The following is a 60,948-nucleotide window of genomic DNA, read 5'->3' on the forward strand; positions in this document are numbered from 1 at the left end:
TGTCACCAGTCTAGGATGCCTCTGATTGCTCTCAGTGTCAGGCTCGTCACCCAAATCCTTGGATGGAAACTGTCTGGAGGATGGCTGCAGGAGTAAGCACAGCAGTGAGATACACCGGCAGAGCCTGCAGGCTCGTGGCAGGGGATCAAGGCCTTTTCTGGTAACTCACAGACAAGTCAGGGATGCAGGTGCCTTCTGCAGTAGAGCTGGGAATATTGGTCATCCAGAAGAACCGAAGCAAGCTAATGAATACTGTTAATATCTTCTCCCAAATCTGGGTCTTGTAGGAGATCTGACCCCACAGCTGCAGGGCTGTGCTGCAAGGCAGAGCACTCTGTCAGCAGGGCTGCCTTGGCCGCAGCATGGTCTGGGCCAGCCCCACAGGGCTTGGCATGCCCAGGGGCCCTGCCCAGGCAGGCAGGAGGGGACTGAGGTGGTGTTCCCCAGGAGCAGCATGGTGGCTCTGGGCTGGCTCAGCCAGCTGTGGCTGCTGCAAGCCCAGACAATATATCAGGGCTGGAAATCTTGGTGGGATGGAGAACCCCTCTCCTTGTAGGTGTCCTGCAGCAATCCTTCGGTCTGGAAGTCAGAGAGTCTCTAGGTCTCTCTCCCCACAGCAAACAATCCCTTGATATTGTCAGGGCCAGTACCTGTCTCCTTGTGGAGCGATGTTCAACAATGTTGTGACTACCTCCTCAGGGTACTCGTCAGCCATCTTCATAAGCAGGGAGTCGAAGCAGTGCCGAATTGCTAGTTTCTGGATGTCTTGCAGGCTGTCATAGATGCAGCTCACAATCCTTTGCACCTGGAGGGAACATGGGTGAAAGTGGTGCTGCCATTGGAGTGCAGCTACATCCTCAGCTCCCCTTTCCGCTGCCTTTCTGCTGCCTTAAGGTGGCTTCAGGTGCCTGAGACACCTGGGTTTGGGAGGGAGGGATGGAAAGAGGAACAAGGCCTGACAGGGCTGAAGGACAGGGCAATCCAGCCACACACCACTTACATCCTTCAGCCAGAAGTTCAGGTCTCCCATGGCTACTTCCAGAATGTGTTCAGCCACCATCTTGTCAAAGACAGTGGTTTCTGTCATTACCTCCATGGCCGCAAGGATGATGTGCGTCCTCTCAGAAGGCATGAGGTACCTTTCAAAGGGCTATGCCAGGAAGGAAGGGAGCAAAGACATGTCACACCAAGCATCCTGATGGTGCTGCTTAGTTGGGTAGAGTGAGCTGTCACAGGGTGCTGGCCCTACAGCTCACCAGGGCTGAGGGCTCACCAGGGCTCACTAGCAGACAGGAGGGCTGGAGCTGCTGCTGGGACACCAGAATGCCACCCTCAGATAGTCCCTGCTTGGGGGGCAGCAGAAGCCTTCTCATCAGAGACAGTGAGGCCACATTGGCCCCTCTGATTCTGGGTGCTTTTGCTCACACATGGCACAGACAAGAGTGCCAGCCAAGGGGGAGCTCATTACCTTGGTATTGCGCAGGTTGACACAACAAGCAAGGAGGTGGTGTCACCTTCTCCATGGAGCTGTGTGTTATCCTTTAGCCTTGACCTGCCCAAAGAGCGGGGCAGATGCAGACACCAGTAAGACAGAGCAGCTTTTCCAGCATGCTGGAGGGTGTCATACTGGGGTTCAGAGATCAGCAGGGTTGAAGATGGTGAAAGGAGAGAGGAAGGAGAGCAGCAGAGAAAAGATCCTGGATGTGAAGAGAGCACTTGGCTTCAGCAGTAAATGACAGTTGGATGATACAAGAAGCTTTCAGAGGGGCAAAGATGGTCAAGCAGAGAGGCAGAACTTTGAGATGTCTGTGTGGAGGGGAATGAAGTCCACCACGATGTCCCTTATAATTTTGCTCTCAGATGAATTCACTGAAGTAATGGAGAGTGCTCAAAGCTGTTTCCTTTTCTCTGGAGGAAGTTTGTAAAAGAAGACATCCCAGCAGCTGTCCAAGGATTGAGATCTGGATGTCTTCATAGCAGACAGTGCAATCCTTCCTAATAAAGAGGTCCCGGTCCTGTGTGATGGAGGCAGAAGAGCAGCAGGGCTGACAGCAGGCAGCTGGTGCTGAAGCCCCACACCCAAGAGTGTGTCCAGAGCTGGACCCCTGATGAGTCCAGGATTTACAGAGCTCACATCCCAGAGCAGTCAGCTGGGCAGCAGCTCCGGCAAGGGAGAGCGGCACGGCCTGTCTAGGGGGTGCTGTGGCCTTAACTTCTGTGTGGAATAATTGTACAGGAAACGGCTCAGCATTTCAATCCTCCCCAAAGCTCTTGACCACACTTCCTGTATCTCAGAACTGGTGAAGTCCAGCAGCACCTGGGTAGAGAGAGGCTGCTGGTGAGCCCTGGGGCAAACACCTGCTTCAGCAGCAGCAGGGCAGCTCTGGCCCTGTGAAGGACTTGCACTATCAAGGCTTCCTCTGACATTGAGCAAAGCCTATAGCAAGGCTCCTGCCCCTGGGCTCTCTTGCAGGTCTGGGACAAAGGCCCTGGGCCAACAATGTGACCGTGCAGGGAGACAGGTGCCACCATCTGTGCTCCTGAAGGAGCCTAGTAACAGCCCTTGCTTCCCATGGGAGGTGGGCACTGTCCTGCAAGGCACTGGTCAGGGGGGAATCACTTACCCACGAGTGGGCAACACCTCCCCCTCAGGATGAGGAGCAGCCCTGGGACCACCACTCTTTGTACAGGCCATACCTGCAAGATGTTCTGCAGCTCCTCGCTGATTTTGGAGGTAGGAGAGCTGAGCACTATTGCCCTCAGCATGGAGTCCATGCTTCTCAGGATCTGCAAGGAGGTCAGAGAGTAGTGGCAGTGATTCTTCACCTGATCTGAGACTGATCTTAGCTGCCAGTGTCAGAGGAGGATGCCCATGCTGCCCAGGAGAGACCTAGGAGCTGGCAGTCTGCTGCAGACAGAGCAACCTGCAGCATTGGACATGGCTGGGCCCTGAGAAGGGGATGGAAGGAATAGGGCAGGAAAGCAAAGCTGAGACCCTACCCTGCCTTGATCCTTCTGGTCATGGGGCAGCACAGAGTGGCAAGGAAACAGCCCAGAGGGACTGGGAGCTTCTACAACTCACCCAGAACTTAACACTCTTTAAGAGGACTTGTTGATGTCTGTTTAAATGAGAGTGTGGAGGAAGCCAGAAGACAGTTCTGAAGCATGTCTCTAGGAGGCTTCTCTTTTTGTCTTGCAGCACCACTTCCACTGTCTTGCTGAAAGAGAAAGCCTATCTGGATACTGGGAGCAGTGCCTTGAGGCCTTGTGCAGAGGGGTGCTGTCCTTGGGGGGAGGGTCCCTGGGAGGGACGGGCAGGTACCTCAACATTTCAGTGGTGAGCATGGCCACCTGCCGCAACTCTGTGCTCAGCTGGTACCAGGGCTTATCTTCCAGCAGCACCTGCAGAGCACAACAGAGCTGCCACCTAGCAGCTGCCAGCACCCAGTGCCACCAGACCCTAGCTCTGCCCAAGTGCTGCTCTCACAGGGTACCAGGGCTGGGGGGCCTTGCCCTCTTCCCCCAAGCACTGGGTGTCCCCTCACCTGGATCCTGTCTACCAGGTCATATCTGCGGCAGAAGTAAATCAGGCGCTGTGACAAGCCAAAGAACGCGGTGTTTATGCACAGATCCATGATTTTGTAAAGAAGGGTGATCTTGCCTCTCACATCCTGGCACCCAGTTTTTTTTTTGATAAACAAACAGAGAGCATGAGAAGGGGGGACACATGGTCAGCAGGACTGGAGTTCTGAGGGGCAGCACCATGTGGAAGCAGCAGCCCTGCAGCCAGGACACCTCCAGCAGCCGAGCCTCTGCCAGCAGATGCTGGAACAGTCGCCGTCCAGCTGGCCACAATTACCTGACCGAGGTTACTAACAAGGATCTGGATGGAGTCCACAACTTCCTCTTCCTCTCTGGACATTTGTAACCAGCTGGCATCTAAAAGAGGGGTAGAGCAGGAAGGGCTACTGAAGGTCTGGCAACAGGAGAGAGCAGAGGAAGATCTGCTCTCTGCCCAGCCCCACATGCTCTCCCCTGGCATAGCCGTCCCATGTAGCCCCCAGCTGAAGGGTTCCCAGCAGAGGAGCTGCTGGGTGGGGAAAGTGCCAGTGCCCCAGGCTGAGGAATGTGCTGGCAGACAGATAGGAAAAGTCTAGCGCTCCACAGCATCGCTGCCTCTCACCAGCCAGCTGCCCTTCACTGCCCACACCATGGAGCAGGAGCTGGGGTAGCCCCAGCATTCAGGCATCACACCCACCCTCCAGGACCCTCGCTGCCAGCATGCCAGGGAAACATGATCCTGGAATGGTGCAGGATGTGATGCAGCCCCAGTCCTACCCACTCCAACAGTGCCCACTCAGTCAGTCAGTCAGTCACTCACTCACTTACTCACTCACTCACTCACTCACTCACTCACTCACTCACTCACTCACTCACTCACCTGTCTGCAGTGGATCCACCACAATCATCTGGCAGGGCTCTGCTGGAGAGCTGCTTTTCTGGGGAGCACCATCCTCCACCCAGGCCATCCTGGGCTGGCTAGGGGGTGTCTCCTCCATTCTGCCGGAGACAAAATGAAAAGTGGTAAAGGGACAAGTGAGAAGCTTTGAGGAAAGACCTCAGCACAACGGGGACTGCTGAGACAGCAGGGAAAGTTGGGCTGTGCTTGCAAGCTCCTTGCCTTGAGCTCCGTGATCTTATCCTATCCCATCATCCTGCTGGACACGGCAGCTGTAATGACCAGATGTGCTCTAGTGGAGTGTCACAAAGGGCCCCCATGTGACCCACACCTGCCCCTAGCACTGTTGCAGTGTTTGTAGACATGGAACCAGCCCCTACTTGTGGATATCCACAATGAAGAAAACCATGCTATGTGTTTTTACATAATATATTTTCAAGTACACCTTATTTTAAAAATCACAAAACAATAAACTAAACAAAAACCCCCACCAAATAAAAACCCATAAAATTTTATTATTATATTGTTTAAAAAAATAATGTATAGGAGTAACATTGGGGGTATCTTCCTAAGCTTATTCAGTCACAAAAATCATTGAGTCTCTGAGATTTACTTTTTATAAACTCACAGTAGTTTACTGAACTGTTATACTTCTTGTAAACAAAACTCAGGTCTTACAACTAATTTTAAAAATAATTACAGTCTAAGTAAATGCCTAAGCCTAATACTTCCCATTGGTATGCACTCAAGCCTTGCATATTACAGATATTATAACTAAGATGGCAAAAAGATTTCCTTCTCTGAGATGAGCATATTCTTATATTGTAGGTGATAATTTTAAGCTCCTCCTGAGGGCTGCAACTCCTGGTTCTAGAGGTGTTTCTGTAAAAGAATAAAAGACTAATTCTTCCCTAGGGGAAAAAAGCTTTCTGCAAAAGCTGTGCAATGCAGCATTTTATTGCATCTGTATACCAAAAATACTGCAGTATTTTACCAAACAATTATAAATTATATGCAATAATGAAAGTGCTAAGTATCCTTGAAGGGTAATTGTTGTTCTCTGCAGATTATTATGTTGCTTTGGCTTAATTATTATCACAGGATCATTAGATCATTCTGGTTGGAGAGGTCATCTGGTCCAACTCACTCATCAAATGCAAGGCAGCAGTATGAGCTCAGAACTTTAAGAATCCCAAAGAGTCCACAAAGACACTGTAGGTCTGCCACGAGCTGAGAAAGTTTTTCTTTCTGTGATTACACATGACCTGATGGTCTTTGGCTGTACCAGCAGGTTGTCCCTGTGACATGGATAACAGTGGGGGCCTGAACTCTAGTCTGCCTTGCTGTGAAGCCATTCCACAGCAAAGGAGAAGAGCTGTCTGGACAGAGTTCAGATACATGATATTAAATCAATTAACTTAGTTTGAAAAAAGTCAAAAGTAACTAGAGATTATATCTATTTTTATTGTCTCCAGTTAGTTTATTAATGTTTTCAGTAAGTTTCCCAGATCTAAAATATTTTATGATAATTACTTTATTTTATTTTACTCATTTACCTATATATTTTTCCCTCCTTAAATGTTACAATATATTTAAACCCCCCTTTGGTACATTTATTGCCTTTCCACTGACAGCTATAATTCCCTGCGATGGTTATCATTAATGGAAAAAAAATAAATTTCAAGAGGACTTCATAATGTTGCAGTGACAACAAGAAATACTTTTAAAATTGTCCTGTAATTTGTTTCTAGATTTGTTCTTCCTAAGGAATACTCCACTGTCTTTGCCTTTCAGAAGGAAAGGGAACCCTTCTAAGATAACATGGGAGATAAAGGACAGAGACAGGGCTGATCAGTTCAAGCTACTTCTTCATGGGGAGAGCAAGGCAATTAGTATCTAAAATACAGCTGAAGAAGGGTCTGGCAGTGAGAGACCCAACTTTGAGAGCACGGCAAAGGTTTTGGATGGAGCCTGGCACAAACCTGCAAGGGGAAGCCTGCTCACTGTGTGTCCCTGTCAGTCCCTGCACCCTGTCAGTCCCTACAGAGCAAGGAGGGCAGACAGAGATGGTGCCCTGGCAAGGTAAGCCCAGAACAATGCTGCTCCCTGGGTGATCATCGGGAACTTATTGTGTATGTAGATCTCCACTGGATCTCAGCTGCCAAGAGTTAGCCTATGCATGACTTTGGTTATGTGCTGAAATAGCAGGAATTTATTACTTCATCATCCTTGGGATTACTATGATAGAAACAGAGCTGTAGCTAGTGGTCTGAGATCAGTGTTTGTTTTACTTCAGGGGCAAAGGATGTGCTCACAGTAACTAGAAGTGACTGGCTCAAAAGAGATTGATGAGAATGTTCTGCCTTTTGCTTTGGTTCCTCCAAAATACAGAACAAGTCTCTGTTCCATAGTCATAATATCTCTGGAGACTGAAACTGGCAGTCATAGATTTATCTTCCCTGTGTGGCCCTGATTTGCTACAAAAAGCCACCACTGAAACAACACAGAAAAACACAGAAAAACAACACAGAAAAACAACATAGGATTTCATACACAAAAAAATTCTAGAAACTCACTTCCAGCTGAGATTACTTCAGACCATACCACACTCCAAACTAAATGCACAAGATATTTCCTTGATGTTTAATTTTTGCACAATTAGTTCTTACAATGAATGCACCACCACACCAGAAATCCTCTCTATCCCAAATTCACAAACCTACCAAAGTCCTTCTCCCACTAACTGAAAATTAGTTTTGTCCTATATTTGGGAACTGCTCACTATGCTAGTGAAGGTGTCTATGTGGATAAGCAGTCAGACTGGACCTAGAGAAGGTGTCTGTATGGATAAGGAAACAGACTGGACCTAGATTGTAGCTCTTCAGAAAGTTTAACGCTTGTCTTCCTGTTCACTTGTCCTGTAGATTAATGTGCCACTGCCTGAACTTCTAGTAGATCATAATGCGGCAGCAGAGGAAACCTGCTGTGACGTTCCTGCAGTGGTAAGCTGACTGACAGCAAATAAGGCATCTTTGTGGTTTCTTTCCCCTAAGGTTTTAAACAAATTAATTTGCCTAGTTTTCACTGTTGTTTTTTCCTTCACATCTTCCTTACAGGAAGATAAGGAGGCAACTTTCTTACTTTATTGATTTGTAAATATGGAAATTAGACATATATATATATTTTACAACTTAATACACACAAGGGAAGAGTATATCAAGTAATACTTAAATTAACCAAGTTTAGCCTATCTGTTCTTTAGTTATTTGTTTTCCTTGTTGCATGTTTCTTCCCTTTACCACTAGAAAAGAATGGGAGAGAGTGCTAGTTTGGGATATATGGAAACTCCCCGAAGACTGGAGCAGTGCTTTTCAGAGAGCCAGGTCATGCCAGTTTGCCTGGTAAGGAGGGCAGACATTTACATTATAAAGCAGAGCAAGCATCTAACAATACATGAAACATTAGGGGGTTGCAAGACGGTATTACTCATTTGCTTAAAAAATTGAGTTTGTTTGGAAATATTAAAAGACTAAGGTGGAAAACTGGTCCCACTGGAATCAGTAGTCTGTTCCCTGCTCTTTCTGTAGAGCCAGAACTTCATCCTAGATCTCCAGGAGGCAAAGCCTCTCTCTTTATAGCTGCAAATCAAAGTACTTCTAATTCCTCTTAATTTACCTAAGATTACAAAGAGGTGTGGTTACCCTGATTGGAATCTGTATTTGAATCCAAGTATAAATTTCAGCTCTAGAGCCACTGCAAATTTAATTTTCAGAAGACAAGCTTTTCCTAGTCTCTGAATATTTTTCTTAACTCTTCATGGGCACATCAGTTTTTACCAAGAGTGATATACACTGGGTTGGGAGAAGAAGTCATAAATATCAAAGACAGCAAAATGTTAGCATATTATATATTATTCTGTAATTCTACAATTGTAGGGAGGACAACCATGTAGTCACACCTAGGAATAGCAAATAATACTTATCTGTCAGATGTTTAGAAATGAAATATTTTTTTTCATGTTCTAAATTTATTCCAGATATAAAAGACAGTATCTTGCATTTGAACTGCATCTAACTGAAAGGGATATGGCCTGTTAGCATTTCTTAGACAGCCTCTCTCTGAAACATTAGAAGGTTATTATGGTTTATATATAGCTGCTTTCTTTTTCTATTTATTTTCCTCCCCATCAACCTGCTTTTAGACCAGCCTAGTACTTGCACATACATAAAATAATAAGGCATATGGTGTGTATGAGTTACTGCAAAGAATACTACTGCTGGGCAACCACTGCTGTAGAACTACCTTCCACAGAAGCACTTTCTATCTTTTTTCACATCTTTCAGGTACCAGAATATCAGCTTAAAAGTTATTTCATCTCATCAGTGATGTCCCTGCTCCAGAGTTACCAATCACTACTTGCTTTATAACTCACAGGTTGTCTCAGACCCAGCAGATTCTGAAAGATCTTCTGGCTACTCAGACATGTGGCAAATAATTAGAATCCTTGAACAACACACATAATTACACAGCATATATCAGTTGCCATGTTCTTTTGTTCCCTTAAATATTATCCTTTTTCTTTATCAGATACCAGGTACCAGGGATTAGGCAGACCAGTTAGTTGGTTTTCAACAGTTTTGGGTTTGCGTGGTTCCAAAAGAGAGAGAGACATTTTAACACAGGTTTGAAAGTTCTTACTTGTATTAAAAAGTCCACATTAATAACTCTTTACATGAAGAAAAACGTAACGTTTTGGAAAGCCAATATTTTACATTGCCTCATATCTCAACTTTAATATTAAATATCAGTTATTTAATTAGTACATAACCATCTCACCCTTGTTCAAATGTCTTGTTCACTTGCAAATGAGTATTCTCAATAGGAACATTTCAAAACAAGTAGACAATTATTATACCTTTTGAAAATGTTATCTTTAGCATAAATTTCAGTCCAAACACCAGCATGTCTTCACCTCTATGCAACTGACCATCTCTTTTACCACTTTCCACTGATTTAATGTACTGAGACACATCACTGCTCATCAAGTACCTGTATGGGACCCACTACAGCTCCTATGTATTCTCTTCAGGTGCAGCTTACACTCAGCAGCAGCCAGTTCTAAATCCACACCATTCCTGAGCAGATACATCTTTTCTATGCCTCTTTTTTTGTGTGTATGATTTTGTTGCACTTGTTGTTGGTTTTTGGGGGGAGGGGTTTAATGCATTGGTTTCTAGCTGCATCTCTTCTCTCTTCAGGCTGTATAAGGAAAGTCAGCAAAAGCAGGATGAATGCAGGATCTATCCCAGTGCTGGTGCTCCCAAGAGGTGGGAGAGTTGGGCCCAACAGGCCCAACACATTATAGACCCCACCACTGTAACAAAAATGCCTTTAAAAATTCCTATAACTGCTCATTCATGGAAATACCTTTCCCAAAAATGAGTCCTGCTCGTTCCAGCAGGACTAAGCATTCAAACACTGAGAAGACTGCAAAACCAGGCTTAAGGAATGTTCAGTGATTTTCAGCAGGCTTACCTGAATGACTAGGACTACCAAAAACTGCCTACTCCTAAGGTTGCTGTTTCTGCACAGATTACTTAGGAAGGACACAGAGCAATCTCTTGGGCAATCTCACTTCATCAGCCAAAGGACAGGATTCAAATACACAGCTATATGATAGGCAAAAGCACTTCAGCCTTGAGAATATTTTATTCATTACTCTAAAAATTAAGGAGATTATTACTATACAGGGTGATTTGTCCTGACTGTGGTCTTTGCAAAACATTTTCTAATGTTTGTTATTTAGAGGATCACAGTCTTTCTGATGTCATATGCTCATTTACAGCACCAATCCTTTAATTTTGCTTTAGTCAAGATTATATAGGAGGCATGGGAGAGACTGAGAAGGTGAGCATATGATATTAAACAAGGTCATTTTGAGTTTGGGCCTACATCACTGATATCAATGGTGCCAGAAATTTCTGTAAAGCAAACATAATTTTTTTTTAAGTGAATTTTAGGAATACACAATGAAAACATTTCTACCCTATTCTTCCCCTTTTTGGTAACAGCCAACATCCTTGCTGTGAAACACCACCTTATTCTTACTCCTGGAACTGCAATACTTGTACTCCACTGCATGATGGCATGCAGAAAATGCCTTTCCCTGAAAGACTATTAGGATCTTTTCTTGGGTGACCATGAACTAGAGGAGCAAAAAAATTGTTTGATACATTGTTCAGGTGGCCTGAAATCAAAGTTATACTCTTGTTCCTGAAGATGTCTAACTAAAAGCATCCAAGTGGAACACTATGGGCAAACCTCCAGCTTTGAAGCAGTTTCTGATTTGCATTGGAAATAACTATCTAGGGGTATGAAACAAGACTATTGGAGAGGATTAAATTCACTTATATATACAAACAATATCAAAAAGATCCTCTGAAAGACCAAGAAATATTGAGCAAGATGAGGAGTTTTATTTGAAGTGCTTTGTCATTTTCACAGTGATGAAGGGTACGTGGGATCTCAGGAGTGAATGGCAGTTCAGGGAAGTGAGTTAAGGTTTGCTTAAAAATGCTAAAGAAACCAGTTTTTAGGCAAAAAGGCTTATCCTGGCAAAGATTTCATTGTTTGCTCAGGGTCCCCCAGGGATCACAGCACTAGGAGGTAAGAAAGGATTTCTGGTCCCAAAGACAATAGAGTGTGGCTGGAGCATTGAATCAGTTGTAGCACTCAAAATAACTGGGATGAAGAACAAAGAGAAATAAAATGATAGCAGAAAGTAATGTCTTCTAAAACTTTACCTTCCAACACTATGCAACAGACTTTACTGCAAAAAGCCTTGCCAAAAATCTGATAGTGGCTAAAGAACTCCAGATGATTTCACAGCCTATTTTTTTACTATGATTACACCAAGAAGCTTGCCATGCAATCCAGTAATATCCTTGGCTACTGCTTTCTAAGCTTCTCCCTCTGCTAGTCAGGGTTGCTGTAAAAATGAACTAGAAATAGATATTTTATTATTCCTCCAGAACTAAACAATAAATAAAAGTTTCATAATTCATGATAATTCTGGCTTAAAAACTCTCCTAATGTTCATCTTAACTGCATAGTGAGCATGTATCTAAATCTATTGCCATTAACTGCCCTTTTCTGGAAGTGAATGATCCCAGATGTTTTGAACTGCCTTGGCAAGAGGTAAGAGTGAGCAGGGCCAAGGAGGCCCCCAAAAAGACTGGGCTTTATTGTAATACACAGCACACACAGCCTGTATCTTCGGTAGGGGAACTTGGGTACCAATTTTAGGTCCCAGTGTGGTACCAATACGCGTGACAGTACATCTGTCATGTGCCAACATAGTAATAAGCAGCATTTAATTTTATTTTTTTTTTTTTACTTCTTCAATACCATCTCCAGTTTGCTGCAAAGCCCAGCAGGACATTCATGTCTGGAGGAAAGCTGGCAAATGACAGGAAGATATCCTGGTGCTAAAGCCTAACAGCACCTTCTTAGGGAAACACATAACTACAATCTTCCTGTGAATTATGTGGATATCTGGGATGTGATTGGGACAAAGGGAAGTGTCATTACCCTGCTACAAGCAGAGTCCTACTTACCCCTGCAGCAGATGCACATGGCACTGTGCAACACTCAGAGCTCAACAAGGTGTGATGAGAATTGCTAACAGGTGTTTCCAAGCTTTCCAGCAGAAGGGGAAAGCCTTGTTTTTAGGAGCCACTTTTGTTTCCAGAAACGGGGTGGAGGAAAGAAAGATCTTAATATATATTTCTGGAGACCAGCTCACCAAAACTTTGAAAGACTTCAAGATCCAAGTCTGAATTTTACTTTAAGATAAAGATATTTCAAATACTAAAATTAAAGGACAGTAAAGCTGGTAAATTTCAGAAAATCCACTCCAAAAATGACCTTTAGAAGAAGAATAAGCCAAAAGTATCATGCGGGGAGGAACAGGTAGTAGGGGTGGAAGGCAAACATACAAACCTCTCAGTAAGTTTATATAAAAATAAAGAAAATTAATTCACTATTAATGTCAAGTAAAGTCAAGCAAATGTGGAACTGACCTTTTATGCAGCCTCTGTGCACATTAGTGCAGAGCTCGAGACACTGCCTGCTATTTTATATCCTCTGGAACAGGTCTACTTTCTGGTTAACAGAGAACTGAAAATAGTTCTTGCTTGACTTGTGAATATAAGTAAAATGTCCACAGATGTAAATAGAGCCTGATTCAAACAACAGTAGGAAATCTTTGCTTGCTGGGAACTTGGGAGTACTAATTCAGCTAGTAGCCTGTAATTGCTGTCATAGCACTTGCCACATGTACCCACAAGAAATCAAATGAGTTTTATATTACTGGCATTTGCCACCTCCTGAACTTGCTCCTCCAGATGTAGAATTCTCAGCCAATCATCACTACATCAGCAAGTGATGATGGTTTACTCTCATATCTAACAGTCACATCCACCAGAAAGCCTGATCTGTCTTGGCAGGTTATGTTTATATAATTAATTTTTATGTTATATAATTAATTTTATGGTCTCTTAAAAGTGACTCCTGAAATATTAGCCATTCTTTAGCTTCCTCTGCCAATAGTTCTCATAACTGGTTGTGTCTCTTTACCCTTCCATCTTGAACTGAAGGGGCAATACCCACTATTATGTGAGCAAGTCTTACCCTCTGCTCGAGAACACCAGTTCTTGAGTATCCCCCCTTGCCAGAAATGTGGCGTAGCTTAATTGCAACACAGTGATGAGCTTTCTGAGAGAAGTGCCCCAATGATTCTCAATCCAGTTGTCATTAATTTTATCCTTTCTAAAGCTCACAATCACACAATCCCATGTGTGTGCAACACAAGCAACTTGGTCCCATTCAAAAAATCCTACATTTGCCAGTCTCAAGGCCTTGGAAAAGATATTGACCTTTGGTGAAGATATTTCCCATCTCCCAAGACTAGCTCCTCATCACCCACAAATTCCAAGAGCACCATGATTGCTCTGGGGTCCCAAATAGAAGGAATTTTCACTTAATCACCACCTGCCACAGGTCATAGTTGTTCAAACTCTTTCTCCATACCTACCAGATGATCAATCCTGTGCTGTCATCTGACAATTGAGCAATTTCGTGCAGACTCTGGACCTGAACACTAGGAGCCACTCCAGAAGGTGTGGCAGTATCCAGATATCCATCCCAAGTTCTGGAATACAGGATGGCATCACAGGTAGATAAGGGTAACCAACCCCTGATCCCTCAAATTGCCAAATCAAGGGTTTGTAGGTACCTGGCTTTCCCATTAACTTGGCCTGCTAAGTACATCAGTTATGGGATAGTACATCCCTTCAAAATGCCCACTTTTTCAAGTAGCTTCAGTAGAACCTGCTCACCCTGCAGTTCAGTTTTTCCAGTAGAGGCAGCTTAGATGTTTCAGCCCATGGGTCCATTTACAGGTATACCAAGGTATTTTTCTGGAACTATTTGGATCAACCGTATTGAGGGATGTGCCATTTATTGCTCACACCAGACAGCCACTGTTCACATAGGAGTCCTTTGCAGGCTGGATGTAAAGCTGTGGCACTTCTCCTGTGTTTTGAGGTATCAGATCACAAGAGATCTATAAAATTTCTGAAAAAAAAAAAATTGCATTCCATCCCAAGATTCTCTTAATAAAACAAAGTCATCTGCAAAGGCCAGTGTTGTCAAACATGTCTAACAATGCTGGGACTCATCCCCTTCCTCCTCTGGCTTGCACAGCAGAGGGTCCACAGACAAGAATACATTGGGCAACCATAGATTATAATCTCTAATAGCAACCTGAAAGAAATGGAGGCTTTAAAGTTTCCAGGCTATAGATAAGTGCATTCCTCCTACTCTCCTCCATACACACCCCTCAAATAATTTTCCAGAAAAAGTGACAATGCTAGATCAATTATGGCTATTTTGAAACATGTGATAAATGCTGTGAACAGATTTACAGATGAAAAAAGAGTTAGAGAGGTTTAAAGATTTTCCTGCCATTTCCTAAATGTAAATATTTATAGCAACATTCTTAAATTGAACTGAATTTAATAATAAAGTTTTAAAAACAAAACCATATGAAAAAGAAACATTGGATTATGTTTTTAAACTCCTTAGCTCAGCCAAGAAACCAAGCACTATCCCAGTTCTACCCTAGGCTGTTTGTAAAAAACTTTCCAGTACTTTGCTTTCATAGGAGAAAAAAAAAGAACAACCACGTTACTTTTGGCCTAATTAAAAAAAAAAAAAACAATCTGCAACATTTTAAAAAAGAGAAATCTAATCTGCTTAGACTTAATGGTGAGCCTGGCCCCAGAGGACCTGTGGGATTTTTTAGAGTGAAAGAAACAGCTGGGAATGCAGGTAGGAATCCAAAAGCCCCTAGGGTTAGTTCACAAAGAAGAGTTGTGGTCAGATGTGCTTCTCTTATTTTGTGTCCTGCAAGAGACAAAGGCTGTAAGAGGCAAAAGGGCAGTTTGGGTAGAGGTCTCTCTGGCTCAGACAGATGCCATAGTCTTGCAGGTAATGTTCACACTGAATGATAGCCACCTCTTATGGAATAGTTTCATCCTCTATTTGCCATTAATTCAACCATTAAATGAAATGGTTTAGGAGTGGACAGCTTTGTATACAGTATGGGGCTTATTTGTCATCAAATAACAGTACTCAGCAGCAGCTTCCATTTATTTACTGTTGTAGCTGTGCTGCAAACTCATTTCACCTCTTTAAGAAACCGCGTTTGTCCAACAGTTCCCACCATGAAAGCAGATAACGGGATGTATCCTTAGTCATTTCCCTTGGTGAGAGAAATGGCACAAGCATGCCTGCTGAAGGAAAGGGAGAGAAAGATGTTTTGTCTCCCTGCAGCCTTTTCAGCGCCAGGGAACCCTGCCACTCCCCCTTAAGCATCTGCCCTATGGTGATTAAGTGATAATGACCCCAAAGCCCTAAATGTGGCACTTAGGGACATGGTTTGGTGGTGGACTTGACAGTGTTAGGTTAACAGTCAAAGATCTTAGAGGTCTTTACTGTCCTCAGTGATTCTATGACTTGCATGAGGAATGCGCTGCACATACTGGAGAATCTAAGAGAAGGCATGCCCTTACCCAGTGCTTTGCTGCTCAATTTCCACTGACCTCCTAATCCCCACTGGTATTTCTCATGTGCTACACTTAGATCCTCCTCAAATTTTACAGTAGTACAGTTTCACCCTCAGTAGTACAGTCTCATAGAGTGACTCCTGGTCAAAGCAGCAGGAATCGGTCTCTTTTTTTGACCATGTAAAAAAAAAGTATTTTTGAGTGTAGCATTATTCTGAGAGCATTACACAGCACATCAATTCTACTCGTCTCAGAACAGCTGAGGATCCCAGAAACGCCAGCAAAGTAAATTGCTCCTCCAGATTTATATTATAAAAATGTATAAAAATTGGAACAGACTCAACCCAAAAACTGACCAAAACCCACCTTCCACCTAAACACTTATGATTTGCTAGTAATTTAAACATGGTCATACTAAGTCATATTGCTGCTATTCTGTACATCTCCCCACCTCTCTTCCATATTGATAGGGCTGGACTATTAATTAACCATGGCAGTGCACATTTCCAAATAGCCTAAGAAAGACGAAACTGTGTCTTGAGCACTGTGGTGTTGTGCAAACCTCATGGTGCATTACACACTTTGGGCCCTAACCAGCAGTCATTTCCCAGCCTCAAAACGAAGGACAGCAAATTCACAACATCAAGGTCGTTAAATCAGTCAGTAAAATCCTCACGAATGAATTGATATCCTGCTCGGAGCAAAGACCAATTCTCTAAAGAGTTGAGACTGCTAATGAGAACCCTCCCCAGCCACCGCGGCCGAGTCAGCACTCTGGGCACACATTTGCCATTGAACAGAGTGAGAATCACCTACCCCGAGGCAGAAGGAGGAAGCAAGAGGCAGCAAATTCAGAGGAGGGAGTGGAAAGTATGAGGCTGCCAAAGAGTACACCCAGCTCAGCACTCCTCTTGAACAGGGAAGTGCTCACAGCTACAGGCTGAACCAACAGGTACGCTCAGGCTTTTCAGCATCAAGGGGTTATGTCAGCAGCAGAGATCATCCAAAGTTGCCAGTCTTTCTTTTTAAAATGCATTAATGCAATTCGTTCCACCTTTGGTGCAAAAGAGCTACAGATCTTATCAACATCCTGCTCCAAATACACAGCAGCAGCCCCCAACTCATGCCCGTGCTCCTGCTACACCCCACTACAACAAACCACAGCCTTTGTACTCTTCAAGCCCCAGGCAAGGACATCCTAGCCCAGAAATGCCAAGCAGTGCTGCAAACACAGGCTCCACACTGCCCTGCTGGGTGTGCTCACCTGTCATGCCTCTCTCTGATCTCCCCACGGGGCTGCAAATAGAAAAAAGAGATTCTTCCAAACTTCTTTCGTCAGCACCTTCTGATGGTGGAGGAAAACTCTCCACTTATCTCTTTAGCATCCCACATTAGCACTGCCCTGCCCCCCTGCTGCCTCATCTGACTCAGTTGCTACTGGGACCCTGGGCATCTGGGTCTCACATACCTCCGGCCACACAAAATCACCACTAATACCACACCAGCAGCTGCTGCGGGAGTATGTGCAAGGAGAAAGCACTGTCACCATAATTTCTGTGATATCATATCCCGTTTTGGTCACTGTGAGAGGACAAAATGTTGACTGAGCAGTAAGAAAGGTAGTATGCAAAGATGGAGCTTTAAACAATGTAACAGAGATGCCAGAATGCCTTGAATAAAACACCTAAGCCCAATCTGCTGTGGAGTATGTAGGATTTCTCAGCCCATGCAAACTGCAGTGGTGTGTGTACCCAAGAGTGAACATTCCTTTAGTAATGATCAGCTTTACTCTTACTGTAGACCCTAGGAACCCCACAATCTTTTAAAGCTGCAGAATCAGTCTGGGATTCTATTAAGCAGTGATTGTTTTTTGTTTTTTGTTTTTTTTAACAGAGTTGTTTCTCCCTAGCAGTCAGAAAGCCTTTCAGACATTGACTCTTCCTCTATGGTGCAACTAATAAACTCAGCTGGAGAGAGAAATCTCCAAAGCTGTGAAGATTCCCTAGAAGACAGGATGCACTTTCTCACCTACTTTCTGTGGAGATCTCCAACACTGACCTGTAAGAGTCCCAATAATTTCTTAGTCTAGTAACTGAAGATACTTTACATATGGCAGAGATTTTATACACAGCCATCATCTTCAAGAAACACTGGAAATGCTTCTCAGACTAGAGGGTAAACTTCATCCAGAGACAGCAGGATCAGAACATGTGATATTGCTTACTCCACAAGCAATATTCTACAAAAAATTAGGCAGCATAATTAACGGTGGCTAACATTTATGCCCATCATCTTCTTTCTATCTATAGGAACTAAAATTCATAGAGCAGCAGGGTTCCTACGTGGTTCATGGCTAAAAGGAGGTATGTGCTTTGAACAACTTAAGGGAAGAAATTATTTCAGCTACTGGCAAATTATATTAACAGTTCTGTCACTAAAGCACTGTATAAAAGCATAGCATGTCACTGAAGCAGTTCTATAAAACCATACTAAATTCTGGTAACTGATCAATTATCATGCCTACCCAGAGATATCTGCACTGTGTCACAGGCAAGAGGACAGGACAGCCTCCATGTATGTATACAAGTAATTTTCTGCACTGGCTGAAGTTGTTTCAAATCACTCCTGTGTCCTCTAATACTGTGGTCATTTAGTTCTGCTCTGGCTTCTCGGCTCAGATAAAAGGAGTCCACAGGATGCCAGCGGCCTACATAAAACTGATGACAGCAAGGTATCACACAAGCACTGATACACTACCGCAGTTTTCTCAAGCTAGGCTTTCAGGAGCCAACAGAAGAGGCAAAAGGATATTAAAAGAGGCAATTGTTCAGGTTTTGAAAGATGTTCCTGTGCCAGAGTTGGCCAGCTAAGCCAGAAAGTTTTTTGTTCTGCTCACTGTCCAAAGTTGCATGGATGTATAAGGGAGAATATGACTCAGTCCCTTGTAGCTGCAGAGACAATGATCTGGATCACAAGCAGAAAAAATATGCTTCCTATTATCATCATTAACTCTAAAAACAAGTGTGCAAACAGGCATTCTGCTTCTGGGGCATAGCTTCCACTATTGGTGCTACCTTCATTTTCCTACTGAAAAATCAGAGTCAGAAGTCCTCATTCATAAAAGTGACGGCTCAGCATTATGAAATGTAACATGCCTACGCACATTTTACAACAAAGCTAATGTCTGCTTCTTTTAAAAATGGTTCTTTCTCTTACTTGCGCTTCCAAGAATGTCCACAGATAAAATTATTAAGATTATGAAGTACACACCAAATACTTTAAAACTTCAGAAGTTTATTGTCCAGAATAGCTCACATGGTACAGTTAGATTTTTTTTTTTTTTTTTTTTTGTTACAGGGAAATCAAGCAAAACAATAGAAAATTGTATATGGGTTAACAGTAAAACAAAAGCCCAGCCTAATAATAGCCCTTTACATCCACCAAGTTATACTTCAGAAAATGGCTAGCCAAACATAAAGAAGTAGAGCATCTGAAAGACAGTTTCATGTTTACGGTATAGATTCTAAACAAGTATTAAGAGCATTTTCTGTCCATATTGTTAATATCTTTTTTTTTTCATAATAGCAAATTGAAAAAGGTCTATGTGCATAAGAGTTAAATACTGCAAGACTTTCAAACCTCAGTTACCACCTTATAGGTTGATAGTAATGGATAACAGGAGAAGGCACATGACACAGTATTTAAAATATACAGAGACCTATTAAAATCCTAAGACTAAGAGGAAATGGGAACCGAAACTTGAAATTCACAAATAGTACTTTTGCATTCCCTAATCTACATTCTATAAGTTTGCATTCAAACATTTTACAGCTTTTTCAGAAGAAAAGTGTAATACACCCAGAAAAGACTTCAAGGCTTTGCTTCGAGTTACTTTGTTGGCGTCTTGTTGTTTTTTTTTTTTCTTTTAGTAAATGGAATATAGGATAATCTAAAGTATAATAAAATGCAGACACATTCCCTCACTTGTTATTAGCGCCCAATAGACCCACTGCTGAAGGCTGAGTATGAGTAAGAATATGAAGAGCTTGCTGAGGCATCAAAGCTTCCTCTCCGAGACCCACTGCGTGAGCCTGAACGCGAGCCAGAGCGAGAGCCAGAGCGAGAGCCAGGTGCCGAGGAGACATTGTAGGGACTGGATATGCCTTTAGAGGAAACAGAGGCTGCTTCCAACAGTTTAAGCCCGGTGATGTCTTCCACCATTGACCGGTTCATTGCGTCTTTGTAGGATATTTTCAGCTTGGTCTTGGGGCAGGTCAGAATTTTGGGATAGCTGTTGGTGTCTTGTAATTTCTGGGCAGCGCGACCATCAATCAATCCATTCCTAATGGCTTCTTCAATAGTTATTCTTCCACGCACTTCTGGGTCCACGAGACCTCCAGTGAGGTACTGGAATTCAAGGAACCGCTGCCCAGCCTCATAAGGCAGCCATTTCTCCTTCACTGCTTCAGCTGCTGACATCCTCTTGCGTCCACCCTTTATGCCTTCGAACCCTATGAAGGCCTTCTGGGCTGGTTTGAGACGTGTGGCCATATCCTGATCGATGATGCCTTGGCTAGTGGCTTCCTGGAGAGAAAGCCTCTGGCCAGTGGTAGGGCATATTATGCCGCCGGTGCAGGCCTGGGCTTCAAGTAACCGCTGCCCAGTGATGCTATCCACAATGCCCCGCTGTATAGCTTCTGAAATGGAGATTTTCTCCAAGTTTTCCGTGTCAAATATGGCTGCAATAGGACTGCACTCATCTGGGGTCTCTGAGAAAGAACCACTCCTGATCACTGAAGAACTCCTGACACTCAGCACAGTGGGAGACCGAGTCACTGACTCGTGCCGGAACACCTCATCAGTGCCATTACGGCAGGAAATCATGTCTGCAAACTGGGTCAGGCTCAAGCTGCCAGAACGGTACTGGTCAAAAAACTTCCTCTCCACCAGGCCTTTATCAATGGCATCTTGGATGTCATACTGGCTACCTGTTTTTCTGTCGACAAGGACTACTCTACTGCTGCCATCAGATCCTGTGATAGTTATTTCTTCCCACTCACACTCCTGTTCAGCTAGTTCTGTGTAGGTGTCATAATCTATGAGGCCTTTGCTGTAGGCCTCCTGAACGGACATCTCCCGGTTTGTTTCTGGATCTACAATGACCACCCTGCGCTTCCTAAGGGTGTTCTTCTGTGAGGTGTGCACCACCTTCTTCTTCTCTCTCAGGGGCAGAAGGCAGAGCCCCGTTGCATCATCTTTTATGCATCTTTCTTTCAGCTGCAAGTAGGTCAAGTTTTCCTCTGTGTTGGGATCAAAGAACCCTTTGGTGTCATCACTTGGATCACTAAGGATCTGGTTGAGCTCCTCATTGAAGTAGCCACGCTTGTAGGCCGTCTCTACTGGCAAGCGGTAGCTCTCTTTGGGGTCGATGATCCCTCCAGTAGCGATCTGAGCCTCCAGCAGACGAATGCCATGGCCTCTCTCTATGAGCTCTTTGTTCATTGCTTGGAACAGAGAAATGATGTTTCCAGTTTCTGGGTCTTTGTATCCAGTGACAGCTCTTTCAGCAGAGAGAAGTTTCTCTTTAAATTCAATTCCAACAAGGCCTCTTTTGTAAGCCTCCTCAACAGGCAGCCTCACATTGCTGACAGGATCCACTATGAACCCTGTGGCTGCCTGGGCTTCTAGGAGTTCGAGGGCTGTCCCTGGCCTAACCAAACCTATTTTCATAGCCTGGTAAATGCCAAGTTTCTCTTTAGTAGCCTCATTGTAGATACCAGCAATGCAGCTAGAGCCTTGAAGGAAATCAATAATTCTCTCACTCACTTCTTCCACTGTAATTGCACCTCTTTCCAAGTCATTCCTTGTTGATTCCTTAATGATTCCAGCCTCAAGCAGTGCATCTGCTGAGACAGGCTGCCTGATCCCTTGGAATGACATACTCCTCTTCTGCACTGGAAGGAGAAGCAGACCAGTGTGTGGTTCAATCCTGCATTTTTCCTTCAGCTGCATGTAAGTGACTGCCTTTTTGGTGGTGGGATCAATGAAGTTCTTTGTACTGCCTTGGCAGTTGTTTAGCATCCTGTAGAGGTCTTTGTCAATCAACCCACGAGACAATGCTATCTCTTTGGGTAGGAAAACACTGTTGACAGGATCAACTATCCCTCCTACAGCCAGCTGGGCTTCAAGCAGACGAATTCCGGTTTCTCTGTCAACCAAGTTTTTCTTGATGGCTTCAGATACCGGCACAGTTTTGCCTGAGAAAGGATCCTTAAATCCTGTAATAGCCTTTTCTGCTGTGTAGATCTGTTCTCTATCATCAAAGTCAATCAGATCTCTGGCGATAGCACTGTCCACTGTCAATATCTCATTTCGATGTGGGTCTATCACACCTCCTGTTGCTGCCTGGGCTTCTAGGAGCAAGACTGCATTTTCTGCTGTTAGCAGCTGATTCCGTTTGGCCTCAACAAAAGAGTACTTCTGTCTGGGCGAAAGGGACACCCCTGCAATAGCACCTGCCCCTTTGAGGTAGGGCTCAATGTCAGCCGCGACCTCTTCCACCGACCTCTGCCCCTTCAGTAGTTTATCCAGTGTGAGTTTGTCTATCAGCTGACACTCATACAGCTGCATGGCTGTGATCTTCTTCCGCAGCCCACTGAACACCAGCTTGGAGGCATCAATACAGAAGTCTTCCTCGGTCTGGGTAGATCTGTGAGCCCCATATGGGCGCTGCTTGAGTTTCTCAATCTCTCTTTGCAGCCTGAGACGCTCCGACTCCAACTCTGACTGGTTTTTGACAGCGGTCTCTTCCAGTCTGCACCGGTATCTCTCCTCAATCCGTTTGATTTCCATCTGCAGCCTTTCAATTTCACTCCTTAGGCTGTTCTTCTCCCTCTCACTCTTCTCCCTCTCACACTGGATCTTCCTTATGGATTCCTCTGTTCGGGAGTGCTGGCTCTTCCACTGATTGAGGTCATTCAGAATTTGTTGCTTCTCACTTTCCAGGCGTTGCTTCAAACGTGATTCTGACTCCAGGGTAACTTTCAAACGGTTCAGCTCCTCTTCTAATCTCTGCAGTCTGGCTTTGTCTTGCTCCAAAGCACTCATTTTTATCAGCAGGGTTTCTCTTTCTTGCATAATCTGACTACATTGACTTTTGGATTCTTGAATCCTACTGGATGCCTACAGTTGTGGAGGAGAAATAAACCAAGAAAGGATGGTTAGAGTTTGTGCTGGTCAGAGTTATGCCCTCTGCCTACAATGCTCTCCAGCCTGTCATTTAACCTGCAGCAAGCTCCCAGTGGAAAACATTCTAGTCACAGCAGCACCTTACCCAAGATTATGGACACACATGAACCAGAGAAGGTCTCAGTCCTGCCAGAGACTCAAGAGACTCCATTCTGTTACCCACAGCCTCGACCTTCAGCTGATTTAGTTCTCTGTAACTTTTTGATACTTCTCACAGAACGCTGACAAATACACAGAGCATTTGAGACTTATAAATAGCCTGATGCTCAGCAGATGTCCTGGCAGTCCTGCTAATCCAGGGGAATTTTCATCAGCTAAGGACTGGCCATACATAGATAAAAAGGAAACATATGACTCAGTTTTTGCTTTGCTGTTAGTTTCACATGTCACTCCAAACAATTTTACCTGTGTTGCCTTCCATTTTAATTCACGCAGTGCCTTCATATATCCATATGCATAAACATCCACAAGCATGCATGTTTGTATGCAGTCCATATTAAACTGAATACAAGTTTATCTACTTGTAACACATGCATATAGATGTGTACATATATATAAAAAATATATATATATATATGCACAGGAGTTACATAATCCTAAATGTTAGTATTTTTTTAATATCAGTATTAGGATTTTTAAAGTAAAGGAAAGAAAAATTGAATAAAGGATATGAGAAAAGAAATAAAAGGGACAAGTCTAGGAAAAATACATTTTCACAAGTGCTCACATGTATATATTTAAAGAGTAGTTCTTTGTACAAGAAACCAGGCAGAAGAACAAAATACTAATTTTTTTTTTCTTTAACTTGTTTATGTTGTCATCTAAAATTCAAGAAGTAAGAGCCAATAGTAAAATTTGCAAATGCCCTTAGTGACTTAGGAACATAAATCCCCAAAGACAGGCCTTTAGTACCTTAGGTACAGCTGACAACATGACTCCTAATCCTCACTTGGAGTCAATATCTTACCCAGTTAATCAGCACCTTGACAGCTTGTTGGTTCTGGGGTTTTTAGCCAGTTTAGTTTGTGACAGCACTCAGGGCAGCCTCAAAGGACGGCTTTAACCCATCCTGGCTGAAACAGCCTGGGAAGCATACAGCCAGCAGGGAACTGTTAAAACACAGTGGTACTCCACATGCTCCCGTTTTTCTCTAAGATGGTTTGCTGGACACTGGCACAGAACACAGATTTCTTCTGGGGCAAGGCCTGAGAACAAAGCTCTCCTAGGTGATGAGAGCTTATGGCTCCCTAGAATAGCTCCCAGGGAGTAAAGAGGAAGTGGCCAAATCCTGCCATTTTTATTTAAAACTTAACCAAGAGGAAGGGTCATAAAGGGGATGTTATTCACAAGTACAGTGACTTCAAACAGCAAAGGGTGAATTAATTTGTTCAAATCAACACTGCAATTAATTATATATTTGAGAAACAGTAAAGCTGGGATCAAAATATGTGTGAATACCTCTAGAGCTTGCTTTTGGAATTTTTCAATTTCCTGTCTCAATTTTTCCCTTTCTTTCTGTAAATCATTAAGCAACCCCTGAAGTTCCAGGGTTTGCTTGCTGCTCATCTGAAGCTGATTCTTTAGTTCAGCAATGGTGGTATTTTTCTCATCAACTTCATTTCTGACCATTCTGAGGTCATCGTACTCCAATCTAACATTTCGCAGCTCCTCCTCCAGTAATAAGTGTTCCTTGGTAAGGTTCTCGGTGAGAGACTGAAGCCTTTCGATCTCTATTTTGCACTCATTCAAGGCTTTGCTTTTTTCCTCAGAGGTTTTCTGTAAGTGCTCATATCGTAGGTGAGCCTGTTTTAATTGCTCCTGTTCTTGGACCAACTGACGACGTAAAGTCTCAATATCAGATGTGCATTTTCTCAACTCTTCCATGTATCTTTGCTTCTCTCTCACATGACCATCTAATACTTCTCTTTGGTGTCTAAGGTCATCTTCATTCCTCTTCTTTACAATAGATACTTCCTCTATCTGCTGTGTGAGATTAGTTATTTTAACCGATTGGTCTCTCAGAGATCTCCTCATGCCTTCTATTTCCTCCTCCAGTTTTTTCCTCCTGGATGTTTCCTCCATTAAATTTTTGTTCTGTCTGCAAAGCTCCTCCTCCAGCTTATGTTTCTGGATCTGCAAGTCTTTTACAGTGCTCTGGAACTTTGCACTTTCTTGATCCCTGCCTTTTTTCTCTTGTGAAACTCTTTCATAGTCAATTTTCAGTCTGGCCAGTTCCTGCTCTTGGATCCTCAGCTTGTTAATTGTCTCAGTTGCACTTGTGTTCGCTTTCTGCAGGTCAAACTGGACTCTTTTCAACTGACTGTTCTCATCTTCCACTTCTTTCCTCTGACTTGTTTCTACATCCAACAACTTTCTCAGCCTTTCAATCTCTTTGTTTCTTTCCTTAATGGTTTTAGAAGCATCATCAAGTGACTGTTTGTACCGCATGCTTTCATCAGAGTGTCGCTGAATAACTTGTTTTAGCTCAATCTCCAGCTGCTGTTTCTTCTGAGAAAGCTCTGAGCCAGCTGCCTTCTGCTGCTGAGCATTCTCTTCTATTTTCCGTAGATTATCTGTTGTCTGACTTATTGTATTCTTCAGTCTCCTAATTTCCTCACACAAATTCCTATTTTCTCTCATGGCATTATCCAGCTGTGTTCTATAATTATTTGTCTCCTCTTCCTTTTGCATGGTGACCTGGTGAATTGTGTTCTTTGTGATATTAATCTCAGTTTCATATTTGTTCTTTAAACTAATAATTTCCTCATCATAACTGTTTCTTACCTTAGCCAATTCATTTTCAAGTTCCCATCGGCTTTTAGCCTCTTCCTGAAGCTGAAGCTTTAGCCTTTCCAGCTCCTTAGTTTTATCCTGAATAGTTGAGGCAGCCTCCTCAAGAGCCTGCTTGTATCTTGAGTTGTCTTCCCCACGAAGCTGAATGATCTGTTTCAGCTCCAGCTCTAACTGGTGCTTCTGCTGTGACACCTCAGAACTGCAAGCCTTCTGCTGGAGAGCATCTTCTTCTGCCCTCCGCCGTTGGTCTGTTGTCTGCAGGATGGCATCGTTCAGCCTCACAATCTCATCCTTAAGGTCTCTGTTCTCTCTTGTCAGTCTGTCAACCTGGGCTCTGAGGCCTTTTGCATCATCATCTTTTTGTGCAGCTATCTGTTGGATTGTTGTCTTCTTAATATTAATTTCTGTTTCATACTTGTTCTTTAAATTACTCATCTCCTCGCTAAACTGGTTTCTTACCTTAGCCAGCTCATTTTCATACTCCCTCTTCCGTGTGCCTTCGTCCTGAAGAAGAACCCTTAATCTTTCTATCTCGTACTCCTTCTCCTTGATGACCTTCTCAGACTCTAACTTCTGCCAACCGAGGCTGTCTTTCTCATTTTGCCTTGTTTTTTGCAGTTGGTCATAGTCATTCTTCTGCTGCTCATATCTATCCTCCAGCAACTTCCTTTTCCTTTTCTCATCTTCAATCTCATAAGTCAACCTGGTTATTCTGTCATTTAGATCCTTTATTTGGGCATAGCATTTGTCTAGGTTTTGCTTAGCAGAACTTCCATCCATTTCAGCTTGTCTTTTCATTTCTTCTAAACTCATCAGCTTTGCTTTGAGCTGAGAAATGTCCATCTGGTACTTCTGCAGATTTTGCTCCAGGAATTTATGTTTGTTGCTTGTCTCTGAATTTGAATCCCTAGCAAGTCTGAGTTCTTCTTCCAGGAGTTCAATTTTGGTGTTTTTCATCTGCAACATGATAGCAGAAAAACAAACGGAAACACTCCCATAAATATTTTGACAACTGTTTCAAAATCATCACATGCAATAAAATATATATTGTAACACTGACTACTTAAAAATGAATGTATTTGCCGCTTCAGTGAGATCTAAACCCCTTTTTTATTTAATGGCATCAAGACAAATTCTGGAATCTTTATTTATTCAGAGTCAATCCTTATTCAGAAATCAGCATATAATGACTTTCAGAGGGGAAAAGATACTTTATAGGGGGAGGAAGGTGCATTACTGATAGTAAAATGTGGCGTAGCAGAAGTTCACCAGTGAAGTATGGAATAGTTACCTTTAGAACCTTCCCAGTTTTCAAACAGGTGAAAATCACATTCCATATATGCAACTTCTTTAATGGGCCTCTCTGTTTCACTGAGCTGCATCAAATCAGAAGCTGCTTCTTTCAAAACACTTTAGACTATGGTCTAAAATGAGGCGCCCTCAACCATGAGGAGCAAGTTTTCAGCACTGAGGTAGCTGTGCTGTCACTGAGGTCAAGGCTGGGATGGGCAGGGAAGGATCGCTCATGTGCCTTGATGAGCACCTCCTTATTTATCAAGGAGACCAGTTCTCTACCTCACTTCACACTCAACTTTGGAGGTCACTTTGTAAAACACTGTACTCTTTCACAAAAGATGCATGACACTGCTAATATGCCTCCTTTGTAGGACACCTCTGAGTTCTGGATATAGTTTTGTGAGCTACTTTATACTGTACTTTCTGCCTCTGATCAGTGATAGTTTTCTAATCTGTGATAAAAATGAAAGCTACAGAAAATAAAAGATTTAGAATACCTTCAGATCCTCCATGCTCTTTAACATTTCACTCAAGAATCTGTAATAATCTCCTGATCTTGTAAGAAGCTCTATATAGCGGGACTGAGCCTCATTAGCCTTGAAAAGAAACAGAATTGTTAGCACTAGAGTTAAACGTGAAAATACCTAGTCCAGACCATTTAATGGATTCCAATCTACATGAGCAAACACATCACTTGAAAAAGTAAAAAAGCAGATTCTACTCCTCACAAATTCACACGACTTTCTGAGGACCCCAGAAGTGTGAATTCTTCCTTACGAAAAATCCACACCTTTTTTGGTTTTTCAGGATTGTCTGCCCCCCATTGCTGATGTGATATTAAATTTAAGCTTTCATCCCCTGGTTCATCACACTCTTCCTGTCTGACAGTCACAAGTAACCCAAGTTAAATTTTTAATAGCAGTTAATTCCCAGGCTGAAAGTGACTAAACCACTTGGGGCATAAATCTACCTTTCTCACAGTATGTATGCAGTGGACACTGAATAGGAATGAGATAAATTCCTGAGGGCTAATCTAATGTCTGAACAAGCCCAGGTCTGATTTACAGCACAATGACTATTCTGCACTAATTCGTTGTGCTTATGTGCTTAGCACACATTACCAGTGACAGTGCTAAGTATTAGAATACAGCTGGGTATGACTCACAAGGGCTCACAAAGACAAACAAGTGCATTCAAAAGATTGAAGGGGAGGAAAAAAATTACCTCTTGTAGAATTAGGACTGCAGGAGACTGAACCACACTTTTCTTGATAGGTATGTTGAGCAATGTTTCTAATCCCGAACTGTAGGAAGCAACCTGTAGTTCATAATCCTGAAAAATAAGACAAAAAGCAAGACCGATTTAGAAACTGCCAAAGAATTATCTGTGAATCTATTTCAGAAAATGCAAGTTTTTGGGTTGTTTTGTTTTCTTAATGAAAAGCTACATTTTCCCCTTGTTTATATTTCTGACCATGTAGAGATAATCCTCTGTCATAAACAGAAGCTCAACAGTCCAAGTACCCCTGTGGAGATTCATGGAGGAGAATGACAAGGGAAAAAGAGGAAAAATATTTTATGAAAACAAGAAGACAACTGTTTCTGTAAGTTGAGGGCTACACAGAGATGAAAAATATTAATGGGAGTAACTGGTCTAAGTACTGTTATCCAACAAAACTTCATCAGAATAACAATCTCTGCGTCTCTTTTGTATCACATATGCCATGTCACATATATAGCAAAATCTTTGTCACAGAGAGTAAGACTGAGCTGGAGAAAGCATGGATATAAAGATGACATAAAAATTCAAAGACCACAAACCATTCCCTCTGTATGTTATTGATTCTCATGGCTATTGCACACCATTCCTCCTGCTCATCTGCATTTGTCTTGCCTCCTAGATCAGATCCTAATCAGACCTAATTCGTTAAGTACCGATCTGTTCTTGAATTCCTTATATTTTTTAACACGTGAACTGGAAAGTTTGGTCTGGCTAGAAGGAGGCTTTGATTCACCTGAAGAGAAGCTCTCACTGGTATCTGCTGGATGATCCCATAGTGTTCAGGTGGCAAGTACACAAATTGCTTTCATTGTGTTTTGTACTCAGAAGTACTTCACCCCGGCAATTTCTGTACACATGCATCAGGGAGCTGACTTTTCACCCGTCAGCGGAGCAGAGACAATAGGATGTGCCTGACCATGAAAAACCACACCCCACAAAAATGCTGAGATGCAAGTACCTTAATTGCAGCTGAGCACTGATCTGCATGCTTGAGAAGCTCCTCAACTTTGTCTCGCTTCCCACAGATTTCACTGTGCAAGTTCTGCCAAGAGAAAAGTGAGCCGTGAAACACTCCTGCAAGATTTACCAGTATTTTCTCCTGTACACACTGCCTCAGAAAGCACCTGCAGCAGGAGACTACTGCAGCCCCTAAGGCTGAGACCTGAAATGACCTGTACCTGGGCAGTTTTTACAACAGCAAGCTCTTTGGGCTTGAGAAGGTTTTTCTGAGAGAGAACACTCAGCAACTGAAAAAACCCCAGAACTGGGAAGGCAAAGTTCCTTGACTTTAGCTTAGATGTATTTACTTGATTTTTATTTTTGTGCTGTAATTTGTCCCATAAGTTGCACCATCTTACAGCCCCTTGAATTAATTCAAAGCTGATGTGTAAAAGTGTCAGTGAATGTGTAGGAGCCAAACACAGTCTTGTTCATAATCTGTTGCAGTGCTGACAGAAAGTAATGAGGACAATAATATTTCCTCCCTCCTGCCTTCTACATATGTGGTGTTTTTTGGTAGCTTGCATACTTTATAATTCAAAACAGGCCACTGTATTGCAGACTGCATTGATACTGATATTTTCTGTATAGCAGAACAATTTAAAAGCGAGATAACTGAAGACAACTCATTCAGGTGCTGCATACCTTCTGATCATGTAGGTATCTCATGATAGTGTTGGAATCACACAGCTTCATGGACTCAATAGAATCCTGCCGGCGCTTGGCATCACAGATCCACTTGCTAAGAGCCTGGTAGAGATCTCGGTAGGTTTTCAGCTGTTTGATCTGCCTTTCTAAATCCCATGACCTAGGAAAAAAGGGGAAAAACCTATCAAAATGGAAAGTGCATTCTCTTTCTCTCTCTTTTCACACTTTTCAGAATTAAAACACAGAAATAAACTTACATAAAACTATGGGAAGTTCTGAAAAGGAGATTCTGAACAAAAATTTTAAATAAATGAGAATTGTACTGGTTATTAGTCACCCAATATGGGGTTTTAATACCTCACTTTTGAGTAACTCTATAATACACAGAGGTTGGGCCTTCCTGTCAAAGTGAGGAATGAATAAAACTTGCAGTGATAAAAATCAAGTTCATTGACTTCAGTACTCTTGTTCTCAATTTTCACTGGAGAACCAGCAACCAGTTAGGACTACATTTTGTCCTCAGATAAAAAACAAAATAAAACAAATTAAAACAAGTCATACCCCAACCTCCACCTCTCCCCCTCAAACGATCAGAATATACCTTCTCTTCACGATTCAGATTCAAGGTTTGATTTTGTTACTTAATTCTTAGTTGGATTTTTAACCCTCAAGTACAGGGTGTTGAGGAATAAGCATGGGTTCTTTTTTGAGGGGGAAAATGCTGACTGGAAGTACTTAATCCAAGAACATTAGCAAGAATAAAAAAAAAATTAACAACTCTTTAGCACATAGGGTAGACATTTGCATGGCTAACTACATTTTTCTGCTTGGTCTTACACAATTCCTTTTGAAGTATGTTCAACCTATTCACAATTGCTCGAGTCTTATTGCCCTTAAGTCACCATTTGTCCTTTGGAAGCAAAGGTTAGTGCACATCAGGTCTTTTAGAATTCACTGCTAAGATGATCTTGGTAGCAATAGCAGTAAGGAAAACACTCTGAAAACATGAACAAACCTGTTATCTATCTGCTTATCAGCTCTCTGCCAGCGGTCTATTAGCTGGGTAACTTTGTCACAGTACTTTCCAATGTCCATGTCATATAGGGTGTATGACTGACAAGACTGTGAGTGAATCTGAAGTGTTCTCTGCAGCTCATTTTCCAAGGTATTCAGTAATGACTTCTTCATATTTAGGTCTGCTTTCATTTTCTGGAAAAAAAACCAAAATGTTGTAATTTAATTTATTCTTGAGAAGATACTGATACTTAACCAATTCAAAGGCATGCACAGTACATTGGGATCTAAAGATGTTGTTTTTAACTCAGTAAGGTATGTATAGTGATGTCAGCTAGATTTAACCTGTTTAAAGTGAAATACCTATTTTGGTACACAGCTTGGCTTAAAAATTTGTTTAAAGTTAGACTAAATAATTTGCCAAGCCAAAGCCCTCTGCTATTACATTCTACTATTTATTCTGAAGCCAACATTTCAGTTTCTCAGAACTCTGCAGAGCAGAGTTACCAGAGCAGAATAAGAGCCTTTCTTGTTCCTAGAAAAAACTGACTAGAAAATTTCACTGAAGTATAAAAGATTCCTACACTTGCCACAGCTGTGTAATCAAGCCTCAGGAGTGGTATATGCAGTTTTTAAACACCTAAAAATCTGCACAGATTTTTTTTTGTTTGTTTGTTTTCCTATTTACATTTTTATAAATATCTTCCATGGAGATGTTTCTTCACACACACACACTAGTTTAGGTACACATACTGTGAGCATCACAAAAAGGAATATACAGCTAAGGCACTGGTCCACGTTGCAGCCCCCTGTCACAGGGATGGCTACAGCCTTGAGCTCAAGCTTTTTTTTTTGTTGTTGTTGTTTGGTTTTTTTTGTTTGTTTGTTTTTGGGGGTTTTTTTTGGTTTTTTGTTTTGTTTTGTTTTGGGGGTTTTTTTTGGTTTTGTTTGTTTGTTTGGTTGGTTGGTTTTGGTTTTTTTTGTGTAGCTCACATTTACACCAGCTAAGAACAACTCCCAGATGCATGGAAGGTTTCTGTAACCCACTTCTGTACACTATTATCTGTGTTTATTTATATCACTAGTGAATGTAGTGCATATAGGCTTGTTAAATGTCCTTGTTGTCCTCTAGGTAACAGAGGACCTTGTTATCCTCTAAGTAAATTTGAGTGCTATTGAGTGTCCTGGTTTTGCTACAGAGTCTATGTCAAATCTTAGAGTGAAAAGTATTCAGCCTGTACAAGGAGAAAAGGGAAATAACTGCTTTGCTGAGCACAAAGTTGTCTTGCAAATCCAGTCTTTTATCCACCATTATTTTCTGGTCCTTTTGTGCACTGAATGTATTTGGGAGAACAAGAACCCTTTCATTATTTTATGTTCTTACCTTTAGTAGGGAAAAATGGCATAGGTGGTGCAAATGGAGCACAACCCAGTTACCTTTTGGTCATGTCAAATGAGAGCTACAGAAACCTTCCACATAGCTGCCCTTACTGTGGAGGCAGCAACAAGCAGGGGTGGAAGAAGTAATAACCTAAAGTATGTTACTTTCAATAATTTCATAGAACCATAGTTTCCTGAGCTGGAAATGACCCACAAGTATAATTGAGTCCAACTCTACATGTCTGAGAGCACTGTCTAGATGCTTCTTTAACTCTGTCAGGCTTGGTGTTGTGACCACTTCCCTGGGGATCCTGTTCCAGTGCCCAGCCCACTTCTGGATGAAGAACCTTTTCCTGATATCCAGCCTAAACTTCTCCTGACACAGCTCCTTCCTGTTCCTTTGGGTCCTGCCACTGGTCACCACAGAGAAGAGATCAGTGTCTGCCCCTCCTCTTCCCCTAGTGAAGGAGCTGTAGACTGCAATGAGGTCTCCCCTCAGTGTTCTCTTTCCTTTGGTCTGTTTTCTGAACAGACCAAGTGACCTCAGCTGCTCCTCACAGGGCTTCCTCAAAGCCTTCACCATACTCACAGCCCTCCTTTGGACGCTGTCTAATAACTTTATATATTTTTTATCTTGTGGCACCCAAAACTGAACACAGGACTCAAGGGGAGGCAGCACCAATGCAGAGCAGAGCAGGACAATCCACTCCCTTGACCAGACAGCAAAAATATGCTTGATTTACAAAATATTGTATGTCTATACATAAAAAAAAAACAGGATCAGCATTTCTATCTCCTGTGGTTTTGGAAGGGTTTCCCCCAGCTCAATAGATCAGTGCTGGCATCTACAAATTTTGCTTTGGTGTGTCCTTGGGTTTTGGCCCCTCACCTTCAGACAAGCCCGATAAGCCTCCACTTTATCAAGATCCAAAGGAACAGTCTCCTCTTCAGACAGTCTGATTTCAAAAACTCTGATCACATCTTCTGTTTGCAGAATAACCTGGAGCAGACACCTCAGTGCATTCAAGCTAAAATAAATGATACAAGGCAAATCCATTATGGACCAAGGAAGGAACAATAATATTTTTAATTAATTGCAGATGATTGGCCAAAGAGAATAGGCAACACAAGAAATTCCTGTGATACCCATGCTTCTCACCTTCTTTTTTTAAAGTGTTCCAGAAAAGAGAAGAAATTTATGTGTCTGTTTCTATCAACATGATCACCATTTGCAGAGAAGGTGTAATTTTACACTACCAGTAACAAAATGCAGCTTTCTGGACTAAGAATTATAGCAGTAAGTGAATATTTATTGCAATAGCCTCAATTTACTTACCTGTCTAAGTAGCCAGCAGAAACACCATTAATATTTTCCAGTTTTTGAAAAAGAGCATTTATTTCTGATTGCAAGTACACATACTTCTCACAACCTCTGAAGTTAGGCAGCAAGTCCTTATGCTTATTGAGGGTTTCAGCCATTATTTGAGAGTCGTTCTGCACACCCTAAGGAAAAAGAGAATGCCTGGTTGACACATTTTTGGTTGGCTGAACGATCATTCTATTCTATATTCATATGGATGTGGTCTCCTTATCCAAGCAGTCTGCTCTTTCATAACTAGCTCGACTGAGGTTGCTTTCTTCAAGGCAAGCACTACTGAGCAGGTTCTTTTTTGTCCACAATAGGTCATATGTCTTTTTAAGCATCTGCACTCCAAAACTCAGCTCAGAAGGACCAGATCTTTCTCCTCTTGAGACCTTTGCAACCTCATTTCCCCATGGGAATTTCTCATGTGCTGAATCTATTACCTTTTTGTACCAATCTTCCATCCATGGTCTCCTACAAATCTAAAGAGCTAGGAAAAGGATAGTAAGTCTTGTGTATCCAATCTGTATCCCACAGACAGCACTTTACAGGTAGGTGGTTAAGTGAAGTCCTTGGAAAAGGATTTTAATGGTGTTTTATTCTGGATGAGGCTTTACATGAATTCCCAGACACCTGACATCAGTCTTTCTGTATTCCTTGCCTGGCAGAATTTGATTTCTAAAATTCAAGACTCAACTTTTTCTACTTGGAAGGTAAATTCTAATCCAAATCATTATGGTCAGCCTCTGACTGAGATTATTCTGCACGGGATGTGTGTCTTTCCCAGCTGATCATAAACAGAACTGCAGCACAGAGTCATACAGAGCTTGAGATGCTCAAAAACAAACATCCACAGTTACCTCTAAGTCCTTTATTCTGACTGAAAAGTCATGCATAGCCCCTTGATCCATTCCAAGAGGAGCTCTTTGAACCATCTGAATCTCAGAAGCTTCAATCTGACGCCGAAGCTTCTGAAGTTCCATCAGCAGCCAGGCCTCCTGCTTCTCATGCTCTCGGTTTCTCTCATTAACAATTATGGTGTTTGAGGAACCCACGGGACAGCTCTCGGTTGGAACCACTGTAAAATGAATTGGGAAATCATCAACTGCCAGAGAACTGAGCAGGGACATGTAGGAAGCCAAGGCAGTACCCAAGTGACCCAAGCACTGAGTTGATCTGTAGAACTGAGAACAGGTGCAAGATCTGGGTCCTTAGGCAGCTGTTTCAGAGACATAAATCTCTCCTTCACAAAAATATAAACTTGCTTCCTAAAATGCAGCAGTGAGATTTTGCTTCCTAATAACAGAAGATGTATCAGATGGACTAAATTCCTCTCATTGTCCCAACAAGCTCCATGAATTTTAGAGCACTATTCCCAGATTCCCATCAAAGGAAGAAAGAAGAAAAGCTTCCCCTGTGCATGCCCAGTTTTGTTATGCTGGGAGACAGCAGAACAGTTCTTGAATATATTCCTATTCGTATGTTGAAGAGAACATTTTCACATAAAAAGAACGCACAACCTGCCACCTCTGGCACAAAGAAACCCCAGCAATCCAAACTCTAGAAAAGCCAGGACGACAACATACCTGTTTGTGGCTGTCGTGGTTGATTAGGCAGTTGTATGATCAAGGTTTGGTAGTGCTTCTGAGCATCAGTGAACTGAGTCTGGATCTTTCGTTTGTCTTCATCACCAAACATCTCTGAGCCTTGGCTGTTTCTGAGGAATTCTTGATAATGGATCTCCAGGTCAGTTATTATTTTTTGGTAATCTTCCTTACGCATTGTTTTCAGCTGAAATAAGGAAGAAGGGAATTTTGAAATAAAAGAAAAAAGAAAGCAATTGGAGAAGTTTTATGACTAGTTAATCATTAAGGAACAAACTAATAAACCTATAAAATACCCAAAGTAATTACAGCTTAGAATAAATCCTACTAAGCTGCCTCTAAAAGTATGGTGCTAAGAGTACCATCTGAGTTAACCTATCCTTGTTACCATAATTTCATACCTTAAGAGCAGTTTGAAATTCTACATCTTACTCTGTTTATCCATGCCCTTGTACAGCAGGAACAAATACAGCAAGTATGTAATAAATTCCCTTAGATAATCTTCCTGCTTATCTGCTTGAGTAGGAAAGCATTTTGTTCCTCCCTTAATCAAATTACAATTTCCATATGTGTGAGTTTTTGTGCAAACTAGCAAAAGGAAGGCCTGTGGTTTTGTAGAACATACATCTGCACAGGATACTGCAGGATCTGCCTGGGACAGCAGACATCAGGTCATGGATGTCTCTGGTCTGCAGGCAAGGCCAGCTGGTGTCTTACCTTAGCAATAGTCATGGCTCTGATTTTCTCAATGTCAATCATGCAGTAATGCCAGGACACCAGGCTCTTCATGTTGATATACAGCTGGTTCCACAAAGCTAAAATAGCTTCATAGTATTGCTCAATTCTGGCACGAAGAAGAAAAAATACGCATGATCAAAATGCATCTGTCCTTGTAGCACAGCTACAAAACATCCCAAGAAACATCCACCAGATATGGAGGGTGTTAAGGCTCATTCTCTACTTGAAAAAATCTTGGAAATTAATTTATACATGACTTTCATTAGCACAGATGAGAAAAATCTCACAGACATTAACATTTAAACATTTCTAGACCCCAGCAAATTTCACTGAAGTGAGTTTCTTTAAGTCAAGGGTCTAGTCCTTAATCCCCCACCTTTAGGGGCAGGGAGAGTGCACCCTGATCAAGGCACAGAACATAGTTTGTGACTGGTTGCTATTTTGAGTGAACTCCAACCCCAGTGGCAAGCATCCAAACTCAGGCAGCAACTCACTTGGTAGCAAGATCCACTGCCAATGGATTGGGGGGTGGGATGATAAGGCTGACAGATGGCACCAGCATATCCACTCCTCCAGGGCCGGTCACCAGCCACTTGCTGCGCTCATTGTTGTCCTTCAGGATACACTCATCTCCTTTGCGCACCGTTTTCTGTAAGGGATGCAGAACAGTGTTTTCCCTTAGTTAAGTAAAGTGGGGCTTCCACGAGAGAGACAAGGAAGATGCACCTAGATCACAGAAGCAGGGGTGCTTCCCAGCTGCCAGGTCTGGGTGTGCATCTCAGCTTCCCATTGGGGCAATAGATCAGTACATATCAACCCCTTCTCCCTGAATCTGGTTTAAATGTGAAGAAACCCCAAAAAAGCCCAAGAGTAACACTCTGAGCAATTGCCAATCTGCTAGATAATCAGACCTGGGGCTTGCCCCAACAAAGACTGACTGTGGACACATGGCCTGGTAAGCTATGCAACCATGCATGGCTTTAAGCCAGTGAGCTGCAAGCATGAGGATATTTAGTGCTGCATCTATATTTGCAGAGGGACAGAGTGAGTGTGGCAGAGCTAGATTCACCAGCTCCAACTGCCAGAAATCCTGACACCAGGCAGCCACAGGTGTGGTTATGGTGCAGGAAAAAGCACATAAGCAGAAAGCACATTTAAATTTATCGTTAAGGAAAAAAAAAACAAAAACAGAAATAAACCCAAGAAGCCTCAGTACTGAGGAGGAAGAAAAAAAGATCATTCATTTCATAGCCCATCCAGAAAAGAAATGGCAATACCAATGAATAACTGCATATTCTTCACTTTTGTTAGATTAATTGCTCACCTAAGGATCCAGAGAGGCAGTGGAAAGGCAAGCAATCACCAAAAAAAAGGTGTGGATGCATAGAGGCATCTCTATAACAATTTCAATCTTATTAGCAATAAGACTTCTATGTTCTAATTTGAAATATGAGTATTAATGCTATTTAATAGATTAATAATAGTAAATTTGACTAGATTTATTAACCAATAAGAACCTACTTGTTTATTTATAATGGCAAGAAATGCAGGGCTTCTTCTGTCAAAGAAATTCAAGCTAACCAAAAGCAGATAAAGGGGTTACACCTATCAGCTCAATGGTCTGCTTACTAAGTAATTTGCAATGTTCAAATTTACACAATGTACATTCTCAGGCAAAAAGGGATACCATACCAGATCCTGTTTGTAGTCACACAGGGCCTTGAGAATAATGGGCTTGTTACTTCGATAGTCTGGGTTACGTGGCTTCAGCTGCACAATCTTCCTGGATTTATTCACCAAACTCTGCACTTGCCTCTTGTATTCAAGAATTCTCTCTCGTTCATTCTGCAAAGATTAATTATATGTTACAAATTTATTCTAAAGAGAAAAGGCATCTAGTTCCCGTTGCTTTATTAAGAGAGGGATACATCTGGAGTTTATAGTAGGCAAAACTTACTTTAGCTCCAATGGGATGAGTCTTTGGCCTACAATGTAAAACTGCGGTTTTAAAAAGAGCAGAGAAACATCTAACTAAGTATCTTAGAGCAGAGAAACATCTAACTAAATATCTTGGCAGCTCTGGCAAGATGCAAAGTTTGCAAAATTTGCATAGCAGGTTTTTCATACAGATCTTCAATGTGGTCAAAGTAGTGTTTAAGAAACACAGGCATAAATTGAATCTAACAAAATGAATGCTAACAAAAAAACGGAACAATTACACTTTCAAAACTAACTTCATCAATTGGCTTTTTACACCACTGACCATTTTTTCTCCAATTTGGGACTTATGAGTGCTTAACTCATGATAAGAAAACAGCAAAAAAAGCTGACTTCTATCCTTTCAAAGAGACTAGAGTGATAGAGTGACATGATGAATCATTTATCAAATGCATTTATCCTTTGAGGCAAAAATATATTCTACCACCTAAGAATAAAAGTATTCCTTTTCTTTCATTTGTTAGCATCTCAGAAACTTGGGGATTTGGACTCTTTCCACACTTAAAAATATAATGGTCTCAAAGTTCATACAGTACTGTACTTAAACAGTGCAGTGCACTTAGGTTTACATTGGTATCTAGAGAGGACAGCTGATTTCCCAGAAAAGCAGAACATAACCTGTCAGGCAAGTGTGACAGTACCTCCAGCTCTTTGATCTGCTCCAGCAAAGTCTGCAGTGACATGCTCTTATCACAGATGAACTTCTTTCTGATAGAGTCTTGTAAGTTTTTCAGGTAGCACTCCGTGGCTTGGGCCTCTTCAAAGAACTACAGGAAAAAAGTTGTGAATTTGGCTGTGTGTAGCTCTTAAAAATATCTGCTAAAAATTGATGGACTCCTTTAATGAGAAATACCAGTTCACCTCTGCACAATGGTAGTATTTATAACATGGCAACAGTGTGCTATGCACAATAAATATATCTTTGATGGGATTCACACTTTTTTAAAAGTAGTGCAAATTCTCCACATCACTACTCACCTGAAAGTAAGCCGCGTTCTCCTTCAGATGAACATCAATACATTTGGTGATTTGAAGAATCCAGCTCCACTGAGTTTGCAATGTATCCATGTAGGCCTAAGAAAAACAGTAAAAACAGTACAAAATTCAGGCCACCACACTGATCTCTCTCCCACACCTAGACTCAAGCGAATTACCTACACTCCACACAAATGCAAATGAAAAATCTGCTAAAACAAATTCACAAATGGTGTAATTCATGCAAATGGTTTCGCAACTTCTAGGCATCCACCTAACTGAAATGAGTTAAATACCTGCTTGTGAGACACAAAGAGAAATCTGTTCATGACCTGAATTTGTTTGATCAACATAAAGCCCCAGGTGTGTTAACAAAAAGGGGTGAAATGGCCAAACAGTAGTGCAAACGAAGTATTTCAGCTGCAAATGGCCATGTTCTCATTCTTTCAGGGAACACCTCCAAACCTGGTATTTTATGTGGTTATTCTAGATTCAAAATACTCAAGCAGCCAAAATGTATATTCTTTAAAAAACAACACACAACTTTCACTTTACTGCCGGAGCTTAAAATAATCTTTCCTTTAAGAGAGAAACTGACTACAGGAGAAATAGGGTTTTACACAATATGATAACAGTTAACCAAGTAAACACACTGAAAGGCAGAAAGGATTTTTTGTTTTGCCTTTTAGCTTCTTCAGTTGCAGAGCTCTTATGCATTCTTGAAACTGCAACAACTACAGCATTTCCTAATAAAATGTCCAAATTGTTGCAGCCTTTTTAACTAAAAAGTAAGTATACACCAAGCTGTGAAAGCAAAAGTGTCTTGGCTAAGCTGTAGAAAGGCACTATGAATTTCAGCTGCAGAAAGTATTTGCACCTGGATTAAACATAAACTCTCTACAAAGAGAGTGTGGCTTTTTTCAAAACATGCCTACCTACTAAGACAGCAGAACGGCAATGACATGCCTTGAAATCATAAATTCTGCTGCACTGTAGTCAGCACAAACGAGATACAGCAATTTCAACACACTCAGGTAACGCCCTATGCTTAGATTTCATTTTTAACTTGTATCTATCACCACACAGCTGTTAATGTCCAGGTTTGTAGAGGAAGGTAGTAACATTTGTTAGAGCAGCTCATACAGCTGGGTAAAATGGACATGATCTTGAGCCCAAACACAGCACTTCGTATGTGAGCCTTCGCTGCGAACTTTTTCCTTGTAGCAACTAAAGGAGCAAGTGAAATCACACAAAGTCTAACTCACCTCGATTTTGTCTGAAGCAGGATGCTGATTGAGCACCAGCTGGTCACTTTCTTGCTTGAGCTTGTTGAGTTCTTTTTCTTTAACCTCCAGTTCACTCATACGTTTCTAAATAGCCAAAACACAGGATTAAACAAACTCCAAAGGTACACTGCACAGGATTATTTGCTTAAAATTTCCCAGATAGTTGTGATAATGTAAAATTATCCCCTCTAACACTATACAGTCTTTCCATTAGGTGTACTGAAGTTAATTATGAAGACAGTAGAATCAAAGAAGGTGCAATCATCTCAATTCTAGTCTCTAGGCTTGCTGTTTCAGAGAGCAAAGCACACAAAGTGCTGCCTTTCTTAAGAATGATGGAAGCAAAAATGACTGCATCTTGCAACATCCAGAACAACTGAACTAAAAAAAAAAAAGGCATGTCCATAATAGTGTGAACTTCCATTTCTTTTTCTATTTGGTGATCAGCACCAATACTGGTTAAAAAAACCACCCATGCTCCATTTCCCTACACACCCACAGATGACAAGGAGCACGGCAAACTACATCTGACCGTGCACGCAATGTGCTGCTAGCAGAACCATTGGAGGAAGAGAGCACAGCTCTACTTCCTGGTGACAGATAATCAGGGCCAAATATGGGGACCTCTGACCCCTGCATAGTCCCAGTGGGGAGAATTAAACCTGCTTGATTCAAGTGCCTTAGTTTGGCATGCTAGTACAATGACTGTGTGCACAAGCTGTAGGTGATCACTGGTCTGTAGTGGACTGTACCAAGAAGACCACATTCCAAGGTCAAAATAAACTATGACAGCTCTCTGAAAGGGAGCAAAATCCTCCAAAAAAATGTCCTGTCCTGACTCAAAAGGTTATTACATAGTACTTTATTGAAAATTGTTGATAAAAAAACCCAGGAACTTCGTGAAGAAACACCCTGTGATGAGCCTCTCCCAAGAGAGGCTGCTTCTCCCTGACTATTCCAAGAGAGGGCTGACGGAAAGCACAGGGAGGTTGAGCTATCTTACAGAGAAGGACTCCTGCTTCCTGGCAATATCAGTGTTCCTGTCACTCCAGTCATAGAGGAGCTCCTCTTCCTCACAGTCATTGATCCACATGATCTCTCTGCTGGTGGCCTGGATGAGGTTCTGGAATTGGCGAAGCTGATCCATTCTTTCAAAGGAATATTTCTGCAAGGAAGTATAGAAATGAGAAGCCATAAACATATAAATGCCTGAGCTGGGTGGAGAATGGGAAGCCAAGAGCACAGAATGGCTTTTGCCTTTTGTTTGTTTGTTTGTTTTTGTTTGTTTTGTGGAGTGGTTTTTTGGGGTGGTTTTTTTTTTGTTTTTTGGGGTTTTTTTGTGGTTTTTTTGTTTGTTTGTCTGTTTGTTTTTTTAAAGTAAAATAACAATTAAACTCGCACATCTGCAAAAACCTGTTGGCAATGGACAGCAGATGTGCCTGGGTTTATTGAACCATGAAACCTGTTAGCAATAGACAGTGCACAACTTGTCAGGATTTATAGAATAGGAATCTGATGTCAGCACCTTCTCAAAGTTATTTCTAACACACGTGTAGCAGACATGTAGGAAGGCAAGCAAAAAGGCATGGGGAGAGGAACAAGAAATGTCTGAACATTTAGCATTCTTTTACTTGCATTTGCTGCTCATAGTACATCCTTGATGTTATAGCAGCATCTTTTGCACATTTGACACTTCAAGAAAAAATCCTTTGTCTTCACATCATAATACACATCCTGTTGCTTGAAATCAGGATGCCAGGAATCAGATTCTGATCCCAAGTGTTAAATAAACAAACCATTTGCATAAGATTCTCACTGTGTTTTACATGAAGATCCACAGCAGGGAAGATGCACAGCCCTACACAGAATTTGGTTGGTTCTAGTCCCACCATTGAGTAACTTTTTAAGCTTCATGTACAGCCTAATTTCATCACTACATTTACTCCCATTAAGGAGGTGGAGCCTACTCTTCACCTGCTTAGTGACCAACTCCATTCACCAGCTGCAAACTAGAAACTTCCTTGTGAGAATAAGTCAATTATACAACAGGCAATGCATTAATCTCAAGTCCATGACTCAAAACGAATCTTTCAGAAACTACAAAGCACTTTCAGTATACTACTGAATAGAATTATTTAAATGTGCATCTGTCACTCGGTCAAAACCTGAAGTGTCCCTTGACAATCACATAGGTGTTAATAAAGCAAACAGGGTCTCAGAAATTACCACATCCCTTGCTTACCAGCAGGCCTTCATATTCTTCCTCCAGCTGATGAACTGCAGCCTTCTCCCGCTGGAACAGAGACAGCAAATACTCAGTGAGCCTTTTACAAGTTACCTATTTGCTGGTATTTCCTTTACAGTGTCAATATCAAAATAATTGCAGGTGGTAACCTGCAAATGCCTGCAAGAGACATCTGTCAATAGCAGATTTGCTCCACTGGATGACTCAGGAAGTACAAAACCAAGGTTTGGACAAACCTATTCCTCTCAGGGATGCTTGGTATATAACCAAGCTTGCACATAATCTGTAACACCAAAACAACACTCGAAACTGGATTTCTCAAACTCCTACACCAGCTAGTCCTAGAGCAAGCTTTGGAGATTGTGAACTAGTATAAATTACGATGTAAGCAGACAGCTCCAATCTTTATCCTCATTTCTATGGCTGGGAACCTGCCCAGCCTTGGAACTAGTATTCCACAGGGCAGACTATCACCTTTCCTATTTGAAGCAGAAGGGAAAAGGGAGCAAAATCCTTGTCACTCTTCAGCTTGGCTGAGAGATCAGGGCTCCAGAACAAACTACCTTTTCTTTAGATTGAATTCTCTCCTGCCAAATAAGAGAAAAGATGAATGGAAATTAAATAAGCCTCCTTTCTCCTATATCTAACTGCTGGGCTGGTAGGAGAGGAAGTTAACACTGCATTTTCAGTCACTTCTTTATTCCAATCACAAAATTCAGAGGGCAACAGAAGTCTCAGAGGAAAAAAAAAAAAAGAAAAATAATATCACTACATAAGAAAAGCTTTAATCTTAGCCCAGAATGTGGGCATTTTTCACAAAAAAAACCTGATGACTCAAGGCTGCATCTGAGCACCCACCTTATTTTTCACTTTCTTGTTTAATATACTGAGACAGCAAGTGAGAATAATCATTCTTAGTCATCTGTCTCACAAATAATATGGCAATATTTATTTGCCAGCCTTGGTGCACAACAATAAAAAGCTAAATAGCTACTAAATTTTTATTTTAAAATTCTGAAGAAAGAAGTGAAGCAGAAAATTATCAAGGAATTAAGAGTTGAAAATGGTTGCTATCATGACAACATTGCTTTCTTAAGAGAGGATGAACTTTCCGACATTCCTTTCTTGTAGTGGAACACCAGTAAGCCAATGCTATACACCTAGACCAAGCAGTGTATAAGGGAGGACAGCAGTTACCAGGTCTGTTTTGACTTTGTCCAGGTGCCAACGATAGTCTCCGATGGCATTGTGAGTTCTCCTGTGCTCACCAATTTGTTGCTCAATGGATGCTGCATCAAACCCCCACTTCACTTGCTCCATTTCAACCTAGGAACAAAAAACAGGATTGGTACTTTCATCTCCAACATTACTGCCTAAATTGGAGCATAAAGGAATTGAACTGAAGGAAACAGACTATGCAGCAGAGAGTAAAACTGAAATAAAGAGAAGTTCAGGATAATGGGTTACAGTTTCTTTAAAATGCCATCAAGTAAACTGTGTGACAGGCTCCCAAAGCAGAAGAAACAAAATAGGAAAAATATTTCAGTTGTTTAAAGTTACACTAGATGAAGCACACTCAGCAGTGTATTTTCATCTGTTGTCTTTGGAACCAAACTGTTATTTTATGTTCTACAGTAAAATTACATTCTTATCACTCTGAAAACAAACCATGACTTTATCAAACAATGCTATTCATGTAATTCATGTGAAAATGCCCAATTAAGTTCTATAGCCCAGTACACCAGATTCCCATTTTAATTTTGCTTATGTAAACTTCAGCAACCTCACTTAAATGCAGTCACACTAAAAAAGACTCCACAGAAGATAAACTAAAATCATTAGAAAATGTGTTGTTTGTCTTGTATTTTTGCAACATTTATTGTAGGATGCCAAGAGAAAATGTCTAGAAACAGCCTTGAAAAACAATAATACACATGCTAATTACTAACCCAAAAACTGACTGCATTCCTTGTTTCATTTTTCTTCAAATATTAAAAGCCACCTAACTAAATTTAGCTCCTCAAACTCCAAATTCTCTTTTATGCTGCAAAGACACACTACAACTCTGTCTGAATGCCTGTCTGTGCACATGCCCAGTAAAGAAAGAGGTATCCTAATCTTGGGTTGGAACTGAATTTGGTAATTGCCAGCCTGGAGTCATATCTCTATGAGTCAACAGATGACAATAAAGCCAGAACTCAAGGCAGTACTGAAAATGATCCAAGAAATAAAACCATTTTTCATTCAGTCATTTGAAAGTTAGAGGACTTTGACCCTTCTTGTTCTATTTACACAGTCCAAAGAGACTGTAGCAACAGTGGCAGTCGTGGCTGGCTGCCATATGCGAACAAAGGCTGTCTGGATTTCACTGCAGTTTCCCCAGCTCTGCAAGGAAATTTGACCAATCCTCCCTACCATCTGATTCTCCTACCAGCAAACCATGAAGGCAAAAAACAGAAAAACAGCAAAAAACAGCAGCTGCTCAGAACTTTTTCCCACATCTCACCACATTACTAGGGGAAACATTATCCTAGCCTTAATGTGTGCAAGCAAGGCACAACAGAAAGAAGCAGCATCGTGGCAAGTTCAAAATAAATTTTCCCATTGAGTTAAGTGCTTACTGGCCCCACCTCAGCTTTGCTGAGGGATGAAGGGGAAGAGAGAGAGAGAGAGCGCCTTTTACTTTCACAGGAGGTTTAGTGTGGGAACACAGCTATAAAGCAGTTGCTTCTGCTCTCTGTGTTTAGCAAGGAGTGTCTGAGCAGGGCGTCACGTGGTGTCTTTGGGAGGTGCAGCCTGTTCACCATCTTTCATCGCTGGAAGCGTGCCCAGAGTCTGTCCAACAGCACTCCTCAAGCCACAGCAGGTCTGACAATCAGCCTCCTCTCCCACAACATGTGTAGAGCAATAATGTTGGCTGTTGCTGTCCAGGCACAATGCTTATAAAACATTACCACTCAAGGAGCGCATCTCCACTTCCCCTTCCTCCTCTAAAACATGCCCCACAGAAAGATTAGACTGTAACTAGCACTCACTTAAAAATACTGCAACTCTACAGAGCTCTACCCTCCTCATTTGGTTTGCATAGGAGCCACTTGGCAAATGCCATATGAAGATATTAATGATAGAATGGCAAAGCAACAACCTAATAAAGAGAGATAAAAATAATGAAATTTCAATTTACAAGGAGCCTGTAAAATGTGACTTCAGCTACTTTGTTCCATCCTCCCTACCTGTCTTTCAGAAACGGCTGTCCAACCACAAACTCACAACTTTGACTTCAACACACAACTTTCACCTCAGCAGCACAAAAACAATGTGTGTTTTCCATTCCAGGTTACATCAGCAACAGCTGTGAATCGGCAAATTTGTTCTTAGAATGCAACAAACAGTAGCTTCAGCACTTCTGAGTCCATTTTAGCACTGACTTGTGAAAGCCTAGTCCCATGGCAATCAGCTCTACCTCTCTGTGATAAAGACAGACTAGAGGGGGAGAGCAACTGTAAAAGACTGGACAATGGTTAAATCAGTGAAGATGGTCCTGTCTGTAAAATAAGTATGAATCAAAGGAAATCTGTGCAAGGAAGGAAGGAGGGAAATACGGAGCACATTAATCTTTAATACAAATATGGTATTGTTATGTTAACACCTATGTTTCATTTAGCTTTCCAATCTAACTCCCACACCTTTTCCTCTGCAAAAGAAGACCCCAATCCATGTTTTGATTTCAGTGAGAATCCACTATATTTACAATACTGGAAGGATGAAAAAAGGAACTTGGAATAATATGCGAGCATTCATGCATACCTTTACTTTTCTACTGGCACCCAAAACATTACTACATATGAGGTGACATTCATAAACAACACCAAGTTTTATGATTGTCCCTGGGTTTTGCACAGATTTACCTTCTGCTGCCTCATCCAGCTTAAACATTCACTTGTGACACGTTTTGTATACTCATCCCAGCCTGAGCCACTCTGAGAGGAGAAGCAGCCACCACCTTTGGAGCTGGCCCTCCTGGCGCGGGGAACGCTGATGGCTTTGTACAGGGCACGCATTTGCTCCTGGAGCTGAAGCAGCCTGAAAGGGAAGGAACCACTTAATGCCTGCGAGCAAAACACCCAGAAAAGACACAAACAATGAAATTTATCTCTCCTACTGGACCACCAACTATTCAAAACAAAGTGTTGAAAGCAAAGACCGTGGAAAAAATATACTGACTAAGATTTCATGGAGACAACTAAGGTGTGAATTTCTATCAGAAATGTATTATTGCAAGACCCTTCTCCATGTTAGTGTGACCAAACAGATTTAGTTCCACCTTACTGATTTCTATTACATCCTGCAACACCAGGGAAGGTGAGCACTTGAGGTACCACAAACTTTTATCAGTCACATTCCCCACTCCAATCCTTCCCTGACAATACCTTTTCTGATACATGTCACAGGGCTGGCCCATCTGCCTCATCTCTCTGATCAGTCCATCCAGGATGTCCATTTGGTCATTTGCCTGTGCAAAACAGTCTTCCAGATCCCTGTTCCCTCTAAGTGGGACACCATCCCCATATTTCAATTCCTAATGAAAAAGAAAAAAAAAAAAAAAAAAAAAAAAAAAAGATGGGAGATTAAATTAAATATTCATCATCTGAGCTTCACTTGGTTGTCTTAAAAAAGGTGTTATGAGGACTGTGGGTTTGTTTTAGGAAGCATGATAAGTTTCAATTGCCAGTTTTAACTGGCAGAAGGCTGATGATCCACAGTCACTGGAAAGTGCTTATTAAAATAAAATATGGGAAAAAAATTATTAAAATCTAGTTATCAAACAAAACTTTCCATAAAGAGCAGCACATTTTGATGTCTATTTCAGTGGAGCCAAGGCTTCACATGGTGTGCTAATTTCTTAAGACATTATGCTTTTGTGTTCAGAAGATGAGAAGGAAACACTGTCGTAGTAGGAGATGGTAGATATTGCTTGATTTTCCACAAGGTTCCCCGAGGTTCTAAGACTTCCCCCTCCGGCAAAAACACGAGCAGGATCTTCTGCCTGTGTCCAGCTCCATGCGCCATCACATTTGCATCCCACCTTACCACCCAAAGTCTAGGCAAATTCTCCATGCACCTTCTCAGTGCAGTTGGACTGGCATGGCCATGGTGTTTCAATGAGGAAGACATGGCTCTTTGACCTCATTGCACACTGACACAGCCATGCTGAGCAAAACATAATGCAGCTGTGACCTGACTTTCCAAATAAAATATTATGGACCTCATTGCTCTGTCCCTTAGAAAGAAAAGAAAGAAACAAAGCAGGCAATGCATGTTGTGGCACCAAGCTGGAACTAAACATCTCTTTCTTTCAAGTTCACTGGAATAATATTAATCCTGAACAAAAGGCAGTATTTACTCTGGCATTGATTTTTATATAAACATGCTCACACGTCCTGTATCTCTGAAAGGGAAATTAACTCCTAACCACAGAGTTCATTTCTCAAACAAATTTCTGTCCACAGAGGGTCCAAAAGTGCACATTAAATCACATCTATTGCCAGGACTGTGAAAGCGTTTCACATCTCAGTGGCCTCAGCAGCAGGATGTACTCACCACCCTGCACCTCCTGTGACTGCAGCAGGAACAGAGGACACCCCATGTTTGCCAGGACTGAATTTAGCATCAGTGAGTAACCCATCCCCAGGCACTCTGGGTTTGTACCAGAGTAGCATACTGCAGACATTATGTTGTATGTATTTGAGCTGAAACAGACAGGAAAATTTTAGTCTAGTTTCCTTTACTTCTTTAGGAATCATCTGGAAAAATAAAATAAAGGTAATGAAGGTATTTCCTAAGGTGGCTCAGGTTCATTATGGCCCTGAAAATGATGACAATATCCTACAGAACAGAGTAAGAGTGTAAGTAGTCATTAGTAACAGGTGTGAACACTGACAGTGGTCCTGATCTAAAACTGAAAAATAAGATGCAGTAGAATCTGTTTGAGGGTGGGTTTGTCTTTTTTTTTTTTAATTTGAGAAGACTCCTTTTATTAACCAGACGCATTTCAATCATTTTAACTGAACACTGTACAGAGGGAAGAAGGAGACCTAAGAAGGAAGTATGTCATTCCACTCCCAGTTGTCTCACACAAACAGCTGAGAGAAAGGAGATGAAGAAGCAGAGCCTGTGAGTCCAGATAACAACACAGAATATGTAGTAATATTCATAATGTTCATAAGAACAAGAAGCACTCACAGGTTGTACTATGAGCTCAGCTCGTGTCAGGCAATCCGAACAGTTTTGCAAAAGCTCCTGGATGGTGTTCTGGCGTCTGGACATGGTACAGGTCCCATTCTGGCTGTTGTGGTGGAGAAGAAGATTATGTAAATAAAGAGCAATTGCACATTTTGAAGAATACAAGAAACATAAATTCAAAACAGTTAAGAGAAGTTATACTGAATAATCTACCTCATATAGGTTCACAGACACACACACACACACACACTTCAACTGCACTGTGAAATTTTAATTACAATTCCATGATGGCAGAGCCACTTTATAGTCCTGCAACAGCAGGCATGGACTGTCTTTGCCACAGGACAGAGTAGAACATGGAAACTGGCATGCCATAAAGGAGAAAGTTTTTCTTCCAGCACAGGTATTTGCAGCTTTGATAGACAAAACTTTGGCACCATTACAGCTAGAATGAATTATTCAAAATCTTTGTTCAAGTCAATACATTAGAGCATAGTCTTTGTGTGATGTAATTGTTCATGTTATCACACCAGCCATCAAATGTCAGGGCACACAAGGAAAGTAGGATCCTCAGCTAGGCAAGCACAGGAGCATACAAGTCCACACAAGTGTAAGAAGGGCCCTTTTATCAGCAGAAATGCACAAAGCTAGTGCAGTGTCTTATGAATGAATTGCAAGATACACAAGCTACTACAGAAATAGATGTAGGACCTGGAGTCAGAGGACATGCTTTCTTACAAATACATAAAGTGTGAGTTTGGAGTCTCCAAGTAAAACTCCAGAACTACAAACACTAGTGGGGGGAAAAAAACAAGTCAGGTAACAGAGTATTTGTTGTTGTCTTGCACATAATCTACTGCACCAATACTGCCCGAATGTTGCTTTTGTAGCATTTAGGATTCAGCCATCAAAATGAGCCACTGTAGTTGAATGGGGGTGAGGCGCTTCAAGTGAGGAACCATTCCTTAGTGATGGGATCAGACCTCTCAAGCAAGTCTAGGCGGCTCCTAAACCCAAACACTTGCCAGTGAAACTAAAACTAACCTAACTAACAGACATCAAGAGCTAAGGTGTTTCCAAGCCTTGCCTAGTTTTCTAACTCCTGTGCTCACAGTAGGTAAGGAAAGGTGAACCTGAAATCACTGAAGAGACAAACATTCCTTACAATGCTAATGCCAACAAGAGTACCAGTGTGAACCTGTCCAACTCAAATCCAGCAAGCAATCCGGATTCAGTGGAAATCCTTCCACTGACTTGAACACACCATCCTTCACAAAAGGAATTGTGACAATGAAATGCAGAACTGTCCTTGGCAAAATCACCGGAATGGTGAGAAACATTCAATACTTTTAAGAACTCTTCTGCAGCATGTGCTTTTGATGTATCAGCAGCCTGCTCTTCTCCTGTCAGCTCATCTGGAACAAATAGAAAAGGTTTGAGCAACTTTTCAGCAGCTTCCCCCATACCAGGGAACAGACCCTCAGAGGTGCAGAGACAAAACTGCAGTCACTGGGTGCATAAAACAAGCTGTACACATGCAGCCCCAGCTTGTACTGTGACCCTCTGGCTGCACAAACACTGCGCCCCACTGTGCTATGCACCCCTGTGTGCCTTGGAAACAGCTTAAAGAAAACAATTATGGAAAATAACAGGTCTGATTTTGTGCCAAGCTTTGTGTCAGCTTCCTTTTCTAAATCATTCCTTCTCCTTAGGCATCACTGCTGTGTTTAGATATAGAAATATCTGACTCCATCTAAAATTTACATTTAATTCCACCCACAATTATTCTCATGAATGAAACATAATAAAGAAGAGAGAGGAACCTTCTGAGCAATTTTCTCTTTTTAGAACATTGGAAGAGTATTTTTTCTTGAATCACTTTTCCCATCATGTTCTGGCAACTAGAAATGCTGGATATCCATTAAAGTATAGGTGGTGACCAGATTTTTACTGTAACCTGTCAGTCCATCTCCACTGGCTTCAGGGTAACTTCACTGAACTCAAAGACATTACTCCATCATGACAAGAGGTCTAAACAGTAGCTATTACAGTTAACACGGTAAGAAATTGTGAAGAAAAGTTATTTTCAAATAAATCAGACTACTAAATTAAAATACAAAGAAGAAGAAATACAAGCATTTTGTGTTCATTCTAATGATATTTGAATGCCACATCGTAATTATTGCTCAAATAATTTTAAAAATTGAAAACCTGAAGATGGCTAAATATAAATGCACAAAACTATTTCAAAAGCAGGAACAGAGGCCTTGAAATGAGAGGCTTAAGTACATCCTATCTAGGTCTTCAAATTGAGTAACAACAAGTTACTTGTTTACAGTTCATGAGGACCTTCACAAGAAGAAAGCAGCACATATTTAAGGCTCTCCAATCCAGCAGATAAAGATATAACCAAAATAATGGCAAAAGCTGGAGCAATACAAATTGAAAACAGAAAAGAGCACACTGTTTTATTAACGCTTTCTTTGTTGTTAAAAATCTAACCAATTTTGCCAGTGAAAATACAGAGATCAATCCTATGATAACGATAAAAAGGTCATGGCCTGTTAGAGGCACTGGCTTTCAAACCTGTCAGAAGACCAAACAGAGCTACATGGGGCTATTGGGGCACAATCAGAAGCAGCAGATGCCAGCACAGGAGCTGATGTTTGATGGCATAGCTCCACCAAGCCGACAGAAAACATAACCTTCCAATCTGAAGGGTCTTTAGCTGTACAAACAAGGGCATAAATTGATCTCTGAACTTCAAAAATAAAAATACTTGGTGAGATAACACATCACAGACATATACTGATGTTGATACATCGGATGGCACTAGCACAGGGACACATCTTTAGTACTTTTCACTCATGTGACAGGAAGGTACTCCATTAGCAGTTTCAAAGTCTCTCAGTGTCCCTCTTAATGAAGCCAACAGGCCTTTAATGGGGATGAGCAGATCAAAGCAGAAACTCCAATTCAGAGGAATAAGACAACCAACCTTGAGGCAGTAGGAAACAGACAGCCAAAGTAAATCCATACCCAACACAGAAAATACTGGACCAAAGAAACTGAGGCAAGCCCTGAACATGCTGCACAGGCAAGAACAAAGCTGGATTTTTAAAGTAAAAATATGTAACCTACATGTTACATAAAAATGTATTTATGTCCCTCAGAGAAACACAGGATACCAACAGTCCTCAGAGAACACAGATTAAGTGGGTTACATTACATAGTATTTTGTCAGTGTCTCTCTTCTTTTGTCTGATTTTGTTTACATGAAACTGAACAAGTTTAGACTAATGTTTGGTCATTTTAACACCTACTGCTGCTATGACAATTTGATTTAACTCTGGCAGCATCTAAACTTTGCACCTATGAATAGGATCCTGTTGTATCCAACACTGTAGGCACACCATGCAGTGAAAATATGGGCAGATTTTTCATTTGTTTTACTGTACTCCTGTAAATGCAGCATATGTTATCAACCATTCCAGCAGAAATTGCAAGAACTGGAGGCTGGTCTTTTAGCAGGACTCAACAAAAGAGTGCAGGGTTTACTACTTATAATTACATACATTTGCAATAACCTGACTATTTGCTGTGCTGCTTTGGTTTTGTAAACCCTGCAGAACAGTGCTGAGGGAAACAGACTGGACTGCTTCTGACCTCAACTACTTATTTGTCCCTACAACTCATTTTAGACCATGGCATTTGGAAGGCAACTCATGAATTTCAAAAAGGTCCTATTAAGCAGAGTTCTTCATTAAAATAACTTAATTTTAATAGTCACTAACTATTAAAGGAACAAAGGAAAACAAAAGGGGGTAGCATCTTTGTTTTAAAATTATGAAAATACTTCAAAACACAGATTAATTGCTTTTACTTGGGGTGTTAAAATGTAGGCCTGTTGCTCTCCACTGTCAGGAGAGCCCTAAGAAAGACATAGCATCTCCCTGTCGTCATTCTGTACAGGAGCCACCCTTTTCAGTGCATGTCAAGGCAGAACACATTGCTCCCTTGCTATACTACCCTCCTGCTCTCTCTGAGAAATGAGAGGACAGCCCAACCCCTGCTGCCACTGGGACTTGGGCAGGATAGCAGCTCAGGCAACAACTCCCTGCTGAAATATACCCCAAATGATCTAAATCTAGCCATTACTGTTGAATCCCCAGTGTCTGAACTAGGATTTGTGTTTAACTGATGAGCAGTACCTGTGATCCTTAAAAGACTCCCAGCTCTACTGAAACAAGAAAGAACTACTCCTACCTTTCCTTTAAAAGGGACTGAGAAACATGCTCACAACCATATGATGAGTTATGAGCATAGAGACAGAGATGTCAGCATTGCCCACCTCCCCAGAACACAGCAGGGCTGGGTACTGCTGGCACCAATTTATTCAAGCAGTCAAAAAATTATCCCAAAGGAAGAGTTTTGAATAAACCAAATACCTTCTCTAAACACTCACCTTGCACCCTTACAGGCCCACTGTGGGAGCTGATATCACCACTGCAGAACCCAAGGGGCAAGGAAGCCAGCTACCTTCTGCTTTCTCATTTGCCTCCTGCTGCTGCAAGACCTACACACCCCCAGCACAAACACCTCCACCATGGGGGCTGCTCCAGTGTCTGCCTTTGCTACTGTACATCCAGAGGCTGCTGGGTTATCCAGAGTGTGATCAGTGCCCAGAGAAGCAGGGCAAAGGAGACACAGAAACACATTCAGCAACTCTGAGGAGCCTTCCCACAGCTTCTCAACTCCCTAAAGCCTTGGGAGGTTGCACAAAGATGTTGCTCTTGTCCCAAAGATACTATTTAAAATAAATTAGAATACTCCTTGTTAAATTTTCCAAGCCCTCCACAAAACTTCCAGCCTTTTAAAAATTCAAAGCTTTTAATTTTTTTTTATTCATCCAAAAAATGGAGGAAGCTTTAAAAGAAAGTTTTTTAGCAGATCCAGAATATTGAATGATTTCCATAACTCAACAAGAGAAAAAAAAATGCAGTTCTTTTTCTTCACACTTCCCACCCCCTCCACACAAACTTGTTTGAACAAGCAAAAGATTCATAAAGGGATTACCTGGTATGCCCAGGGTAGGCAAGTCAGAAGAAAAACCTGACCTGGAATCTGCATTCCCAGCACAGAGCCTGCACATACCACCGCCCATCCGCCACCACCTGCCAGCTGGGTGTGTGTATGCTGGAAAATGCAACGGCATAAAGGTGGTGAATCACGACATCCATAAGAAAATAACCAGGAGTTGAAATGCTATAGTCCAGCTTTCCCCCTCCCGCCTCAAAGGAGGTGAATACAAACTGTCAAATCATCAAGAGTTCTCCCCATATGTCTCTGCTCTAACTAGGACCAGTTTTGGCACACCACGGCCTTACCAAACTAGTCCCATCTGCCAAGTATGCACATAGACTAGGGCTTCCATGACGGCTGGAAACCTCAAAAGACCTCTGCATCTGGTACAATCAGGCTCTAAATACCATTAAAAATCTGCAAAAATCTTGTAGTCACTAGTGAATTATTGAATTGTTAGGACCCCCGAGGCTTAGTGCCTTCGCAGCATGCAGGGTTTCACAAGGGATCGTGCCACACCTGTTCACAGAAAGTCCTCATGCTTTTTCCCACTGGTATGAGTCACCAGGAGCAACAGAACCGTTCCCAAAGGCCGTACCTGCCCGATGCAGCAGGCTGCTCACACGCTGCCTCTCCCACCTCCGCTTCTGGGAGAGGGAGGTGCCGAACGCTGGCCCTAGCCCGGACCATGGAAATACACCTCTGGTGGAGAGCAGCCGCTCGAAAGGCAGCAAGCCCCCTTCTCCTGACAAGAGACTCTCACACCTGCACGTCCCTACGGAACAGAGACCTGGGAAAGGTTCAGCCTGAGTCTCTTCTCACGGCGTGGCAGTGGCACCATTTCCCTGCCAGCCAGAGCGCGGCACAGGCTCTGCCGGCAGGGCAGGTATTCCGCAGCAAGTCAGACACATCCCTCCCTCACCGTCTGAGCAGCTCGAAGGGGAAGTTACCACGCCAGCTCTACCACCACACATCTTAGCCAGGACTCTACAGATCCCTGAGAGACTGATGGGAAAGGCAAAAGTGTGGCTTTGAGTCGGTTTACTCCACGTTTACTTTGTTTCTTGGTTTCTCAAAGTAATGTCAGAGCAGGGCAGGTAATTTTCTAACTCCTTTTCTAACTTGAAGCACAGAAGTTACATTAATCCTTAAGCAGAACTGTGTAAATTCATTTATGTTCATGTCACTCAGTGAGCGTGAATCCTAGGCTATTTTTGCCCCTAATCTCAGCAATGACAAATAAAACTGCACAACTTTGCATTTTTTTTCTTTTCTCTCATGGTTTATCAGATTTTCTATCTCCATAGCAATGACATTGATAAATATTTGACTGATGAATTGGCAGTTTAGCAGTGTGTGAGTCACTGTCAAGCTGAGTATCTATACTCTGGGCCAAGCTCATCCTGAGTTCCCAAGCCAGAAGAAACAGGGAATGTTGTAAAAGCACCTTGCGGAGGCCTAAGGGTAGGGAGCGTCTCATATTGCTCTGTGAGTAATGTAATACTCAGCACAGACTTGTTTGGCAGAATACGCCCCAAAACTTACAAGACTAGACCCTAACTTAAATCCTGCTGCATTTAAAGATTAGGGTAGAGTGATCTTCCCCATGGAAAAAAGAAGCCTTCGTTTTCTGAGTTCAGTAGATGCCACTAAACTTTGGCACTGAGTATGTCAGGCTAAATGTAGTTAATAAAACCAGTTCCATAGATGATGGCCCTGGTCCCGATAGCACAACATGCAGAGCATTTAGTGGATTTTCTGCACACAAACACGATGTACAAAATCTGGCAAAACTGCTTTTTCCATTAACTGACAATAAACCAATTGTTTTGAGACACATTTTAACACATATCAGCACTGCTTAAAAATAAACCTATACAACTCAGGTTGCAAACACACATACTCTGTTGCAAAAAAATATTTAAAGTATTTGGTATGGTCAGACTTTTTCATACAAAACAATATGCAAATGCCTTTTTTTTTTTTTTTTTTGGTCATCTCAATAATAACTGTCTTTAGTTCCACTCAGAAATCTCACAATAAAGTGAACAGGAACTTTCACTGCAGCCTCCTTGCCAGACATACCTCCCCAGAAAGGAGATACTAATAGTATGTTATAAAAATCAAACAAAAGAATGTTGATGTAAGGTTGCTAACCTCTTTATCAGGTCTGTCCTTTCTACTCTTGCTACACCACCACTGAATGCTACAGAAAGAAGAGCCCAAACTACAGACTGGCTTAAAATTTGTAACTGTAGCCAAAGAACGCTAAATTAAAGGAAAGCATTTCTCCTCTAGTGAAAGTTGGGAGTGATATGGAAATCACCCTGCTGAATCCAAATAGAGTTGCACCAGTGTAAAGTGAGGGAAAAGAGAACAGCTAGGAAGTAACACACGCTGCCATTCATTTTTCATGGCTGTCTCTTGTAAACAGTAAAGGAATTTGCAATGAACCACAACCAGCAAAACAAATCCTCACACAGGCAGCACAGCAATGGCATTTTGGATTCCTAGTGTGTACACTTGCCAATGCTATGGTACTGAATTGTTCTTATTATATAGCAATAAATAGATATTATCATCCTACTGTATTGGTAACTGGATGTGTTCTAGCTACAATTCATTGTAACTAACTTACCTATGCACACAACAAACCGAAAGTCAAACAAAGAACTGAAACTAAGAACTGGGCAAAGTAATAAACAAAAAATCTGTAGAATGCAAGTTTTGCCATTCATTCAGTGGTCCTCTAGCAACTGGCCTGACATACCTTAGCAGAGCACACTGTGCTCTCTAGGATAACCCTAATTCTCTATGGCCACTTATAGATCTGCTTGATATAAAAAAGCCTGCCTTTTCTCATTTGCTGTTTATTTATTATGTATGTTTAATTCCCACCCTTTTGCAATATAATTATGTACTTCCCATAAAATTAGGGCTTAAATTCTAACACAACATACATGACAGGGCTTCTGCATCAATTCCTGAGTCACTGGCATCCATAATGAGACCAGTAGACTTAATACAGCCATTCCACACACACAAACCAGTCATCATCAGCTGTGCTTTGTGATGGTGCTGTACCATACACCAGCACTGCTTCCTTCAGTGACTGTAACTGCCGCCTGCTTTTCAGTCCTGTGAACTCCCAGGCAAGGAGATAAATGGAGAAGTCTTCATGATTACTGCACTCTGCAGAAAGTCCTTCTCAGACTTGATGTGCACAGCTTGCTGGTACAGCTGCATCCATGAGAACAGGAATTCCCCAAGCCAGGATTCACAGCTGGCACCCTGCCTACAAGATCTTGACTGTGCTCAGGGCAAGCAGAAAGCTAAAAATGTAAGAGGCGAGGAGAGCAGACTGATGTTGCTTGTCACATATCTCTGTCCCCTGCCACCAAATGTCAGGGATGGCTCTATAAAAGATCATGACTTAAACTCCCAGGCCTCGCACAAGCTCGAAACAAACTCAAAAATTTACAAGAGGACATTTCCCACTACTTAAATTGGTTTTATAGCCCTAGTTATGCAACTAGTTGGGGGAAGGCAGAGCCTGGGTGTATGGGGTATAAAGCAATTCACTTCAGTTCAGCTTGTTTTGCGTCACTGAGCAAAGCAGGGGTTTATCAGCACAGAACTGTTGGGTCAATAGAGCCAGCACAGACCCATTTACAGCCCTCAGCGCAAATGGGAGACGTTGTTTTTAGTGCTGCTACTCTCTTCAAGGAGACCCACCAACAAAAGCGATTTTTTAAAAACAAGTTCTTCGCTTGCATTTAAACGCCTTTTAGAAGTTAAGACGCCTCAGGGAGGAACAGGAAAAAGAAACTTGCAAGCTCGCACATCTAGGGAATCCCACCGCGAGCGGGCTCACGACAGCTGTCCGAAGGTGGCCCCGAGGGAGCGGGTCCGGCTGGACCAGCACCTACCCGTATCCGTCGGAGGCGTAGTCCCCCCCGTAGGTCTTCTGGTAGTAGTAGGTCTTGTGAGTGTGGGTGTGGGTGCCGCCGCCGCCGCCGCCGCCCCCCACATGGGAGCTCATCTCGTAGCGCAGGTCGGTGCCCGACTCTGCCCGCGCCATCCGGCCCAGGGTGTTGATGCGCGGGTGGGACCCGCCGTTGATGCTCATGGCAGCGGGGGAACCGCCCGGGGCGTCGCGGAGCGAGGGGCAAAGCGACGGGGACACTGAGCCGGACCCGACAGCAGGCAAAGCATTCACGGCCGGCAGCGCCCGCCGCGGTGCCGCCGCTCCCTCGCAGTCTGCCGAGGGCCGGGGAAGGGCCGGGAGCCGGCGGTCGGGGCGGCCCGCAGGTGAGGCAGGGCAGGAGCGAGGTGCGGAGCCGGGCGGGCGGCGAGGGCTGCTGGCGGCGGCGGCGGCAAGAGCGCAGGTCCCGTCCCGTCCCCTCCCCGCCGGCAGAGGAAAGGCGAGGCCACACCTTTCCACGGTGGTTTTAAGCGGCGCTCCTGGGCGTGGAGCCGCGCCTCGCCTGCGTCCTCCGCGCCTCCTCGGCGGCCGCCCCGGGTTCCTCCGCGGCCCTGGCCTCCGCCCCGCCGCGGTGTCGCTCCCCGGTGGCCGTCCGGGCAGCACACGGCCTCTGTCACCGTCGCACCGGTGTTTCCACCACCTTTCCCAGGGCGTGTGCTGCCCTCAGGAGTCGCCAGCGGAGATTGGAGTCCACTGGAAACTCCCTCCCGACATGTACCGTGTCTGCGGGCTGGCGCTTGCCCTGGAGTTGCGGCCGAAGCCGCGGAGCGTGGAGCGGCTCGTCCGAGGGCTGGGAGCGCTGCGGCGAGGATGGACGGGGCCAGGGTGCCCTCGACGCCAAACACCTTCGTGCCTCTCCGAAAAGAAGCGGCCCCTGAACAAGGCAGCGCTGGGTAAATCGGCACCATTCCGTCGAGGATGTGTCTGGTCCGCTGGCAGCTGCCCTCTGCCCTGCGCATCACAGGGTGTTGATACACGTTGGGAAAACGATGTGCGTGTTTCATCAAATCCAGAATACACAGGGTCCCACATTAAGGAGGGCTTTGGGCACTCCAAGCCCAGTGCATTTCTGAAACAGGGCTGAAACTTGTGCCCCAGTGCATGAATGTGCCACGCACTGACTGCTTTTGTGCCTAAGAAAGAAGATATGCAGACACAGGCATTTCACCTTGTCTTTTCTCCTCAGATTTTCTTGATTCCTGCCTTCTGGTGCTGTGAAAGTTGTGTTTAACTTTCAAATAGGCCGTATCTTGGGAGACAAAGACATTTTAACACATCCATGCTGTGTACAGGGTGTCAGCAATGGCAGTTTACTGTCGGATGCCCAGAGGCGCCTTTGTTGCGAGCCAGTGACCATCGGATTAGTCTCAAGTGTCAACTGAGCACCATTTCATAGCTATTCTCGGTGGCACTGCCGCAGCTGGTCTGGCCACTTGCCCGTGGTGTTGGAAAACAAAGATGGCCAGATTTTAAGAAGCAGTAGTCACTTGTGAATAACCGTACCAGGCTTTTCTGAAATAATCCTGAGGCCTTCATCCCGATGTGTAGTACATGAGCCAGCCGTATCAGCCACCTGATGCTCTGCGACAGCACACCTGCTGGAAGGTTTTTAAATTTGTGTGAGATTACCAGCAGCCCACACCATGCATAAATTCTTGGGCCCGTTTCTGTCTTTTCTGCACTCCTCATTTTCCTGGTATTTTAAAACCAAGTGATAGGTCATGGGACAGTAAGAAAGAGCTAGATAAACATATCAAAGGTCAAGACTTCCTAAACTATTCAAGAGAAAACCAAACGAGTGCAGTTTTCCCCAGTGCCACTGAAACTGCTGGGATGGCACAGGTCACATGAGAACCTGCCCTGCTGCTGGAAGTGATGGGCAAAGTGTGGCGTAGAGGAGGCATAAGAGCTCCTCCAAGCAAACGTGGAGTTGCTTGGTCCTGAAGGGCATCCTGGTGGCACTGCCCGGAGCTGTAAAGAGCGCTACGAAGAGGCAGAATGCAAGGTGCCTTATTATATGTGAAGTCATGCTGTGACTTTTATATTGTAATATATATGCTGTATTATATGTAACGTGAATCATTTCATATGAGTGAATATATATATATGTATACAGACATACATATATATTTGTGTATATATGTGGATTTGGGATGCTGTTTTGAATACAGATTACATCTGCACGATTGGATGGTTTGACATTACATTTCAAAGCCGTAAGGGAGCAGAATACAAAACAAGGATGAGTAAGAAAAGCAAATATAGAGGTTTACTGCTGTAAAGAAGGAAGAAAAAAAGTAGGAAACAGATGTAGAATAGGCAGAAAATGCAGAATGAGGGAAACATAAACTTTATGCTTTGATACTCCAGTCCAAACTTTTTGAAACGTAAATACAGATCTTTGAATTGGTACCACCAATATACATAAAAGTCAAATTTTTGCATGGCAGTGTATCAAGCCAGGCATTTGTATTCAGACCTACAAACATAAAGCTTTTCTTTTTTTTCCCAGCAAGTCCCTTTGAAAGCTGTCCATTTATATTTATGCACATGTAGCGATCCAAAAGTATTACACTGATTTGAGGTTCTTGCTGAGTTTTAGCACCACCTCAAATCAGCCTCACCTTTCAGCTTGGACTGGTGTGCCAGCTCAGTGAGACACACCATTATCTGTGATGGAGACAGCATGTATATGATACACCCAGAGGCCTGGATGAGTCACTGCTGCCTGGACACGTAGAAAAATCCTTAAATACTTAAATAATGACTGGGTTCTGGTGGTCCTACTTGCAAAATTAGCACCACTGAAATGAGAACAAGAAGATAAGACTGAGATGATACTGTGAGCAGCACAGTTCTCCTATCTTAGATGTTTTAATAGGTAGAGAAATGAAATAAATAAATACAAATAATTAAATTTGCTGAAGCAGTCAATGTTTCTTGGGTGCTTACTCTAGCTGGGCTCAGTTATCTTGAAACAGGATCAAGTCACATAGATATTGCTTGAAATTCATCTAAATGCATGAAAATATCAGTGTAATAGCTGGATGATCCCACTTAAATCTTGCTCCAGCATTCCTGGAAAGGCCCAGTCCCGACATAGCTAAGGCCACATCCTAACTTCCTTGACTTTCTTTGGTATCAAAGAGTTCTTGTGTGAAAATGGCCAGTAAACTGCAGAC

At 42.4% G+C, this 60,948-nt stretch overlaps 1 protein-coding gene across 3 annotated transcripts; it reads right to left on the reverse strand.

The window, feature by feature from the left end:
- Nucleotides 1-18,862: 18,862 nt before the first annotated feature.
- Nucleotides 18,863-58,137, reverse strand: DSP (desmoplakin). Of its 3 annotated transcripts, none has more exons than XM_053986535.1 (24): nucleotides 57,711-58,137; nucleotides 48,700-48,802; nucleotides 46,887-47,035; nucleotides 46,365-46,539; nucleotides 43,654-43,782; nucleotides 42,454-42,504; nucleotides 41,215-41,376; nucleotides 40,191-40,295; nucleotides 38,929-39,024; nucleotides 38,592-38,717; nucleotides 37,645-37,797; nucleotides 36,447-36,601; nucleotides 35,932-36,058; nucleotides 35,197-35,401; nucleotides 34,471-34,688; nucleotides 33,584-33,750; nucleotides 33,137-33,275; nucleotides 30,869-31,062; nucleotides 29,851-30,013; nucleotides 29,165-29,248; nucleotides 28,150-28,257; nucleotides 27,423-27,521; nucleotides 24,295-26,586; nucleotides 18,863-22,770 (listed from the first exon to the last, which is right to left on the reverse strand). In XM_053986535.1, exons 1-24 carry the CDS (start codon nucleotides 57,908-57,910, stop codon nucleotides 19,579-19,581), a joined length of 8,592 nt encoding a protein of 2,863 aa, XP_053842510.1. In that variant the 5' UTR covers nucleotides 57,911-58,137; the 3' UTR covers nucleotides 18,863-19,578. The 3 variants fall into 3 exon arrangements, with proteins under 3 accessions (XP_053842510.1, XP_053842525.1, XP_053842519.1); XM_053986550.1 differs by having other exon boundaries at nucleotides 26,089-26,586; nucleotides 57,711-58,135; XM_053986544.1 differs by having other exon boundaries at nucleotides 25,621-26,586; nucleotides 57,711-57,977.
- Between the last annotated feature and the right edge of the window lie 2,811 nt (nucleotides 58,138-60,948).

This window comes from Vidua macroura, chromosome 1 (assembly GCF_024509145.1).
Source record: "Vidua macroura isolate BioBank_ID:100142 chromosome 1, ASM2450914v1, whole genome shotgun sequence".
NCBI lineage: Eukaryota > Metazoa > Chordata > Aves > Passeriformes > Viduidae > Vidua > Vidua macroura.

Bases quoted from the DNA above. Each gene is read 5' to 3' on its own strand.
- DSP (XM_053986535.1), bottom strand. From the start codon at position 57,910: ATGAGCATCAACGGCGGGTCCCACCCGCGCATCAACACCCTGGGCCGG. The intron at 37,798-38,591 runs GTACTGTCACAC...TAATCTTTGCAG, and splicing joins AGCAGATCAAAGAGCTGGAG to AATGAACGAGAGAGAATTCT. The intron at 27,522-28,149 runs GTAATTTTTTTC...TTTCTTTTCAAG, and splicing joins CAGTCCTAATTCTACAAGAG to GCTAATGAGGCTCAGTCCCG.